Raw genomic sequence first — 72,089 nt, 5'->3', positions numbered from 1 at the left:
AACTCAACAAAATGTTGGAAATGGATGAATGGAAGGAATGATGCATATTCAAGCCAGATAACCACTTCTACTATGCTTGACCCCAGACATGGGTGAAAACCCCAGACTACAAGGCTTTAGACCACCAATTACTCACAGTTTGAGGATTAGGTGAAAATGGAGAATATTGACCACACCAGCAAATGCACAATACCATGTGATGGCCAACTACAACCAGTAAGAAGGTCTGCAAATCTATTTCCTAATGCACAGATAAGATGACAGCTCTCTGGCACTAAGTAAACAGAAACTTGCATAGCACATTCAATGATACATACTAGATTCTAACACAAAGGTGGGATGACAACCCCTCTAATGCTAAACATCAAGAGCACATGTAAAATACATAACAGGCACAGCCTAGAACAAAATAGAAATGGAAAGTGAGAAATTAATAGCAAAAGAAGCTTGTGTTAGCTGAAAATGAATACCAGACGCTGCAAGTATCATAGTAGTTACAGTCTCCAGAAGTTGAACCATACATCAAAACAACAACCATCAACCTTTACTACATCTGTGTTCTGGGTATATATAGAGTTTGATTACAAAGATCTGCTGTTGTGCTATGCGTGGAGGGGTCATAATGGAACACCAACCACTTTAACTCTCTGATGGAGTCTTTGCTACGATTAGTTGGCTTTAATGAACAAAATGACCTTTTTTGCTGTTCAGCGGTCCTTCTCTGAGCAGGTGGAGTGTTGACTGAAAGAAGCTCCATAACTGATAAATGTGTTTATCTGCTCCAGGCTATCCTTTCTCTCTTCGGCCATACTGTTCCTTGAATGTTGTGGTTGAAGAGTGACTGTGCCGGGTATAGGTAGCTAGCCACCTTCGTCCTTTGGATGCACGGGACAGGCTATGGGCGTGGACAGAATGGCGGAGGGACAGAGTGAACGGAGGAACGAGGCAGACCGTTGGGTTGCACAGATCAACGGCGGAGACAGCGCGACAGGGGCTATCAGGATGGTGAGGCGAAGGACAATCGCAGGCCGTTGGATCTCGGGCGGGGAGATCCAACGGTCGTCGAGCAGCTAACGTGTGCAAGCGATAATGCGCGGGGGAAGGTACGATGGGCGGTAAGTGGTATTCCCCGCACCACCGCTGGAGGGTAGGTGGTAAACGTACAACGGGTCGCGATCATGTTTGTAACACGACACGTGGTGGATGGGATAGGTTAATACCGCTTTCCCCGCAAGTTAACGCGTGGGCGGCTAGCGGGGTCAAGAGTAGCGTATGCCGTCGGATCACGCGACAGACGATTGGATGGCGGGGAACTAAACATGGTTTGACGTACGGGGGAAAAGGCGGAGACCGTTGGATCGGGACGATCAACAGCTGCAAACGAAGGATGACGATCGGCAGTGGAAGCGCGGGGTCGTATGGACAAGATCATGTTATGGTTTGAGTTGCGCGCTCAGGGGCTAGAGGGAATATAGGCTTATACAGGGCTTTGGAGGAAAAACAAAGATACAGAGCGCTAAGAGAGTAAGAGGAAGCTGAAGGAGATGAAGGTAAATGACTATTGCGAGCTCCGTTTTCCGCATAAACACATGGCCGAGCTGATATTTGGTCCTCCAAATGCTGAAGTTTGTAGCAGAGCTAACAAGAGGATTTGTAAGTATTCCCCTTGAGTCAAATAAAGGTATCAATCTTTTGGTCTTTCTTATATGACTGATGTAAAGGAAGTTGACATCATATAACACTTACCTACATGCTTTCACCCTAATTAACTCAATTAGCCTTATAGTTTTCAATCCATGTCCTCCATTTTTGAGGTAATGAATGGTAAAATACAAGAATATTTTTGGTCAATGCAAGAAGACTCTAATAAAGAAACCACAACTCTACAATTTTGATCAATTTTGGTCTTTGTTAAGAGGTTTTGTTTGCATGACGACATGCAAGATGATCAACATAAGGGGATGTTGGGCCTCCATTTTGAAAAAATATATGCACCACTTTTCCCTATGATTAGTTATGATTTTATCTAATTCTTATCACTATCATTATCATTTAACACATTTTTAGGTTATTATCTTAAACTTGAACCATGATGAGGTAATTGTTTATTATTTAATATATTCCCTTTATTTTTAATAAATTATACATCAAATTGTTATTAATAATGGTTCAATCGTGCCTAATTACCAAAGGAGGAGATATGCATGGTTGATGAATCTACAACGGTCAAAAATTCCATTAAGATTAGGTCAAATGCGCCTTAATGAGATCACATTTGGTTGTCCAAAATAAGAGGAACTGATTTCTCAGCCTTCCTCCATCATATTTGCAATCCCCCTGGAATAGCTAGTGGTTGCACTAGATCCATTTTCTTTAACAAGTTGTTACAATTTACACTTCTTTTGTTTGTGTTTGTTCTCGTTGACGAAGCCTATTCTTGTAATGAAAATTGTATAAAATGAGGGAAGAGAGCATTAGAATAGTTATTGTTGTAAGTGTTGTGTTCTCTTTTAGTGTAAATCTGACCCTTGCTGTCGATCTCTGTCTTGTAATGGGATCCTGATCAAGCTCAATGAAATGTAAAGATTGAACGTACTTTTAATGCAACAATAGTGTAAGGTTTTATATTATATTATTTGTGCACTTGGCTACTATGTGATTTAAATCTCTCATAGGAGGCACAAGTTGGTTGGTTGGGACAATATGTTCTCATCATTTAGTATTTTAAGGTTTGGTGTGCTAATTGGTACCTTTGCTTTCAGATATAGTGGTTTATTGCATGGTAATAGAAACATAAATTACGTACTTTGCCTCTCTGATATAAATCCTTCATTTTACACGCGTTTCACATTTATACATGGAGCTAGAGATATCATGATCGTAAGAACGATAAATCATTGTTATAAGTGCTACATATGAATCATAATTGTGATCAATCACTATGTGAATGCAATTCATAAACGACACTATGTTTTCCTTATACGCATTATGATGAACCAACAATCCAATGCTTTGTTTTGTGAATGTATTTCTTTGGGTTTCAATCCTGGATCAAGATCTGGAAATTTTTTATTGATTGATAATATGAAACACAACACATCCATTGTGATCTGGAGTCCTTTTTTAACACAAGTCACATCAAATATATGCGATCTTCAAAACATTATAATGATATTCCTAGATCTATTCATACATGCGCACTAAAACAAAGTCTATTTGTAAAATGCTTGTTGGGCTTATAAGACTTTATGGTGTCTTAACATATGTATTGTGTTTCCCTAAATCTTGTGACACACACTAATCCCACATCGATTTGAGTTTAGGGTTGCTTCATCAAGAGAATATAATCATTGAAATGTCGACCCATAGCTTGTCTAAGTAATTGTAAATAAAGTAATGGTTTATGCTTTGAGGGTTACAAATCATTCTTTTCAATAATTTTTTCTTGTGTCCTTTCTTATGAGTAGTGGCAACGCGTCGTTTTTAGAATTCATATTTGATTGAGAAAGTGAGTTTAATTGCTTATGAGGATTTGAATGTTAGGGTCCCACCCTAACCCCCTTATTTATGTAATGGGATCACATCATAGTCAAGAGTCAATAAAGCCCATATTAATAATTGTAAGTGGTTAATCCGCAATTAATGACGGAACCACAGTTAGTTGCAAAGGGGTCGTAGTATTAGATAGATGGTATTAATAAAACCCACGGTATTGGCCCGCGGTATTGCATGTATGAGTCATATATAAAGGATAGAGACTCCCTGCGAGGAGCATTGTGTCTTATTTTGTAGTCGAGCTCTGCTCTATTGGAGGTTGCCCCCTCGAAGAGGCAAGTGAACATTACTCTCTGAATAATAAAATCATTGCTATTCTGTGTTCTGGGTATCTTTTCTTCGCATATTCTGTATTGGGTATCATTTTGCAGGTTAAGAGCATAACAAGTGGTATCAGAGCACTTTCAAGGGCCGGTGGGATCTCCATTTCTTAGCAAATATTTTTTTGGCTAGAGACATGTTCCGGCGTCTTTAAACCACAGGATCTGTCGTTGAGCGTATAAACATGCGGATTTGGGGAGGCATGCACGCAGGAAATACAAGAGGTGGTCACGTCTTTTAGACTCCCTTGTAACCCCTGTGGGTACCCCTTCGAGTAGTAGCGCATTAGACAGAACCGCGCACGTATTGTCTTCCACGTACCCTCTGGGTATATTGGAAGCCCCCTAGGCTCCCTTGAAACCTTGCCATAGATAAACCGTCGGCCGTCTTGCGGCTACAGTACACCGAGAACAGCACTCGAGGAGATTACTCGCATGTACGATAGGGTAGTCGGGTTGTATGGCTAAGGGTACGGTCGATCCTCCTTAGTTAGAGCCCTGAAACATTGGGCCAAGTACTACTGCCAGACCCTTATGTATATTGTGATCTGTAGCACCTGACACTCCTCAAGACCATAGTTCCCTTTTTCTATCAGGGGATCACACAACATCTCTTCCAGACCCGCTTGTGCAAAAGGTAGCAGCAACAGACATCAGTCCCGCAGTTCGCAGATCAGCCATTCCGATCAGATCCGCAAAAGCAGTCCGTTCCACCATCAGATCTACCATTCAAATCTCTCAGATCCACCAGATTAGAGTCGTTGTGAAGGGTTCCTATACGGGGTATAATTTTCGCAGGACTTTTGGCCGCATTGACATTTTGAGGATTTGGCCACTGCAGTATTGATAAGGAAGGAGTAAAACTCCGGGGCGCTTATTGGTGATCTAGCCCATCAGAATCAGGACGATGAGCTGAGCACGGTGGTACCATTCAATTATTAGTGAAAATTTTTAGGCGGTCCCAAATTTTCATCAGGTTGGTGTATGGTAGAAACTAGAGCTCAAGCGATGGCCAATGAAAGGATCGACAAACTTGAAGAATCCATGCACACCCTCACCCTTCAGCTTAACGGACTAAGTAACCAGGTCGCGCAACTCATCCCAAAGGACAAGGAGCAAGCCCACGAGGAGGCGTATAATGGCAATGGATACAATGAGGGTGAGTCTAGCCACTCTCCTCACGTCTGGCACACCCACCAACCACCCAGTCAGCGACCTCCCAAGTTGGATATGCATAAATTTGACGGTTCTCACCCGTCGGCATGGATAGCACAAATGGACCAGTATTTCAAACTGAATCGTATCTTAGATGATGCGACTCAGCTTATGTTGGGGAGCATGTACTTGGACAATGAAAGGTGGCAATGGTGGGAATGGCATCAACGTTGCAATGGACCTTTTAGGACTTGGACCCAATTTACAAAAGCTCTTCAAGGCCGCTTTGAACAGGAGGACTCTTTTTTGGGTCATCTTACTAAGCTCCGACAGACTGGTACAGTGGATGAATATATTACAGCTTTTGAAGCCTTAGCCTTCCGCACTTGGGGTCTCTCAGATGCGTTCTACACGGAATGTTTTATCAGCGGTCTTAAAGAAGCCATCAAAGCTCAAGTCCTATTGCACCACCCTCCCACATGGACGGAGGCTTGCAAGGTAGCTCGTAACGTGGAACGTGCATTAGCAGCCAAATACAGTCGCCCAAATTTCTCCGCTAAAGGTCGCCCCCCACAGGCTCACAACACGACTCAAACACTCAAGGTCCAAAAGGTGTCACCTGTGAAAATGGCCGAAAGAAGAAAGCAAGGACTATGTTACTACTGTGATGAAAAATACTCCCCAGGTCATAAATGCAAGGAGCCCAAATTTTTTCAAATAGATGCCACTGACTACAGCTCAACAGAGGAAGATCCACCACTTGAGGACCATGAGGCGCTAGAAGAAGATAACCAACAGGACAATGTCCCTGACGAACCAGTTATTTCGCTGCATGCATTGGCAGGGATTTCTTCCCCTCAAACTCTCAAAATCAGAGGTTTTATTAAGCATCGCCCAGTAGTAGTTTTGATTGATAGTGGAAGTACACATAATTTCATCCATCAAAAAGTCGCAGAACCAGTGCATTGTTTTGTACGCGCAGTTTCTAACTTCCAAGTTCAAATTGCGGATGGAGGCACAATGAAATGTGAAGGTCGCTGTGAAAATGTCAAACTTCAAATGGGGGATTATCAGTTGAAAACCCACATGTTTGCCATACACATGGGGGGTTGTGACATTGTCCTCGGCGCTGAATGGCTCCGCACTCTTGCGCCAAGAACAATGGATTTCCAAGAATTATATATGAGTTTTAAGCAGAACAACTACACACATACCCTCTGTGGACTCCAGGCGGGAGCCCCCTCTATCATCAGCTCGCATAGGATGGAAAAATTGTTAAAAAGGGGCAATCATGGAGTTGTAGCTCAATTTAATGCCATCCAGGCAGTCGAAACAAAGTCGCTGCCAATTCATCCTGAGATGCAACAGATTTTAAATAACCATCTGTCGGTCTTTGACAAGCCTCATGAGCTTCCACCCTCGCGAGGGGAACATGATCATAGCATCACCTTGGTTCCAGGGGCCCAACCCCCAAATCTGCGCCCATACAAATATCCGTTCACTCAAAAGAATGAAATAGAAAAAATCATCAAGGAACTTTTGGAAGCAGGTGTCATTCGTCCCAGCATTAGTCCTTATTCATCCCCAGTGGTCATGGTGATCAAGAAAGATGGGGAGTGGCGGATGTGTCCCGACTTCAGGGCCCTCAATAAGTTGACAGTCAAAGATAAATTTCCCATCCCGGTGGTTGATGATTTGCTGGATGAACTCAATGGGGCTCAATTCTTCACTAAGCTAGATCTTCGCTCAGGCTACCACCAAATTCGCATGAAGGAAGTCGACATCCCCAAGACTGCTTTCAGAACTCATGAAGGCCATTATGAATTCCTGGTCATGCCATTTGGTCTTTGTAATGCCCCCTCTACTTTTTAGAGCCTTATGAACCACATTCTCAAACCATATCTCAGGAAATTTGTCCTTTTCTTCTTCGATGACATCCTCATCTATAGTTGCACTTGGGTCGCACATCTTCAACATGTAGATCTACTCTTGCAACTGCTCCGCAAGCATAAATTATTTGTCAAGATGTCCAAGTGTTCGTTTGGCATGGCAGAAGTAGAGTATTTGGGCCACATTGTGGGGCGTGAAGGTGTCAAGGTGGACCCCAAAAAGATCCAGGCAATGCAGGAATGACCTCAACCTAAGACTTTGAAGAGCTTGAGAGGATTTTTGGGTCTCACAGGCTATTATCGTAAATTTATCCGCAACTATGGTCGCATAGCGAAGCCCCTCACCCAACTCCTAAAGAAAAATTCATTCTTCTGGAATGAGGAAGCACAACAGGCCTTTACAGCTCTCAAAAATGCCATGTGTTCCACTCCAGTCTTAGCACTCCCTGACTTCACCAAATCTTTTGTCATTGAATGTGATGCTTCGGGTACAGGTATTAGGGCGGTCTTAATGCAGGAAGGGTGACCGTTTGCCTTCACAAGCCAACAACTCAGTGGGAGGAATCTGGGCCAATCTACCTACGAGAAGGAAATGATGGCCATCTTACATGCAGTCGAGACCTGACGACCTTACTTATTGGGGCGACGTTTCCAAATCCGCACAGATCATCACAGTCTTAAATATTTTTTGGAGCAACGCCTATCCTCCCCACAACAAAATAAATGGCTAGCCAAAATGCTGGGATACGATTATGAGATCATTTACAAGAAAGGGAAAGACAATAGTGTAGCAGATGCATTATCTCGCCAATTTGAGGAGGAAAGTACTCTGCTAGCAATTTCTCTCCCCATTCCAGAATGGATTGAAGAGGCTCGCAGGGAATGGTTTTCACACCCAGGGCTCTCCCAACTCATTTCTCAATTGCAGGTAGATCCAAATTCCACCAAGGGCTACTCGTGGCAGGATGATATTCTTTGCTACAAGGACAGAGTCGTAATATCACCAACATCCACCCTCAAAAGTCGCATTTTGGCAGAATTGCACTCATCTCCCATTGCAGGACATTCAGGCTTTCAGAAGACGTATGCTCGCACCAGAAGATCATTTTTTTGGACAGGCATGAAAAAGGACATCCTTACTTTCGTAGCAGAATGTGATGTATGTCAACGCCACAAAGGGGAAATTGTCAACACACCAGGCACATTACAACCATTGCCCATTCTGGCCTCAATTTGGACGGAGGTTTCTATGGATTTCATTACATGTCTTCCAAAGTCAGGGAACAAGTCAGTCATCATGGTGGTTGTGGACTGACTCTCGAAGTATGCTCATTTCTGCACCCTACCCCACCCGTTTACACCAACTTTGGTTGCTCAATCTCTCATGGATCAGATCTTCAAATTGCATGGCATGCCCACTTCTATTGTGTCCGACCGCGACCCGATCTTCACTAGTAATCTTTGGCAAGAACTCTTCAGAATACAAGGCACTCAACTCAAACTCAGTACTTCCTATCATCCGCAAGCAGATGTCAAACTGAAGCCGTCAACAAATGTCTAGACACCTACCTTAGGTGTTTCACTTCAGAAAAGCAACACCTTTGGGTACAGTGGTTACCTCTGACTGAATGGTGGTATAACACCAACTATCATGCCACCACCAAAATGACTCCCTATGAAGCAGTATATGGTCAACTCCCACCTTCACCTACTTCGTATCTCAAGGGATGCTCAAAAGTACAAGCAGTGGATCAACTCCTACAACACTGCGCAACCACGCTCGCCCATCTTCGAGAGAATCTTCATCAAGCTCAGAACCGCATGAAGCAACAGGTAGACCAACATCGCTCAGAGCGCCAATTTCAAGAAGGGGATCAGGTCTTTTTACGGCTACAACCATATAAGCAAACATCACTCAAGGACAAGGGGTGTTAGAAACTCTCTCCCAAATTCTACGGACCATATCAAGTACTTCAGTGCATTGGAGAAGTGGCCTACAAGTTGGCCTTGCCACCTACTCCAAAAATCCATCCAGTTTTCCATGTCTCATGCCTCAAGAAAGTGATTGGGAACAATTGTAGAATTCAGACCAGTCTACCTGAATTGGACGAAGAAGGGTCCATCTGGCTTCAACCCGAACAGGTCTTAGACACACGAGACAAGCAACTGCACGGCCGCATGATTAAGGAAGTCCTCGTCAAATGGAAAGACACCTCTCCGGAAGATGCAACTTGGGAACCAACCACTATTCTTCAGCAGTTTCCGCAGCTTTAGCCTTGAGGACAAGGCTCGTCTTAAGGGGGAGGGCATGTTAGGGTCCCACCCTAACCCCCTTATTTATGTAATGGGATCACGCCATAGTCAAGAGTCAATAAAGCCCATATTAATAATTGTAAGTGGTTAATCCGCAATTAATGACGGAACCACAGTTAGTTGCAAAGGGGTTGTAGTATTAGATAGATGGTATTAATAAAACCCACGGTAATGGCCCGTGGTATTCCATGTATGAGTCATATATAAAGGATAGAGACTCCCTGCGAGGAGCATCGTGTCTTATTTTGTAGTCGAGCTCTGCTCTATTGGAGGTTGCCCCCTCGAAGAGGCAAGTGAACATTACTCTCTGAATAATAAAATCATTGTTATTCTGTGTTCTGGGTATCTTTTCTTTGCATATTATGTATTGGGTATCATTTTTCAGGTTAAGAGCATAACGTTGAAGCTTTCATATAAGTTTTTGATTGAGAAAGTGAGTTTAATTGCTTATGAGGATTTGAAGCTTGCATACAAGTTTGAAGAGAGTATTGAGGGAAGATATTTTCATTTATGCATGTGATGTGTGATTACATAGTTAGCACATTTGCGTTGAGTTGGTGAGTTCCTTTGGAAAATTTAAAACTTGTCTCTTATTGCTTTGATTTCACACAAAATTAAAAATTAGTTAGGAATAAAGGCAAGTTCATAATAGATTTTGTTTCTTCTCTTGGATTTGCTATTCTGTATTATGTAGAAAAGAGAAGAGACTAACTTTACTGTCCTTTTGATATTGTGAAGATTTCCAAGGAATATTGACTCTTTTTTCCTCTAGCTTATTGGGATAGTCTTCACATGAAGCTGCTCAACCTAGAAGGAGCCAGAGCCCAGATCCCCATATGACTAGAATATAGGGTTGCTTCTCATTGGTTGCAGGTTTAGAACAAGGATTTGATAGTGATTGCAAGAACTTTAATGGACAATTTCTAGAGTAGAATAGAGTTTGGTTTTGCAAGTCTCTAGAACCTTTCTCTTGCATATATATTGTTGCATCCTGAAGTCCACGGACCCTAGATTGACATAATAATGTTGGGGCATTAAGAAAACATATACTATAACCAACAATTTCCTAGTTTGCACGGATGTTTTCAAGGAATGACTAGGTGGAATCATGTTCCAAGAAGGACATGTATATTACTATGAATCAAAGAAATTAAATGAGCATGAGGGGAACTATGTCACTCATGACTTGGAGCTAATAGCAACTCTGCACGCATTGAATGTGTGGAGGCACTACTTTCTTGGGAGAAGATTTATGTTGACGCCAGATCATGGAGGGATCATGTACTTATTTGATTAGCCTAAGATAAATGTTAGATAATCGAGTTAGTTGGCTTTAAGCAGTGAATTCAATTTTGTAATCAAGCATATTAAGGAGTTTTGAGTAGATGCTTTCCCCTAGATAAATCTTTGTGCATGTGTGATGTTTCCTTTTGCATGTCTATGATTTGTGTTCTAAGTGGTGAATTAACTTCTGCATATCAATAGAGTAGCTTCAAGTAGTGTGATTTAGTAAATTTCATGACCAATATTGAATCTACACATTAATTTCTACAACATTGATGGGGACAAGACTTTGGGGGTGAACCAAAATCCTATTTCCCCAATAAAATCGTTCTTGAGGCCTGTGGGTTATGGGACCACAAAGCCTATCCGCAACGCTTCTCACGATCTCACATGCCTTATTTGGAATACTTAAGGCACTCACCAGAACAAACCAGGATGGCGCAAGAACATCAACATCTTCTGCATCTTGAGCACTTGTGGCCCTAGATGAATACTTGCGCCACCTCTTATTTTCAGACTGAGAAGGTTTTTTATCGCTGGCAATTGATTCCTCCTTGCTTTTGTTAATTTCCTTAGCAGTGTCACTTTTATCCTTATCTCAGTCTTTCCCTAGGTCCTCACTATTCGCTGTAACTGCAACATTATTTTGTTCTTGTTCTTGTCCATCTTCGAACTCATTCTTCTCCATGCCTAAGGGATTTCCCAGAATCCCCTTGGCTTCCTCTACAACAACCTTCGTAGAATGAGTTCTTCTGAAAACTTTAATTTTTGCTTTATCCTTCGACTTATGCCCATTTCCAGCAGAGGGAGGTGGCAAAGAACTGTCAAAGTTTACAACAGGCCTGGGCTTAACTTTTCCAGGCCCTTGTCTGTTACCTTGTGCAGCTTCGACTGTGAAACCATCATTCTGTACATCAGCCGAAGACCCATGTTCAACCTTTTCTCCAACAATGTTTTCAGGGGTCATTCTTTCAACCTTTGCACCAAGAACAACTTCAAGAGTAGGTGAATGTGATCTCTCAATTTCTTCGTTCCCAATAGTAGAATCACCCACTTTTCCTGGCGAAGGCAACTAGATAAAAATCTTTGAAGCACATTTCTACAACCATGACCACTAAAGTCTCGGCCCCTGCCCCGTCCATGTTCTCTGTCGCGGCTCTACCCTCTACCTACAACAACGTCGTCTCCACCATTGCTTTGACTCAAACCTCGGCCTCCGGTGTTCTCTTCATGACCCCAACCTTAAGGCATCTCAGCCTTAAGCACCAATTCTCCTGCAATCTACATTGTATCCTCTTACACTCTATCTTCCTCACATGCCCCGGTTCCCTGTTTCTTGATGCCCGAACAAATTCTTAATATCTTGCTATACATACATGGCAGTTTTAACTGAAATTTGTTCAATAACTGAATTTTGTTCACGGTTGGCCTGGTTGTCCACGTGTCTTCTTTCTCCAGTTTTTCTTTCCATTAAGGTGCTCCGATACTCCTGCATCAAACATTGACTCATGGTATTCATGTGGAATACAACCTATTTAAAGGGGGAAATTAAATTAACCTAGATCCATCGTAACTCTAGATTTACTAAGTGTCGAGAAAGATCAAGATATATCTTGATATGTAAACCTCTTTTAGAGTGAAAAAAAATTAATTATACTTAATAAATCCAAAATTAAAATGAATCTAAACAAAAAAAATATTATAATTACAATAATTCTCATTAATTATTATAAATATTTCCCACCAACATAATTTATTTATATCATAGAATGATATCACCACTCAGAAATTGCATGAGAAAAAGCCCGGGACCGTTTGGAAATCGGAATCCGAACTCGCATTTAATGGAAAAAACCATGGCAACAACCTCGTTTAAAATATTATTATGTATGGACATGTCTATTGAATTTGATCCTATATTTCTGTAAACAATGCGTAAATATTCCGACTCCGCAAATTATTTCTCAAATGCAGATCATCTTCGGATCCATCAAAACGCAGTTGTAAAGCAGAATGCGGGTTTTATCCATGACGTCATTATAGGGGAATCGAACCCGAAACCACTGCGTTGTCGCTGCAATGATGCTCCGCTGAATTACACATTTTATTCAACAATGCGGTGTTGTATGAAAATAGATAAAGAATATATTTTTAGAATTTATAATCTATATGAAGTATATGTCATTCAGCGCTTCTCTATGCCTGGCATATAAGGTCGACAATTTTCTGGTATGCTTCAAGTTTTTTTTTTTTCTGGATTATATCTCAGATCTACAAGTATCTACATAGTTTTGAAAGTCTTTTAATTTGTCTATGATGAATTGCAGTCCAAAATTTTTGTATATGTATCAATGAAAATTGAATAGATGAAAATACTCTCAAAATAGGATGCCATACACGGGAAAAAAGCCCGCCATATTTCTGTATACTCAGAGTATTTTTGCACATAATATAAATATCATACTGCTTTTTCTTCTGAAAAAAAATAGATTAGTTGATTTGTTTAGTGTTTAATTTTGGTCAAATTAGGGGCTAAAATCTCATCTAAAAGTTGTTGAAAAAGATTGAAAATAAGAATCACTAAAAATAAAAAAAATAAAAAAAACAAATTACAAAATATCAGACAATCTAATTGAAAAAAATCTAAACTCAACCCAAACTAAATTAGAAAGAAAAACTACAAAATTCAAAAATATTATACAATCAGATTAAAGAAAAAAAATCAAAATGAATCCAAAGCTTTGTATTTCTTGTTAAGATAGGGCCGAGAATTATAGACTAACCGGGAATGTTCTCTTACTGTACCCCTGCTCCAACCATAGCATCACAAGAATCCCTTTTCCAAATTATTCTTTTCTTATGATTTTATCACAAGAATCTTTTTTTTTAAATTATTTTTTTCTTATAATGAAAAATTATAATGAGAAAGATTTTTTTTTTTAATTATTTGTTTTTATAATGAAAAATTATAGTGAGAAATTAGTTTTTTATAATGCGTAAGGATGTCAGTATGTCATTAAAATTTAAAATTGAAAATTTACTCATGTCAACAAAAATAAAAATTTAAAATTTAAAATTTAAAAATTAAAAATATTAAATAACTATATAAAACATTTAAATAATATATATCCATAAAAATAATTACACTTTTATATATATATATAGATATATCATTCCCTTATTGTATAGTGCACACTGACTTGCTGATATTTATTGCAGGGAAGTTTGTATGAACTAAAAATCACATGGGCCTACTTCTATAATATGTTAAGACATTGCAAAAGTGTTCATTACATATTGTAGGACAAAAAAACTGAGGGCAGTCAATATTTGTGTTGCTGTAGCTTCATTAATGTATTAAGGTAGTATATGCTAACAAATATATATTTTATGACAAAAAAATAACTGCAACCAATATTTGTGTTGCTATAACTTTATTAATACACTAAAGTATATATGCTAACCATTAAATTTTATATTTGGTTAAGTCAAATGAATAACATATGCCCCTTCCGCATTAATAAAGTTATAACTACACGGATATTAATCTCCAAAATTAACACTAATCCAACTATTCTCTTATTAAATGGTACATAAACAATTATTTATATTTACTAAAATAACTTCCATAAACTAAAAATCACATGGCCCATCTCAACTGCAATTTGTCATAACACTGCGAAAGTGTTAATTACATTGTTACGGGTACATACTGTATGACAAGAAAGTGACATCTAATTATAGATTTTACCCATACCTTTGATATTCTGGAATTTTTTAAAATAATGTATGTAAATTGTAAATTTTGAATTTATATAAATACAAATTAAATCAAATAATTGACGTACTCAAAGTATTGACTTTGTATATCTGAAATATTGTGACCCACAATAAATTGAAGCGGACACTCTAGCTGAAACGCGCATGCGTAAGTAGAATTATAATTTGTTAGGCATGTGAGTAGTGTTATGTTTCACGCCAACTTAATCTTATCAATTTGATTTTCTTGTTTGCGCTACAGACAAGAATCACATTTGGCATGGTTTTTGGTTCATTGTGCTTCATTTCAAGCATGATATTTGTTAGTGTTAATGTTTAATTTATTTTAGTGGATTTTGGAAATAATTTGATTATAGATTTCGAGAATATTTAAGAATTTTATATATTTTTATGAATTGAATTTAAAAATATTCCAAAAATTAGCTATCTAATAAATAAATAAAATATCAAATTATATATTTTTATTTTGAAAATTAATCTCTTTTATTTTTTTTTTATAAATGACTATTCAAATTACTTGTCACCCATCAAGATTTATATAGTTGTTTATTTTACTTATAAATTTTTAAAAATATAAAATATTTTAAATTTATTTTTCATATATGAAAACCCTATTATAATTTAGTTGTCATATCAACAATAAAGACAGTCATCATTAATAATTTTTCAAATTAATTAGCAATGACCATTACAATATTAATAACCATTATATTTATAAATAATATTCATATTTAAAACTTTATTTTAAGATTTATTTTTTCAATAAGTCAATACCTATTATTTTTTTAAATCAATTATTATTCATCATTGAAAATAAGTTTTTAATAGAAAATTCCAAACTGAATTCATTGAAGTGTGTGAGTGAGAGTGTAAAAGTCATTATTGAATTGAAGGAAAACATTTTTATATCAAGGGGTATGATATTAAGGATTCAATTTTTCTGCACAATTTTTGGATTGCAATTGCAATATTTATGTTATGATTTTTATATATTTTTAGATTTTTCATTGTTAAGTTTTATAAGAAACCACTAATGGTCCGACATTGAATTCCTTTATTCCAATTACCCTGAATTTCCTTCAAATCCTTAGATGGCCCATCAACACTAAATCCATTCAATATTTCACCAAATTAGGCGAAATTCCTTACTTCATCTTTTCATTCTACAGTCTCTTGCTCAATCTCAAATCCATGCTTAACAAGCTTATGCGCAGAAGGAGAGTTTTTTTTCCTAATGCCACTTTGGAAATTTTCCTAAGGGAAATCATACAATCCCCTAGTACCTTTATTTTCTTTATCCTTTCCCTAATGGCAATGTTCAAACATTTTCACAAACTTGACCAAACTTTGTTGTGATCCCTAGCCCTTTTCTTTATCCCTCTGCTGATGACAATGTTCAAACATTTTCACAAAGACCAAACTTCAGCTTGATTGTTTGTTGCTATCCCAAGCCCTGAGCAAAACTATTTACCATTGCAAAACTATTTACCATTTGTTCCCTGGGTAATAGATGACCCCTCTGCCTGTAATCACCTATTTTATTTAATATATATTAAAAATAGTTAGACAAAAAAATTAATATAGATTCATTTTATAATAATTTAAAAAATAAAAATCATTTATTTATATTACATGGGTATTTATTGTTTATTATAAAATGAATTTTAACAAATAAAATAAATTAAACTATAATAAAATAATTATTTAACGAATAAATTGAATTATAGTAAAAAATTATGTTATTTTATTTCATAAGGAAAAAATACTAATAATAAAATGATTGATTAACCATACTAATAATAAAATAATGATTAACCATACTAATAATAAAATAGTTAACGATTTAAATAACAAAAATCAATTTCATTTTTAATATTTATATTTTTTAAAAATATATTCCAGTGATATTTTAGAAATATGTTTAACAAGAACAATTACCTTTTAAACTAAATCTATTTGCACTTTAGAAAAATATAAAACTTTGTATACAACTTTTTCAAAACAAACAAAAACATTAAGATTAAATTTTTTCATAGGCACATCAATTTTCCCATCAATTTTTTCACTTTAATTTAACTCAATTTAGACTAAACCACACCACAGATGCTAGCTACTATACAACACTATGAAAATAAAAATAAAAATAAAGCAACTATGCAACACTTTAAAATAAATCAATGGTTGCTGCCAACACCATCATTGGTCCGTTTTGGAAGACAAATAGGATAAGAAATCTATTTTATATAAAAGGCTTGACGAGGATAGAATAAATCCAACCACTTCATCGAGTTTGATAAATATTTCTTTATCTAAAATTACAATTGGTTGTCAGGGGAGTTTGGTCGCTCAACCATTTCGTTGTGCATTTGTTGCTTTGCATGGGGTGGGCCCGCGGGACCGCTTAGCCAAGTAGCAACTCTGTCATAGGCGGCGTGATGCAGGAGCATCTAGACTTGGGCCAACAATGTGACGGGGTGGTCACATGTTGTGGCTAAATGCAAGACTTGAGGAAGACTTGGTTGTAAATTTGTGTTAATTTCAATAAGGGTAGGTAATTAAAAGTGGTCTAGTTTAGTTAAATGTTGAGTTATAACTGAATAACTAATTCTTTCTTGTGTGGAAAGAAGTAGTTAGGTGTGACTGAGGTATAATTTCTTTTTGGGGGAGAATAGAACGAACAAGAGGGAGGAGACAGGGGTTTTTCCTATAAATCTATGAACAATTGTAAAGGGCCATAGATCTCGAATATTTGGCCAAATCAAGAGTTTGTAAGTAATTTTGTGCATTAATACATCATCGGATTTCTGAAGTTTATGCCTTCTTCCTGAGTTGTGTATGAGAAGAATTCAATATCGATTGGTTGATGTATGTTGCTGGTTATAAGAAGAACTGTAATGAATAATGTTAATTGTTGTGTATCTATGAAAGAAATCTTAAATCAAAGTGCATTTCTAGTCTTGGACAAGATGAGCGATTTTTGTATTAAGATATTGTAAGCTTTGATTGTAAATGAGTATACATTTATATCGATTTTGTCTGCATATGTTGAAGAAAGGCATTTGAAATTTATGAACTGGTTGAATTGCATGGAATGGGCAAAAACACATTTAAAATTAAATGACAGTGTTGTATGGGATTGATGAATCGATTTCTGTGCAATCGATTCACAACAGAGAAGACAGGATTCGTAGGTTCGATTTCTGTTTATGAGCATTATATAGTGAATTAACACCTGGAATTGTTTGGTAAAATCGTAAGCACTGAAGAATTGCAATCTGGCAAGAAGGCGTTAAAGAAATCGAGGTGGAATTGTGTGATATACAGCGTGAAACTAAATTGAAGGCATGTTTGCTGGAAGATGGAGATTGACTTACATCTCACAACAGCTTAATTCTCGTTAAAGCATCAAGTTCTGGCTTAGAAAAATGGGACAATCGACACGTAGACGTTTAAAATTGAATGCAGAGAAAACACTGTGGAAATTGGGTAGAAGAGAAAGCGCTGTTGAATTCATGGGAGGTATGTTGTTGTTAGTAATTGGCTTTTGAATATAAATCTGAGTTTTTGTAATTGCCATAGCAGAATTTGAAAATGAATGTGTAAGGGCATTGGTTTGCTAACCAATTACCAAAGTTTTAAGGGACACATGTGTATTTGAGCCGGAACTTAAACCAATTCAAAGGTTTGTTCAAATGTTCTATGAACATTTAATAGAAGAAGCATACATTACTTGGATTGCAGTAGTATGAATTGCCAGGTTGAGCTTTTAAAACATGAGTGAATTCTTTTGATTGAATCCAGCCATATGTGAATGTTATTAGAATGGGATTTAACAATAGATTGAAGCTAAAAAGAGCAAGCTTCTGCATGAAGTTTCTAAATTTGGATTGAAATGAAGATTTGGGGTTGATTGCATGAAAAAAAGATTTGAAGCGTGGTTTTTTTCTAAAACATAGAAATTTGTGAATAAGATATTTGAAGAGCTTCCGCGAATTTAAGTTGTTGAATTTGCCCGTGTATTGAAGTTTAATTGGGCAATTGTTTGAGACGAATTTGTATATGCATGAGATGGAGAGATTCTGGGTATTGCAGGGTTAACCCTACGTCATCAAGTGGTATCAGAGCAGGAATATCTCTGTGTGGAGATTTAAGTTTTTAGTTAAATTAATTGCATGTGTTAAGATCAGAATTTGGAACTGATGAAGATTGCAGCGTAGATATGCAAGTGTAGTGGAGGAAGTGAAGCAAGATCAACAGGATCTTGATGGTGAGTTGTCAGATGATATTTAACTCTGGTTTGAAAGTTGTTTGCAGAGTTCAGGTTGCAAGCAGATTGAAGAAAGTCTCAACAGGAGGAAGCAGATCACAACTGAAGGTGAATGTGGCAGAACCTAAAGATTCAATAGAGGTTGAATGAAAAGGACAAGTGTGTTCTTGAAATTTGCAGATGAGTGAAGCCTGAAGGAGCAGTGGAGAAATTCTCAAAAGGTTCCAGTAGAGGACCGGGTGATTACCAAAAGACCAGATCCGGAGGGAAGGATTGGTAAGGTAAGTGGCAGCAGGAGATTTTTCTGTTGTAGAGGCTTGGTGCAACTCATGAGTGAGAAACTCATGGCGAGGAAGATGACTACTAAAAGTCATAAAGGAGAGAGCAGAGGTTCAGAAAGAGGCCACAACAGAAAGAGGGAGAAGGAAGATGCCAAGGTAAGTGGCATAAGACAGCAGTTGACTGATGAAGAGTATGAGAAAGAGAAAGCTGAGATAGCAGTGCAACTTGGTTTATTGATGGAGTTGCTACAGGAGAATATGAAAGACCAGAGACATGGTTGGACCATGAGGAAGAGAGTGAAGTGGCAGAGGCTACAACAAAAAAGAGATCAACAGGTAAACATGCAGTTAAGAGAAGCGCTGAGGAAGTTCGAGCAGATGATGAGCATACAATTGAGACATGAAAAACACAGAGCAACTGAGTTTAAGGTGGAGGTTTCCATTGGAGAAACAGAAGAGGAGATCATTGATGATTTCTTGAACTATTGGGTAAATCCGGAATGGGATAATGTAAAACCTTGTATTTTTGTAGCTAACAATTGTGATGTGACTACAAGATTTACTAAGGAGGATGCACAATCTTGTGAAGCTGTCACAAGTATGGGGAAGAATCTTTGAGGAGATAAGTACTCGGAAGAAGAAAGCAGCGATGCATTTGTACTTGAAGCTGTTGCAGCAGAGAGAGGAGCTCAAAAAGAAGAGGCGGAGAGAAAAAAGGAGCAGAAGGCAAAAGATCTTGCAAAACTGGAAGAGTTGAGCAAAAGGGCTGCAACATTTCAGGAGGGAGGAAATCCTAGAGGTGAAACCATATCTAGTGGGCCAGTAGCATCTGAAGCTATGCAGCAAGAGCAGGTCATTGTCAATCAAAATAAAAATTCAAAATTATTACATGTTGCTCCTGGTAAGATAGAATATATTCTTGGCGGTAGCTTTGCCAATGGTAACTGTATTACCAATGAATATGAAAGAAGTCGACCAAATCTCAGTGAGCAAAATGGTCTTCTTAAAGAGAGGGACACCCATTCCGATAGTGATGCTATTCAAGTTTCAGATGTGACTGCAGCTGAAAGGAACTTTGGAAAGAATGATGTTTGTGATACCCCTATCAATGTTGCGAAATATGAACAGGGAAAATAGGAAGGTTTTCTAAGGACGAACAATGTGAGCAAGGAAGACCTAAATCATCATATGAAGGCGAATGAACAGAAGGGCCATGTGAAAGGGAGAGGAATTTCTGACACTACTGCTCTGAATGAAGCTCCTGTGATTATAATGCAAGATATGAAAGTTTCACCCAGTACCTTGACTCGGAGAACCGAAACTTTGCTAACAGCTGTACCTATGCCAGAGTCAGATTTCTCTGGGAATGTGGATCAACACCATCAGTCCGGATTTCCAAAGCAAACTCGCATTCGTCCAAAGACAAAGCAGCAATATGTTGCGGATGGAAAATCTTTGAGCTTTCAGCCATCAACACTGGAGAAGACTGGGCAGCCTGTAGCGCCAAGCAGTGGAAATTCTGTGGAATTGGTTACTGAAAATGATGGGCTCCACATGTCAGGTAGTTCTATGTTTGAAACAAGTATGCCATTAAGCATTCCAATTGCTGCCAGTGGTAATGATAGTGCTTTTGTAGTCCGCAAGAAGGAAAATAACATAAATGTAAAAAGCAAACATAAGACTGATAAGCAGGGCATAAATGTTAGTTTTGTAGGGACATCAGAACATGATATCAGTATGTCTACACAGACAAATAGTATTGGTGGGGATTCAAAACATGGAGTAGAAGGAGGAAATGTAACATTGGAATTTATAAAGATGGATCACTTCAAGAATCAGGAAAGTATACGCAGAAGGTGTGCATTTCAAATAGTATTGCAAGCAAAGGATTTGCTGGAGGCGATTTCTCCGAATGGAAAGCAATTCACTGTTTGTGATAACATCCATGGTCGGTATTATGAGCTTTTTAACATCTTTGAGGAGGTTATAGAAACTGCAGATACTCTCATTAAAGAGGCAGAAAACATTGCTGCCAACGAAATGGAAAAGTGGCAACTAGAGAAAGAAGCTTTGGAGCTGAAGAAATTGGAAACTGATATTGAATTGAAGATAATTGAAAATGCAGATGCAAAACTCAAAGAATCAATTAATGATTTTGTTAGGGAGGACATGGAAGAGGAAAAAATCCTTTTTAATACTCGAGAAACATTGATGCAAGAGCTGCAACATCTGCTCGCCTTGGTTAAAGCTAAGGAAGAAGAGATATCAGAAAGTGATATGCAAATTCAAAGTGTTGAAAAAAGGATTTCTGATAGAGTGTCCAAGTTTGAAGAAAATCTTATAGGAACAAAAGAAAAGTCTGAAGAACTACAATGTGTACTAGACCAACTGCAGACTAACTCTGAAATTCTTTCCATGAAGAAAATGGAAGTCGATCAGTTGCTTACCTCAGTGGACCAAAAGAGGGTAAACCTCGTTTGGTTGGCTGACAATGCTGGGGATGAGGCAAGGGTACTTCAGCAGTTGGTGGATTTGAGGAAATTGATAGTTTCATCCTTTTTGCAATCCAGAGAAAATAAGGTGAAACTGGTCGAGAAGGAGGAACAAATTTCACAAGAAGTCCAAGGGTTGAGACAGCAGGTTGCAGCTGCAAGGTCATCTCTTTAGGAGCTTTCATCTGCCAAAGCTAACCTCAATCAAGAGATCACTTTCATGAAACAAAAATTGTTGTTCATTGATAAAAGGGGTCCACAACTAAAATCCGAAAAGAAAGTGGCAGCTGCAGCAAGAAATTTCAAGGAAGCTGGCCGGGTTGTTGCTGAGGCAAAGGCATTGAGCTTGGAGAAGGATGATGTCAGCCATAAAATGGAGAGGGCTTTGTCAGATTTGCAGAAGCTGGAGGAAGAAATAAAAGGCAAAGTTATTTCATTGCAGGAGGCTGAAAATCTCATTATTTCAAAGGAAAGAGATGCAGCAATGGCAAGATGTGAGAGACTTAGATTAGTTGCATATGGACAACTCCAGGAAAAAGTCTGGGATCCAGGAGGAATTTTTCTTCATTCCTTCTTGAAAGCACATGATCAGGAGATCATGAATGTTTTCAAGTGTGAGAGTATGATGCAGGAGCATCTAGACTTGGGCCAGCAATGTGACGGGGTGGTCACATGTTGTGGCTAAATGCAAGACTTGAGGAAGACTTGGTTGTAAATTTGTGTTAATTTCAATAAGGGAAGGTAATTAAAAGTGGTCTAGTTTAGTTAAATGTTGAGTTATAACTGAATAACTAATTCTTTCTTGTGTGGAAAGAAGTAGTTAGGTGTGACTGAGGTATAATTTATTTTTGGGGGAGAATAGAACGAACAAGAGGGAGGAGACAGGGGTTTTTCCTGTAAATCTATGAACAATTGTAAAGGGCCATAGATCTCGAATATCTGGCCAAATCAAGAGTTTGTAAGTAATTTTGTGCATTAATACAACATTGGATTTCTGAAGTTTATGCCTTCTTCCTGAGTTGTGTATGAGAAGAATTCAATATCGATTGATTGATGTATGTTGCTGGTTATAAGAAGAACTGTAATGAACAATGTTAATTGCTGTGTATCTATGAAAGAAATCTTAAATCAAAGTGCGTTTCCAGTCTTGGACAAGATGAGCGATTTTTGTATTAAGAGATTGTAAGCTTTGATTGTAAATAAGTATACATTTATATCGATTTTGTTTGCATATGTTGAAGAAAGGAATTTGAAATTTATGAACTAGTTGAATTGAATGGAACGAGCAAAAACACATTTAAAATTAAATGACAGCATTGTATGGGATTGATGAATCAATTTCTGTGCAATCGATTCACAAAAGAGAAGACAGGATTCGTAGGTTCGATTTCTATTTATGAGCATTATACAGTGAATTAACACCTAGAATTGTTTGGTAAAATCGTAAGCACTGAAGAATTGCAATCTGGAAAGAAGGCGTTAAAGAAATCGAGGTGGAATTGTGTGATATACAGCATGAAACTAAATTGAAGGCATGTTTGCTGGAAGATGGAGATCGACTTACATCTCACAGCAGCTTAATTCTCATTAAAGCGCCAAGTTCTGGCTTAGAAAAATGGGACAATCGACACGTAGACGTTTAAAATCGAATGCAGAGAAAACACTGTGGAAATTGGGTAGAAGAGAAAGCGTTGTTGAATTCATGGGAGGTATGTTGTTGTTAGTAATTGGATTTTGAATATAAATCTGAGTTTTTGTAATTGCCATAGCAGAATTTGAAAAGGAATGTGTAAGGGCATTGGTTTGCTAACCAATTACCAAAGTTTTAAGGAACGCATGTGTATTTGAGCTGGAACTTAAACCAATTCAAAGGTTTGTTCAAATGTTCTATGAACATTTAATAGAAGAAGCATACATTACTTGGATTGTAGTAGTATGAATTGCCAGGTCAAGCTTTTAAAACATGAGTGAATTCTTTTGATTGAATCCAGCCATATGTGAATGTTATTAGAATGGGATTTAACAATAGATTGAAGCTAAAAAGAGCAAGCTTCCGCATGAAGTTTCTAAATTTGGATTGAAATGAAGATTTGGGGTTGATTGCATGAAAAAAATATTTGAAGCGTGGTTTTTTTCTAAAACATAGAAATTTATGAATAAGATATTTGAAGAGCTTCCGCGAATTTAAATTGTTGAATTTGCCCGTGTATTGAAGTTTAATTGGGAAATTGTTTGAGACGAATTTGTATATGCATGAGATGGAGAGATTCTGGGTATTGCAGGGTTAACCTTGCATCATCACGGTGTAGGGACAATGACATGTCAGATGTAACACACTTACGTATAGCAGAATAATAATCAGGCATGTTTATATGACTGTGAGGGAGTAGTCTAACGAGGCGGAGGAATTGTCCGGTTTCTGGTGCCTCCCGGAAAAACCTCCGGCTCCGGCCACCGGACAATTCCTCCGCCCTCCGCCACCCTACGTGATCTCCACCCAGCTCCGCCACCGCGCACCTTCCGCATTAACTGTGTCTAACAGGAGGACCGACTTCCATCGCTATCTGCCGCCGTGAGTTAATTCCCATTTCAATTCGAATTTTCCGCGCACTGCTCCTGACCAATTCGACCTGGCACTCTGCATCTCCCTCCCCTGCAGTTCACCAGGTCACCAGAACACTCTGAAAACTCACAGAACGGGCTTGACTCGCACTGCAGCTCACCAACACAACGGAAAAACTCACTGCGACGCTCTGCAGCTCACCACCTGCACCAGCCAGGCGAAAAACAGGCACGTTCAACACGTCGAACCCATGTGTGCATCATTCATTATACATCTGCACATTTCATCTTCACGGATCATTCATTGAGACAAATTACACATTAATATTTGTTTGTGTATATTCTGGCAAAGTCCTAAATTTGCATATAAAAAAATACAAACCATCGGAATAACAAAATACATACCATCCAGAAGTGGCTGAAGCATTGACTCAGAGGCTGAAAACTTGATAAGAAAATCTCTTAAAGCATATTCAAGGTCATTTTCCGGGAAATCCAACCTATATGATTGATTCACCTTCAATCTGAAAACAAATTTCTCGATTGGTATTTGATTTTTTTCACTAAAGATGACTGCCACTCTCTCCACAATATCCTGTTTAGGAACCATTTATTATTGCTCTCAATAACAAGAAATCACTGAAAAGGCAATTTATAAAGGATGGAAGTTCCATTACGCAAGCAGCTAATTATAAAATCAAAAGAGTTTAGTTTTTCATCAGATTATCTTCAATTTTGATTGTTAACTTGAAAAAGGTATACGAATTTCCTATTTGAAATTTATACCCACATTGAAAGGCTTTAGCCTTATTATTCCGAACTCCCTGATACCAGTTCATATCTGCAAAATATTTCAGGTTATTTTAACTGAATGAAAATCAAGCAGGACATGTTTGGCATCACAAGTCCTTTTTTAGAGTCTTCCATTATGTTCTCTTCAGTACTCCAAAACATCAAATTCACTAATTTCCAATTCATCATAAAGGAAAAATGATTAACGAGGAATTAAAACCCTCCCTCAAGGGAGATCTGCTATCAGCGGTGACAAACCTTTAATTACAGATATTCCAGTGCAAATGTTTGATGATATTATTCATCTTATAAATTCTCCTGCGAACAATAAGAAAGGGGTAAAAGTCCCTATGCCAGAATAACTATTTTGGCTCCCCTCGCGAAAGAATGTAATAGATAAGCAATAAGAGGATGAAGATTCCCTGGCTGTTCAACACCCCACTAACATTCCCGTAATAATCAACATGGGGCAGCATGTTTGGTTAACATATGCATGATACCATTTATTGATCATGTTTTGTGTGGAGGTTCGAATGTGAGGATCAAATTTTAGTACAGTTTTAATAGACAAGGGCATCTTAAATGATGCACCAATGCCAACAGTGCACAGAATAGTATAGATTCAATATGAAGAAGAAGCTCTATTATTCATTAATCTCCCATGACGAAGTTCTAGTCTGAATTTCATAGAGGTTAGCATAGGTCCCTGATTGATTGATATGCAGATATTCTACCAGAATTTGAATTCAGAGTTAAGATTCAGCCTTAGGAACCATTGAATTGCAATCTTAGTAATTCTTGCACAAAAATGTTTTGCAATCGACTGGTTTTAACTGAAATGAATACAAGTACAGTATAGTTTTATTTAAACCAGGGTTTAATTAGGATTTCAAAAAGCTTACCAGCTATAATTGAAGTTATATAAAACCTAAAAAATAGAAATATTCATATTATAGGCTATATTTAGTAGGTTAGATCTAGTTACTGTTATGTTTTCACCCATAGTTTTGGTCACAAGATATCTAAATGTCTTTGAGAAACTTAGGTTCTGTTATAAACTGCTAACTGTTTAAAGAAAACCTTTCTCCTTTCGCAAGACATCCGTTTTACCTAAATTTTTTAGGAAACAAATCCAAATGTCGCAAAGTCTCCTTAACAGCCAAAAAATTATACCTATAAACAAGAACTTGAACAGATAAATACCTTAAAGTTATCACTCAACTTAACAAAGCCCTTTTTGAGGCAATATTTTTCTATTTAATTATCATACTCGTGATTTGTAAATGTAGTGTTCAAGTTATGTTAAATCACAAAACCTTTGAAATTCATTTCTTTGGGATTCAAATTGCATTTCTTTCTTGAGAATCAAATAATCATCAGCAATTTGGCACATTTCCGTTTCTGTGAGGACAAATGCATTATTTCCATTATAACTATAGTAATCAAGGCTCAAGGATATAAGTGGTTGTTGGTCAAAATTTTCCCTCTGGCCAGGAGGGCCAACAAAATGAAATCATGTGTTCAAAAAGCATATAAAATACAGTATACCCTTTCAGAAAATCTAGCTGTAATAGTGCAGAAACATCTCGGAGCCCAGCCCGCTGGCTTTCTTTGATCCACCCATAGCCAGAAATTCCAGGAACAGTCGACTTATATTGGATTAATGATAACTACAAGAAACTAGCCACTGTCGCCTTGTTTGATTCCTCTCACTTAGAAAGAAGTTAGTGCATGTTAACTTCAGGTGCTTATTCCTAGATGATCTAAGGGGTCAATTACAATTAACTAATGTTTACTATTTAGTAGTAAAGCTGCACTTCTGTGTAAAAATACGAGAGTAAATTGTGTGGGCTGCTAGCTTAAAAATGTTGAAAGTACACAGAAAACAACTCAAAAAATACCTAGCTGGGCATGCAAACCAATGCAAAACTATGCTGAAAACTATTAATTGCCATGTAAAACAGAGTTGAACAACAAACTGTTCACTATGTTTATGTAGGAAATAACTAATTAAATGTTGATTTTGTATTTTAAATGTTTTCCTGTGCATGCAATTGAGAAAGAGGTACAAGTCTTTTTTCTTTCTGCAGTAAGTATGGAAAACTAGCAAGTTTTTTTTTTACAGGAAACTGAAGAAAATGAATGAAAATCAACTGATCTATTGATCTATATACCTAAGAATGCACAAAAAATGAGTAAAATTGAATAAGTTTGTCTCTAATGGTTAAAGTAACCAGGTAAATTGACCGATGCCTTATATCAAGTCTAATAAATTAATAATGAATGTAAAAAGGGCAAGTTTAAATAGCATTCACAAACCATTGATGCTGAATGATGGATTTAGTAGACAGTAGACTTATTTGTCTTTTTTAGTTTAGGATTTAGTTTCTAGAACTTAGGAGTATTTTATCTTTATTATGGCTTATTCTGTAAACATAACATGACAGTTTAAGTTCTAAGTTTGAACCTACCTTTTGAACTGTTGATTGCATTTTGCAACTCCTTGGTCGTGAATATGATGCTTTGTTTCATTTCGTGGATGATGTTATTGATTACAATTTGTTGATGGCAAATATTATCTGTTGAAACTTGAAGGTTGATGTTATGGTTGGTCATTTGATGACAATGATATAACTGCTAGATGATTGATGCTATATGTGTATTGAATGGTTAATAGTTTAATGATGATCATTAATAGTTTAGTGAAAGTGATCCGGTCCGGCCTCATCACTTTCACTAGTGCTCTTGGTGTTTGTGTTGGTATTGAAGATTTCATTTCCTTTTCTTTGTTCTAACACATCTCTTTTGCCATGGGTAGTGGCATGTGAGCGTAATGATTGCCTGCTATAAATTTCACATATTTATGGCAGCACCGAGAATCTTGGAGGACAGAGTACTAGTAGAGTTGTGATGTAAACATACATTGTAGAAAGCCCTTTCATTCAAGTCTAGTCCTGCTTAGCAAATGGTCACCCTAAAAAAACATGGCCAACATTCATTGGATTGCATCTGTTCATGTTGTCAAAGGAATCTTTTCTTTTAGGAACGCCATGTTCAAAGTGAATGAGGAAAGAAGCAACATCTTAAAGGAAATGCTTGCATCCCAAATTTTTTGTATCCTTTTGTGCTATTTATTTTTGTCATTATTGAGTGATTGATATTTTAGACCTCAAAAAAAGCATAAAAGAGGTTTTATATTTATATATATGTTGGATAACTTGTTAAGATTGAAATTTTGGTTTTGATGTCCTTGCATATTGTTTGACCAGATCAGTTGAAAATGCACAAGCGAAGCAAATGGCAATATATCATTGATCTTGAGGTGCAAGACCTCAAAGACAAAATGACGTTCTCTAGTAAAGACTTGGTTTGGGCGGAAATAAATAGAAAAAACAATAGTATTGATCGAGTTGCTGTAATCCCATTACGACGAGTTGCTGACTTTATCAAAGGAGAGGAGGAAAATCCTATTGCTCCATGTAAATTCATACGAAAAACAAAAAAAGAACCAAAAGAAAGAGCTACTGCTGCATTGCAATATGATATGTGAGTATTTAAAATATGTATTGTTTAGATCTTTTGAAACCATGGTTATCTTTCTTTGTATGTACTAACAATTTAAATTTTTTGTGTAGTTATCATTGTTCATTTGGTCCAGAGGACAAAAGAGGAAATCTTTCAGCTAAATGAAGGACCTCATTTGTGCAGAAGAGGGGTTGCCAATGCCACTTTATTGTGAAAGTTATGCATGAATTTCCTGATAGAGCAATATTAACTTTCAATATGTATGAACATGAAGATAGGGAAGGTTGGGCTTGTCATGGTCAATGTGACATTTCAGGTGAGACCAGGGCCTTGCATAGGCCAAAGCTGTCAAGGGACATTGTTGCATATGTAGAGAGTTGTTTCTTTTTGGGAGTGCCTATTGATGTAGTGTATAGAACCCACATTAAAAGACATGTTGACATCGATGTGGCAGCTTGAGATAGAGATTTCTTCTTATGCAGGAAAGATATTGTAAACATCTATAATAAGTTGGCGAAGGGAAATTATCAACTTCACAAAAAGGATGAAATGAGTGTAAACCTTTGGTATCAAAAGCATCGAGAAGATTTTTTCTTTTACCAAAAGCCCAATGGTGTGGAGGTCCCTTTTATAATAGGGATTCAAACAAAGTGGATGTTGGAGACAATGGTCAAGTTATCGCACAATAGCTTAATAGCCATGGATTCAACATTTAACACAAATAAATACGGGGTAAGTTAGATGCCAATGATTTATTGAATATATTTATTTAAGTTGTATACATTCAGAATAATTAATAACTTGTATTTGAATTTATGTAATGTTGAAAATGACAGTACCAGTTGTATACACTCATGGCATTTGATGAACAACAAATCCTGAGTCCCTGTTGCATGGGTTGTGGCATCACGAAACACATCAGATGATATTGCAATATGGCTGGAGCAGCTCATGCACAAGTGTTTCCAAGCTCGTCCTGATTGGAAAGTCAATGCTTTCATGGTTGATGATGCACTGGCTGAAATCAGTGCCCTGAGGTAACTTTAACATTGTCATGATATAACCAAACTTGCATTTTTCTAAAAATACCACACTAACATGCATTAAATATGGCAGGAGGATCACAGGTTGTGATGTCATCTTATGCGTTTGGCATGTACGAAGGGCTTGGTTGAAAAATGTCAATCGGTTGGCCACTAGTTCCATAAAAGCCAAGGAGATGTTTAGTGAGTTAGGTTTCATCATGAAACACACTCTCAATTATGAAGTGGAAGATGCAATCAATCAATTTTTTATTAAGTTTGCAGATGAAGAGAAGTTCTTAGACTATTTCAACAAGAATTTGGTCATTGGAGATAAGATTCGTAAGTAAAATTTTTTTTCATATTATATGCATTTTTTTCTTTTATAAAGGTGATATAGTGAGACTAGCATCGTTCTATTTGCAATTAGGCATGTGGGTGAAAGGTTGTCAGGAGTTTCCTCATGCAAATCAGGAGACCAATAATGCTGTTGAGTCATACCATTGTTACTTAAAAACAACATTTCTATCTGATAGAAGGAAAAAATGTGCCCGGAGGATGGATCGGTTATTGCATATGCTACTAACAACAGTTGAACCTTGTTATCGGTTCAAGGAAATCTTAAAAGAAGAAGGATTTATAAACAACTACAAGAGAGAAAAGCAGCTAGAATCATCAGTGGAACAAGCAAGAAAATTATGGATACTGATTGTTGTCCTCATGAGAGCATAACCCGTGCTTATTGGGTGAGAAGTCAGACAGATCGAGGTAAAAAATACCTTGTCACCTGGTATCGTAAGGATTTTATAACATGTGAATGTCCATGGTCTATCCGTGGAAACATTTGCAAGCATGCCATAAAGGTTAATTGGTTGTATTTCCACTCGGATAATTCAAATCCATTGCTTCATCAGCATGCAGAGGATAACATATGCAATGACCCACCTGAGATCAATATAGAGCCTCAAAACCATGATGTAGATGTCGATGCTACTCTTATGGCCACAACTGTTGTTGATGCAGATGCCGAGGCACTTCATTTGGCAAGGGAAGAGTTGTTTAGCTATACACGTCTCATTTTAGATAACCCTCCTACTACTTTGACGAAGACAATCCAGTTGACTGGTATGCTTAAAAAAATGTTGGATGAAGCCAATAATTTGCACATTACTGATTTTGACTTCACACCTGGATTGGGTTCTCTTGATCCATCTTTGAAGAGGAAAAAGAGTTTCCTTAGCCCCACAAAGAAAAGAAGAAGCATCAGAAAAAAAAATGGTTTGGAAATTGATTTAAATGTTGATCCATCAGAATATGAACCATTTGAGTTTCAATACCTCAATAAGGGAGGACGTCATCGATCAAATAATGTCGTGTCTATGGTTCCAAGTTAGTTTCATGTGTTGAATAAAGTCATCATTTTAGATTTAAGTATTTGATCATCACCATTCTTTAACATGTGCTATGTTTATTTTTACAGCAATGCAACAATCCCCAACCATGGCGATAACCCAAGACCAAAGGGAGATGCAAGACCATCCAACCTTACCTGCCATGCCAGGTACATTTGACACTCTTTCATTGTGTGTGCACATATACCTTGATGCTCTAGAAAATTTCTTTGCGATAATGTTTGACACTTTTCTAGGTAACTATAGAATAAGTGGAGAAGCATCATCTTCTGCCATGACTGATCATCTATGGAAGGACTTCAACTCTAGTGGGAATCAATGAGGTATGCACAAAGAATAGATAAGCTAGGTTTTCATGGCATCGTCAGGTGGCCCTTTTTCATATGATAAGTATATTTATGTTTCCCTATTGTTATGTTGTTATGAAAATACCTTTTTCATAATCTGTTCATGCTCATGCTGTTATTTTTTCCCTATCCATCATGCTGGCTGTCAAATAGAATCTCTTTACTTATTTATGTTCATGCAACATGTTTGATTTTTATACTTAAACATGTAGTTACTATGTTCTCATACCTATGTTCATGGTTCGATGTTTATTAGATTTATAGATATTTATATTTTACATCTTTATAAATTTATGGTTAGATGGTGAAAGGCCAATGAGGTTTGAACCTTATCATTGCGTTTTTTGTTGTTGGATTTTTTGCTCCTTGCCTCTAGTCAGAGATCTCGTTGGATTTTCATGACTTCATCAAGCTGATTTTGCCTTCATGGAATAGTATATGATAGCATAGTAGATTTTTATGTTATTTTGAACATGCCCTCTTCATGATTTGTTGATATTCACTGAACGATGTTCTATCCTTTTATGCTTGTGATAAAGTGTTAACTGTCCTATTGCCCAAATCAATGTCGGTTGTTATCTTTTAGTTGTGTGTTCGGTGAAAGTGTTTATTTTGATCTTGTGTGCTCGTGTATATATGTGTGTTGATGTTCCTGGTCACATATAGTTTATGGTCTGCTAGGATAATGATGGTGTTGATTAATTTTCAAAATTTTAACGTGGATGCTCTTTTTTTTTTAGGTTAATCTACAGTTCTGCTTCCAATCAGGATTGTCCATGCATTGAACCTCAATGTGGAAGACATAAATTGTCAGCCAAGCACACAATGTGGTATTTTTCCAAGCATGCAATTCTCATCCAAGCACACAATGTTTATCTATACAAATATTTTTTGTTGTAAAATGCATCATGGAAGTGATGGTCATGGTTGAAGGCTTGTATTTTATCTAGTCCATGGTTTTTCGACTTCCAGTTGTACAGGAAGTGATAAAGCTATGATAGATTAATTTACCTTTTGTATAGGCATCATTACATGAAATGATGCTTTGGAAGCACAAGGGAAGTATTATTCAATATTGTGGCAGTTTCCACGGTCTTGAGGAAACAGTTCTAGCATTTTGTAATAAATTGAATATAATGAAATCCATTGCAGTGAATTTTTTTCTAGCAATCTGTTATATTTCTAAACTTTTGATGTTCAGCTCCACTCCATTTGGTAATCAATAAAATACAAGTTTAGGAGTTCTTTGATGGAACCTCAGAAAAAGGCACTATTGTGAGTAATTTGCATCTGTCTGGAAATCAAATTGTTGAGACGATTGCAGGATTGGGATTCTGTAGATTATGCTGCTCTCTATTGTAGGTCTCACTATGTCATCTTGTCCTCTGCATCATTCCTCATAATGTCTAAAACCACTCACTCCGCATTCATACTGAAGCTTGTGCAGGAATTTCTTGTCTGAGCTACATTTCTCAACATCAATTACCCCGACTTGAGCTCCACGGTTCTCTTGTCCCTCTTCAAAATCACGATGCTACAATCTAGCATCTAGTGCTTCTAACCACCTAATAAATTCTTCACCAATATTTCTCCCATCTTGTGCTCATTTTTCCATTCCTCCCTCTACTGAATTTGCAGGGCTTCAGTAATGGGTTTGCACATTATTGACTGTATACTCTAGAGTGTAAGAGCCAAGGTTTAGTTGGTAATAGATTTAATTCATTTTGGATGGGAATATTCAATAGATTCACCTCACTCAAGAAGTTAGAAAAAAAACTGGAATTTCACATAAAATTTTGACAAGAAAAGTCTTCTCTTTCAAGAGAGCTATGTTCTAAAATTGTGACAAATATCATGAGCCACTGAATGACTTAGTAATTATGCACTCCGGTAACCTATGCCAGTGCCAGATAGCTAATAGCAGAAAAACACACGAAGAGTAAAAATCTGGAGAAAGTAAGCATGCTATTTAATTGAACAGTCACTGAACAAGAGACTTTCATTGTCTGTAAAGTTATGAACACGAACTCTCACATATTTGGAGCTATACTTTACAGTCTGTCACAGTAGCTAAAGTTGCAATTTATTTGTCAATTTTTACCTCTTGGCGTAATTACATTATGTAGTGCCATGGGAAACTGAGAAAATATTAGGTACCAGATTCAAAGGAAGTTAAATTGGTTTCAATAAGAACTTCATACTCCAAAATATAAAAAAGTAGATCTAGCAAGGATGGGTCTTGCAACATGCAACAGACGATTCCAATAACTTGTTTGACTATGTGCTGAAAAGGTCACCTTGTTTACTTTGGAGTTGAGAAACTAATGGACAATCTGTGCTGAAGATATTTATGTCCAGCATGTACATTTGTATCTTAAATATCGCTGAGATATCTTGGTAAAATCCCAAGGATTGCACCTCTGCAACCTATCCAATTTACTGCATGCCTGATTACGTGTTTCTCAAAAATCCACATCTTGATACTTGTGTCCAATTCAGTTACTATCACTTCTCACTACTCACCAATCCCATTGACTTTGAAAGTTATTAATTTGTTAACCTCATTTTGCCACCTTTTCTCATCTTTCTATCAGCTAAGCATGCACATGACTCGAGTAGAATACTTATTATGACTTTAGAATATGAAATTCAGAAGATGTGTGCTAGGAACCATTTGTCCTAGCCCTTACAGCAACCAAAAGCCTATTCTTTGGCTTATGATGCTCTCAAAGAATGAAATCGGAGAGTAAATATTCTATTGCCTATTATTTGAATTGAGTAATGGTTAACTAACCTTCCTGCAACTTGCATTTCCTCATATCTTTCAAGATTCAAAGCTCTGCTCAATCAATGTATAAGGAATGTATATCCAAGAAGTTTTGCTGCAAGGGTATTCACAAATAGAATTTTACATGGGCATTGCAGAACATCATGAGATGTCATCACCATGGAGGTTCATACAATTTAGTGCTGTTGGAATTGCCCTAAAAGATGTTACTTGTGCATTTAACATGTATGATTTAAAATATTATATAAATCATATTGTTAGTACATTGATTAGTAATCAACTATTTATAATGTTGATTACTAATCAATGTACTAACAATTCATCAACATTGTTTCGCATGTCAACAACACCATAAATATGGAAATCAAAGTTGTCAGAAAGGAAGACAAAGAGATACAGAATCAACAGCACAAACATGACACTGGAAAGAAAGGCATGTTTGAAAGCATAAAGGAGGCAAGAAGAAAACAAAATATTGTAAGCTCAAAGGCTTATAAAGATCAAGGGGCATTAGAAAAATGCTAGCAGGAAAATACAGTTACATAACAAGAAACAAAGGTAACAATATAGGCATATAAATATTGACTCGAGAGTATGGTTGCTTGTGACATAATATGCATGCTATTTTCAAACCAATGAAAATAAAGGATAGAAATAAAAATAGACATTAAGTCATGCTGAATATCCCACAGGCTGTTATATGTGTACATTTCGCCTTAACTGAAATATGCCATTATTGTTGAATAGATTTCAAATCCTGGAGTCTATAAAAAAGGATTTGGGTGCTTCGCAACCATTCTAAGTCAATTTATGTATGGTTTTCATATCAACTGCTTCTGCCAGAGTGCCATTTTCAGCCTTATTCCACCAATCAAACAAGAAGTTGTCGACAGCCAGACGGAACCAAGGTGAAAGCTTAATTCCATCTTCACCAGCATCTACTTTCCTTATGAGCTCCTTCAACTGCTCTTTTCTTACGTACTTAACATCAACAACCTCTTCTGGATTGGGATGCATGGCAACATCCCGAACAATGAAAACAAGGTAATCCACTGCAATAAAACACACAGATCAAAAAGAGCTATTTTATTTGACATTTTAAAACTGCTCTAAAACACATATAGTCATGGTAGAAACACGCAATATATAGAAATGTTGTTTACTCTACAGAACCCAACACTTGATCCAAAAATTGAAAATCTGAAATCATCACATACATTCATGCTCCCCCCACTTTCCATCAGAAGGAGCCTTATAAAGTATGCGACCAAGTGGCACAATCTGATCGACTGGAACATCTTCTGCAGCAATGCCTAGTTCATCATACAGCTTCCTTTGGGCTGCATTTCTGACCCCTAGACACCAATGACAAATATAAATTGCTTCAGTTGGGCATTGTAGATGGTAAAAAATGGAATCATAACAAAAATATTGATGCCCATCAACTAGAAGTGAAAACAAGGATTAAAAAATGCCTAAACTGTTCTCCTCAATGAGCTCAGACTCCCTGTAGAGAGGATGGCTGCAGCAGGTATTTGTCCATACCAAAGGGAATGTCACCTTTGATGTAGAACGTTGCTGGAAATAAATGGCTAGTGGTCTACCAGTAAGTAAGGTGGATGTTTCAAGTAGAATATCAAATGAAACATGCTTGCAGCACTACTTTATTTGAATCAATATGAGACTCAGTTTCATTTCTAACTAGGGAAAAAACTCTGCACAACGTGAATATTTCCTCTCAAACTTTGAAGTGTAAAAACCCTTGCTTTACATAGAAAGATGAAACTGCAAGTCCTCTGTAGGTTCCAATTCACCATAGAATATGGATCATAACTGTTGCCTTACGCCTAGTTACATCTTTCCCACTTGAAAGAATGAGCTTTTTTTCAATGCTTGAGTGAACTTTTATTTACACTATCTAAAAGAGTCTAAACTTAGACATCTAGATTATAAACCTGGATCTAAATATTAAGAAGCCTATCCCAAATTTAATTGAGGAAAGTTCAATTAAGTGATTAGTGGGTGCCAAACCAGTAATCATAATATTTTTCCAGTAAAGTCAGATGACTTTTAGAACAACACGGTGCCATAGGTGGATGTTCCACTTTCAAGGAATTGAGACATAACAAGTACATATATCCAAAGATACCTTCCAGCAAAAATAAGCAGTTGACCCATCAAAGATAGGAACAAAAACTGATAATTAATTGTGCAACAACAATTATCCCTTCAAACTGAATTGTAGATACAACATTGAGAGAGCCATAACAACTGAATGGATCAAATTACAACTAGCTCAGGCACTATTCCCTTCCATGTTATGTGCATTTGTTTGATAAAAATAACATAATGTAAATTCATGTTATCTCTCCAAAATGCCCTTTTGAAAATTCACTGAATCTCCTCACTCTTTCTACAAGCTCCCTGTGGTAAAATCCCTTCGATAGAGTTTAACATTCTGTTGGAGACCATTTGCACAATCATGTGCAAACACAAACTGTTCAAGCTGTGCATGATTACGATAAAATATGATAAGTTCAAAATTAAAATACCAAAACTTGGACAGATACACAATAATGAAGAGAGATCAACCAAATTCAAGATCAAATTAACATAGTTGCAATTTGAGTCTAAAAAGTTTGTAAAGTTGCACACCCATTTGAAACATTATGAACAATCCCATATTTTTTTTTTGCAAATGTCCCAAATATATCTCTAGTCATAGCAATCAATTTTCTCATACATTGGAGAACAAGGATTATAGTCATCAATGGCTAGTTCAAACTTTTGACACTTTTAGATTCGTAGAATGGCTGACTCATTAACTACCATCCCTTAAAACTGTTATGTAGGATATACAAAACTGGTTTGACCTTTAAAGGAACACAAATATTAATAAAAAGTTTTTTTCAATTAAAATTTGTCTTTGCCACCCAGCTGGTGAAGGACTTTGGAAGACTACTTGCTTATCGCATTTTAATCAAGGGAGAAAAAAGGCTTCCTCCACATGAAACCCATCAACTATTACATATTAGAATTTGTGAATATTCTGAAGAATCAAACATACAACTATTATCGATGAAATAACATACAAATACCCTTCGAAATCATATCGGAATATCACACCTAAGAGTAGAATCATTAAATCTACTCATCCAAAATGGCTGAAACTTCAAGAAACTGAACTGGAAAGAGGAAGAGGACCTGGCTGAAAAGTTATTCCTTCAGCAATTATACTGGAAAATCACTTGGGATTCCATAGGCATTGGAACCATAATTCATGAAGTTATGGATGCACTAATTGAGTTTTCCTCTTCCTCAGAGTGGAATTTCCAGACTGCAGCTATGAGACTGCTACTGCTACATTTGGGCTGTCTAGACCTAACGGTGTTTTGTACCTGCAATAAATTGGACTTAATGGTGCTCTTGTGTACCTATAACAAATTGAACTGATGCATCAGAACGTGGCCTCTGACATAAAAGTAATTAAGATCGCTCCACTACAGTCGTTGGATATTGCAATAGCTTTGCATTTGCATGATCGTTGCTTGCATTTTATAGGGCAGTATGGAGTTGTGTGGCTTGCACTGGTCAGATTGTTCATGTTTATTATTGTCATATCTATCATATTTATTAAAGGTAAGTTTTTGGCTATAAACTGAATTTTGAGGGAGGTTAGAATGATCTCTAAGCATCTGAAATAAGATGGTTTACTAGTTTGTAATATTTAATGATTGCAATACAATCTTGCATGTGTAATAAGTTGTTAAGATAGCGTTTTCTATGCAATCATTGCATGAATGAAGTACCTGTTGATGCCTCTCTGAAATAGTAATTAACTTTCTATGGCTTGGACTATCATTGAAACGGTTTTATCATTAATCATGCTTGTGGTGTTAATATTTATATCGCTTAAATCATGATGGAAGAATTTGTGTTACCCATAATGCTTATGGTTTTTGTTCACCATTAGTTTCACTTTCTCACAAATAGTTTGAGAATGAACAACAAAATTAGTGTTGCCCTTGATTCTTCTTGCTTTGCTCTCTCTTAATTGTTTTCATTCCTTATTATGAGAAGAATGGTTGAAATATAAATAGAAGCTATATATGATGCACTTTCTTAATCCTGTCATGAAACTTTTGGTATCTTGTAAAACATAAGATCTGATAACTGTCACATCATATCAAAATTGTTAACAATATGGACAACATTAGACAAATTGATTTTCAGGTTTCTAAAGATCGCAGAAAGGATTTGATTACTTTCAACAATACCTAAATTTTTTATTTTGAATGGAAAATCTAATTTGACAATAACAAAGTCAGAATTATATTTTTGAAGTTCTTTAATAAAATTTTTGCCATCTTGGTTAAACATTTACAATCTTCGAAACTACATGGCTTGGACATTTTTTGGAAAGGACCAGTTGTATCATTGAATGTAATCGCGTGCACTCTTTGGTGTTTGTGATGTGAGAGCTTATTTTATCACACAAACAAAGTGATGCTTAGGAATATGCCTCTAAGATCCTTATCGAAATTTTGAAAATTTAAGTACTTTAAGCTCGGACATAATCTACAACAATGTCAAAACACCAGAACTACCCTATATTTATCCACATTTTATAAAATAATGCAAAGGATCTAAACGAATTTCTATTCTCGATAGGAATAATAGTGTTATTAAGAATAAATTCCTTATAAACATAGTAAAGAAACCTTTCATTACTGATCAACAACCAATGAACAAATCACATAAAATATCAATATCTCTCAAGCATTAAAGATCTGAGAAGGTGTTTGGAAGGGTTAGACAACACCATAATGTATTAATGATAATCACAAAACCATGAACCAGTTACTTTTCTCAAAATACATTTGTCCATGTACATGGAATATATAACATTTGTCCATAAATTTGTCTCCCATACAAAAAAATGTAATCATTGCATGTTGGGGAAAAATAAAACATTAACAGGTTTTTCTTTAGTGAAAGAACCATGCTATGATAGACCCCAGAAAAATGATAACAAAAACCCATTCGCACAATGGGGATCTATATTGATGGTGATCAATGATTTTTGTTGCAGTGGATGGTGATGCTATGTCATATTTGACATCTACATAAGTGCTTAAAAATGCTTTGGACATTATATCAGTGGACATCTTTTCAATATCTGCAGAGCGATTGATGGTAAAATGTTGAAATTGAAAACTCCAATTTATTGCTTCCTTATGAAGAGGTTGTAAATTGTCCTTCCGAACCCGATAGATGCCTTTCATCTGATTACATATCAACTCTGAGTTGGTGAAGACTTCAATATCATTGACATCATGTTGTTTTGCCTCTTTTAGCCCTTCAACAAGGGCAATGTCATATGCCTCATTGTTTGTCGTCATTCCAGGCACTTCTCTCTTTCCATGAAATAAATGATTTGTTGCCATATTGTAAAGGACGAATTTAATAACTGCTTGACCTAGATTTGGAAAGCAAGACACTTCAATGCATAAACGCCACTTTTGCACCATTTTTTACACTTCAAAAACCTGAAAAATAAAATAACAATAAATTCATGTTAAACAAGTAGACAATTATATATTTCCTAATACTCAACATGTTTTTCAATCATATATAATTCAAAAAAGCAAATAATTTGTGTTCATTTACACTGCAACACTTTCAATACTGGCAACTATTCTGCAAAAAACACATCTAGCAATCACCACTTTATTGGAATTGCTTGCAAACTCTAAAAATATTTATCCTTACCAACTGTCCATACACCAAAAACCACATAACCCTAGACTAACAGAGCATTGTCTAAGCAAAGCATGATTCATGTATATGCCTTATGTGTGACAGAAAATCCATTTGTCATATAACATCACAAGAAACTTATTCAACCACTCTACATGAATGGTTCCTTCACACTACACTTGTTAAGGGTTGAACTTCATCAACAACATTTGGAACAACTTTTCTATTACAATTGGGGGATAGGGGATCCTCATAATCTTGTCCATCTTAATATCTAAAGAAGCATGCATTTTCTTTATAAATTCAAAATTTCCTACTCTTCCTTCTCAGGCATGCCAGGAGGGGGAATTTACTTACGCTTCTTTAGGCATTGAGAAAAATTGACAAAGCATCATACAAAACATGATTTCATTTTGTTGGCCCTCCTAGCCAGAGGGAAAATTTTGACCAACAACCACTTATATCCTTGAGCCTTGATTACTATAGTTATAATGGAAATAATGCATTTGTCCTCACAGAAACGGAAATGTGCCAAATTGTTGATGATTATTTGATTCTCAAGAAAGAAATGCAATTTGAATCCCAAAGAAATGAATTTCAAAGGTTTTGTGATTTAACATAACTTGAACACTACATTTACAAATCACAAGTATGATAATTAAATAGAAAAATATTGCCTCAAAAAGGGCTTTGTTAAGTTGAGTGATAACTTTAAGGTATTTATCTTTTCAAGTTCTTGTTTATAGGTATAATTTTTTGGCTGTTAAGGAGACTTTGCGACATTTGGATTTGTTTTCCTAAAAAATTAAGGTAAAACAAATGTCTTGCGAAAGGAGAAAGGTTTTCTTTAAACAGTTAGCGGTTTATAACAGAACCTAAGTTTCTCAAAGACATTTAGATATCTTGTGACCAAAACTATGGGTGAAAACATAACAGTAACTAGATCTAGCCTACTAAATATAGCCTATAATATGAATATTTCTATTTTTTAGGTTTTATATAACTTCAATTGTAGCTGGTAAGCTTTTTGAAGATTGTCGTTTTCTTGTAGGGTTTTGTATTCACATTTCAGACAAAGGCTTCTCAATTTTTTGGGTTACTATTCTATGCAGAATGGTAAATATTCAAAGTAAGATGAGGAGATGAAGCAGCAGGCAGAACTAGAATAATATTATGAATTTAAAGGGAATTCTTGTTAAAATGAGGTTTGGTGGTAGCGATAAACACTCTAGCAAGCCTTGAAGCTCATTGGGATGGCCTCCAATATGCAAGGCCAATACACCAAATCTTTCTAGAAGTTGATGCATGCAAGTTTCAGATTTCATCATTTTGATGAATTTTTATGTTAAGTCCAGATTCTATTGTTGAGAGCTGGCCAATAAATACGCTAGTTGAAAAAAATATTTATGGAGCTTGGGATGTGTCCTTTCTTCCACTCCTTAGTATCATACTAGTGCTGACAGTTTTGTATTTTTAGAGCACAGAGCACAAGGACAGAGTAGGTTATCAATGGCCCTCCTACTACTACACAGTTTAATGAGCTAATTGTATACCATTTCCTAGGTTTATTCACTCCCAACATGCAGGAAGTGTTCATGAATTATTCTCTATTTAAGATGTTTGTGATCTTTATCACGGTACTGCTGTGAGCTTCTTAGGAATAGGAACTGAAAAAACATTCTAGGGTTTTATATTTACTAAAAGAGCTTTGGTACTAGATACAACCACCTCTGCAGTTCTTGGTCTTCATCTGCACCCTTTGTTTGTCACATCAAGTGAACAGAGTGGAATGTGTTTTATCAACACATTCTACAAGAGGCCTGCCAACAGCTTTCTTGGTTGCTGACATTTTGAAATCCTAATTAAACCCTGGTTTAAATAAAACTATACTGTACTTGTATTCATTTCAGTTAAAACCTGTCGATTGCAGAACATTTTTGTGCAAGAATTACTAAGATTGCAATTCAGTGGTTCCTAAGGCTGAATCTTAACTCTGAATTCAAATTTTGGTAGAATGTCTGCATATCAATCAATCAGGGACCTATGCTAACCTCTATGAAACTCAGACTAAAACTTCATCATGGATGATTAATGAATAATAAAGCTTCTTCTTCATATTGAATCTATACTATTTTGTGCACTGTTGGCATTGGTGCATCATTTAAGATGCCCTCGTCTATTAAAACTGTACTAAAATTTGATCCTGACATTCGAACCTCCACACAAAACATGATCAATAAATGGTATCATGCATATGTTAACCAAACATGCTGCCCCATGTTGATTATTACGGGAATGTTAGTGGGGTGTTGAACAGCCAGGGAATCTTCATCCTCTTATTGCTTATCTATTACATTCTTTGGTGAGGGGAGCCAAAATATTTATTCTGGCATAGGGACTTTTACCCCTTTCTTATTGTTCGCAGGAGAATTCATAAGATGAATAATATCATCAAACATTTGCACTGGAATATCTGCAATTAAAGGTTTGTCACCGCTGATAGCAGATCTCCCTTGAGGGAGGGTTTGAATTCCTCGTTAATCATTTTTCCTTTATGATGAATTGGAAATTAGTGAATTTGATGTTTTGGAGTACTGAAGAGAACATAATGGAAGACTCTGAAAAAGGACTTGTGATACCAAACATGTTTTGCTTGATTTTCATTCAGTTAAAATAACCTGAAAGATTTTGCAGATATGAACTGGTATCAAGGAGTTTCGAATAATAAGGCTAAAGCATTTCAATGTGGGTATAAATTTCAAATAGGAAATTCGTATACCTTTTTCAAGTTAACAATCAAAATTGAAGATAATCTGATGAAAAACTAGACTCTTTTGATTTTATAATTAGCTGCTTGCGTAATGGAACTTCCATCCTTTATAAATTGCCTTTTCAGTGATTTATTGTTATTGAGAGCAATAATAAATTGTTCTTGAACATGATATTGTGGAGAGAGTGGCAGTCATCTTTAGTGACAAAAATCAAATACCAATCGAGAAATTTGTTTTCAGATTGAAGGTGAATCAATCATATAGGTTGGATTTCCCGGAAAACGACCTTGAATATGCTTTAAGAGCTTTTCTTATCAAGTTGTCAGCCTCTGAGTCAATGCTTCAGCCACTTCCGGATGGTATGTATTTTGTTATATGCAAATTCAGGACTTTGCCAGAATATACATAAACAAATATTAATGTGTAATTTGGCTCAATGAATGACCAGTGAAGATGAAACGTGCAGATGTATAATGAATGATGCACACATGGGTTTGACGTGTTGAACGTGCCTGTTTTTTGCTTGGCTGGTGCAGGTGGTGAGCTGCAGAGCATCGCAGTGAGTTTTTCCGTTGTGATGGTGAGCTGCAGCGCGAGTCGAGCCCGTTCTGTGAGTTTTCGGAGTGTTCTGGTGACCTGGTGAACTGCAGGGGAGGGAGCTGCGGAGTGCCAGGTCGAATTGGTCAGGAGCAGCACGCGGAAAATTCGAATTGAAATGGGAATTAACTCACGGCGGCAGACAGCGATGGAAGTCGGTCCTCTTGTCAGACACAGTTAATGCGGAAGGTGCGGAGCTCGCGGTGGCGGAGCTGGGTGGAGATCGCGTAGGGTGGCGGAGGGCGGAGGAATTGTCCGGTGGCTGGAGTTGGAGGTTTTTCCGGGCGACACTGGAAACCGGACAATTCCTCCGCCTCGTTAGACTACTCCCTCACAATCATATAAACATGCCTGATTATTATTCTACTATACATAAGTGTGTTACGTCTGACATGTCATTGTCACTGTGCCGCCTATGACAGAGTTGCTACTTGGCTAAGCGCTCCTGCGGGCCCACCCTGTGCAAAGCAACAAATGCACAGCGAAATGGTTGAGCGACCAAACTCCCCTGACAACCAATTGTAATTTTAGATAAAGAAATATTTATCAAACTCGATGAAGTGGTTGGATTTATTCTGTCCTCGTCAAGCCTTTTATATAAAATAGATTTCTTATCCTATTTGTCTTCCAAAACGGACCAATGATGGTGTTGGCAGCAACCATTGATTTATTTTAAAAAGTGTTACATAATTGCTTTATTTTTATTTTTATTTTGATAGTGTTGTATAGTAGCTAGCATCTGCGGTGTGGTTTAGTCTAAATTGAGTTAAATTAAAGTGAAAAAATTGATCGGCAAATTGATGTGCCTATGAAAAATTTAATTTTAATGTTTTTGTTTGTTTTGAAAAAGTTGTATACAAAGTTTTATATTTTTCTAAAGTGAAAATAGATTTAGTTTAAAAGGTAATTGTTCTTGTTAAACATATTTCTAAAATATCACTGGAATATATTTTTAAAAAATATAAATATTAAAAATGAAATTTATTTTTGTTATTTAAATCATTAACTATTTTATTGTTAGTATGGTTAATCATTATTTTATTATTAGTATTTTTTCCTTATGAAATAAAATAACATAATTTTTTACTATAATTCAATTTATTCGTTAAATAATTATTTTATTGTAGTTTAATTTATTTTATTTGTTAAAACTCATTTTGTTTCATGTCCTTAAACCAAATTTTATAATAAACAATAAATACCCATGTAATATAAATAAATGATTTTTATTTTTTAAATTATTATAAAATGAATCTATATTAATTTTTTTGTCTAACTATTTTTAATATATATTAAATAAAATAGGTGATTACAGGCAGAGGGGTCATCTATTACCCAGGGAACAAATGGTAAATAGTTTTGCAATGGTAAATAGTTTTGCTCAGGGCTTGGGATAGCAACAAACAATCAAGCTGAAGTTTGGTCTTTGTGAAAATGTTTGAACATTGTCATCAGCAGAGGGATAAAGAAAAGGGCTAGGGATCACAACAAAGTTTGGTCAAGTTTGTGAAAATGAAAAGGGCTAGGGATCACAACAAAGTTTGGTCAAGTTTGTGAAAATGTTTGAACATTGCCATTAGGGAAAGGATAAAGAAAATAAAGGTACTAGGGGATTGTATGATTTCCCTTAGGAAAATTTCCAAAGTGGCATTAGGAAAAAAAAACTCTCCTTCTGCACATAAGCTTGTTAAGCATGGATTTGAGATTGAGCAAGAGATAGTAGAATGAAAAGATGAAGTAAGGAACTTAGCCTAATTTGGTGAAATATTGAATGGATTTAGTGTTGATGGGCCATCTAACGATTTGAAGGAAATTCAGGGTAATTGGAACAAAGGAATTCAATGTCAGACCATTAGTGGTTTCTTATAAAACTTAACAATGAAAAATCTAAAAATATATAAAAATCATAACATAAATATTGCAATTGCAATCCAAAAATTGTGCAGAAAAATTGAATCCTTAATACCATACCCCTTGATATAAAAATGTTTTCCTTCAATTCAATGATGACTTTTACACTCTCACTCACGACAATTCAATGACTTCAGTTTGGAATTTTCTATTAAAAACTTATTTTCAATGATGAATAATAATTGATTTAAAAAAATAATAGGTATTGACTTATTGAAAAAATAAATCTTAAAATAAAGTTTTAAATATGAATATTATTTATAAATATAATGGTTATTAATATTGTAATGGTCATTGCTAATTAATTTGAAAAATTATTAATGATGATTGTCTTTATTGTTGATATGACAACTAAATTATAATAAGTTTTTCATATATATATATATGAAAAATAAATTTAAAATATTTTATATTTTTAAAAATTTATAAGTAAGATAAACAATTATATAAATCTTGATTGGTGAGAAGTAATTTGAGGAGTCATTTTAAAAAGAAAAAAGAGATAAATTTTCAAAATAAAATGTATAATTTGATATTTTATTTATTTATTGGATAGTTAATTTTTGATATATTTTTAAATTCAATTCATAAAAATTTATAAAATTCTTAAATATTCTCAAAATCTATATTCAAATTATTTCCAAAATCCACAAAAATAAATTAAACATTAACACTAACACTAACAAATATCAGGCCTGAAATCAAGCACAATGAACCAAAAACCATGCCAAATGTGATTCTTGTCTCTAGCGCAAACAACAAGAAAATCAAATTGATAAGATTAAGTTGGCGTGAAACATAACACTACTCACATGCCTAACAAATTATAATTCTACTTACGCATGCGCGTTTCAGCTAGAGTGTCCGCTTCAATTTATTGTGGGTCACAATATTTCAGATATACAAAGTCAATACTTTGAGTACGTCAATTATTTGATTTAATTTGTATTTATATAAATTCAAAATTTACAATTTACATACATTATTTCAAAAAATTCCAGAATATCAAAGGTATGGGTAAAATCTATAATTAGATGTCACTTTCTTGTCATACAGTATGTACCCGTAACAATGTAATTAACACGTTCGCAGTGTTAGGACAAATTGCAGTTGAGATGGGCCATGTGATTTTTAGTTTATGGAAGTTATTTTAGTAAATATAAATAATTGTTTATGTACCATAAAATAAGAGAATAGTTGGATTAGTGTTAATTTTGGATATTAATATCTGTGTAGTTATAACTTTATTAATGCGGAAGGGGTATATGTTATTCATTGGACTTAACCAAATATAAAATTTAATGGTTAGTGTATTAATAAAGTTATAGCAACACAAATATTGGTTGCTATTAATTTTTTGTCATACAATATATACTTGTTATCCTATACTACCCTAATACATTAATGAAGCTACAGCAACACAAATATTGACTGCCTTGAGTTTTTTGTAATACAATATGTAATGAACACTTTTGCAATGCCCTAAGTAGGCCCATGTGATTTTTAGTTCATACAAATTTCCCTGCAATAAATATCACCAAGTCAGTGTGCACTATACAATAAGGGATATATATATATATATATATATATATATATATATATATATATATATATATATATTTTGAGTGTAATTATTTTTATGGAAATATATTATTTAAATGTTTTATATAGTTATTTAATATTTTTAAATTTTAAATTTTTTATTTTTGTTGACATGAGTAAATTTTCAATTTTAAATTTTAATGACATACTACGCATTATAAAAAACTAATTTCTCACTATAATTTTTCATTATAGAAAAAAATAATTTAAAAAAAAATCTTTCTCAGTATAATTTTTTATTATAAGAAAAAAATAATTAAAAAAAAAAGATTCTTGTGATAAAATCATAAGAAAAGAATAATTTGGAAAAGGGATTCTTGTGATGCTATGGTTGGAGCAGGGGTACAGTGAGAGAACATTCCCGGTTAGTCTATAATTCTTGGCCCTATCTTAACAAGAAGTACAAAGCTTTGGATTTATTTTGATTTTTTTCTTTAATCTGATTGTATAATATTTTTGAATTTTGTAATTTTACTTTCTAGTTTAGTCTAGGTTGAGTTTAGATTTTTTTCAATTAGATTGTATGATATTTTGTAATTTGTTTTTAAAATTTTTATTTTTTTATTTTTAGTGATTCTTATTTTCAATCGTTTTCAACAACTTTTAGATGAGATTTTAGCCCTTAATTTGACCAAAATTAAACACTAAACAAATCAACTAATCTATTTTTTTTTCAGAAGAAAAAGCATTATGATATTTATATTATGTTCAAAAACACTGTGAGTATACAGAAATATGGCGGGCTTTTTTCCCGAGTATGATATCCTATTCTGAGAGTATTTTCATCTATTCAATTTTCATTAATACATATACAAAAATTTTGGACTGCAATTTATCATAGACAAATTAAAAGACTTTTGAAACTATATAGATAAATGTAGATCTGAGATATAATCCAAAAAAAAAACTTAAAGCATACCACAAAATTATTAACCTTATATGCCGGGAATAGAGAAATGCTAAATGACATATACTTCGTTATAAATTCCAAAAATATATTCTTTATCTATTTTCATAGAACACCGCATTGTTGAATAAAATGTGTAATTCAGCGGAGCGTTATTGCAGCGACAACGCAGTGGTTTCGGGTTCGATAAACCCGCATTCTGCTTTACAACTGCGTTTTGATGGATCCCAAGATGATCTGCATTTGAGAAATAATTTGTGGAGTCGGGACTCGGAATATTTACGCATTGTTTACAGAAATATAGGATCAAATTCAATATAAACGAGGTTGTTGCCATGGTTTTTTCCATTAAATGCGAGTTCCGATTCCGATTTCCAAACGGTCCCGGGCTTTTTCTCATGCAATTTCTCAGTGGTGATATCATTCTATGATATAAATAAATTATGTATGTGGGAAATATTTATAATAATTAATGAGAATTATTGTAATTATAATATTTTCTTGGTTTAGATTCATTTTAATTTTGGATTTATTACATTTTTTCATTTTAAAAGAGGTTTACATATTAAGATATATCTTGATCTTTCTCGATACTTAGTAAACTTAGTAAATCTAGAGTTACGATGGATCTAGGCTAATTTAATTTTCCTCTTTAAATAGGTTGTATTTCACATGAATACCATGAGTCAATGTATGATGCAGGTGCATCGGAGCACCTTAATGGAAAGAAAAACTAGAGAAAGAAGACAGGTGGACAACCAAGCCCACCGTGAACAAAATTCAGTTAGTGAATAAATTTTAGTTAAATATTTAGTTAAAACTGCCATGTATGTATAACAAGATATTAAGAATTTGTTCGGGCATCAAGAAACAAAACCGGGGCATGTGAGGAAGATAGAGTGTAAGAGGATACAATGTAGATTGCAGGAGAATTGGTGATTAAGGCTGAGATGCCTTAAGGTTGGGGTCGTGAAGAGAACACCGGAGGCCGAGGTTTGAGTCGAAGCAATGGTGGAGACGACGCTGTTGCAGGCGGAGGGCAGAGCCGCGATAGAAGTGAATGGGGCAGGGGCCGAGGCTTCAGTGGTCATGGTTGCAGAAATGTGCTTCAAAGATTTTTAACTAGTCGCCTTCTCCAGGAAAAGTGGGTGATTCTACTGTTGGGAACGAAGAAATTGAGAGATCACATTCACCTACTCTTGAAGTTGTTCTTGGTGCAGAGGTTGAAAGAATGATACATGAAAACATTGTTGGAGAAAAGGTTGAACATGGGTCTTCGGCTGATGTACAAAATGATGGTTTCACAGTTGAAGCTGCACAAGGTAACAGACAAGGGCCTGGAAAAGTTAAGCCCAGGCCTGTTGTAAACTTTGACAGTTCTTTGCCATCTCCCTCTGCTGGAAATGGGCATAAGTCGAAGGATAAAGCAAAAATTAAAGTTTTCAGAAGAACTCGTTCTACGAAGGCCGTTGTAGAGGAAGCCAAGGGGATTCTGGGAAATCCTTTAGACATGGAGAAATCACTATAAGTAGGTGATTGAATGACAAAGTTGGATTACCATTTGATTGTCTATGGACTTAATAGTTGAATATTTGATTTAACAGCCACGAAAATGCCATATGTCTAATATAATAATAAATTAACTAGGGAAGGGACAACTGCAACTATTTGATTTGAAATGTTTTTATGGTAATTGAATTGAAGATTGCCTCAATGAAGCGACGCGACTGTAGGTCAAATGTCGGCTATCGGAAAGCAGCGATTCGAAGTGTGTGTACATGCATATATAAAAGAGTTGACAGTCAGTGCCGATGTTGTAATTTGCTTCGAAGAAAAATCAGGTCTTGTTCTCTCATTGGTGGTAGTAATAAAATTGGAGGGCCGAGACGATTTTTTAACGTGTTCGCTACTACTGGCGCTTAGCCATGCATCCGGTTGTTAACGTTCGTTCATGTCTTTCCTCTCAAGGTATGTATATTAAGTATACTGCACTCATATTTTTATTTCAAACTTTAATGTATATGGAGTGAAGGTAATAGTATGGAACTGAAATTATCGTATGAGTTTTTACAGGGAAAAAGGCGGAGATCAGGAAGAGAGTCAGTTTCTCTGAAGATGTTGTGGAACCTCGCGGCAACGGCAAAGAATGGAGGAAGGGGCTGAAATTTAACAGAAGGAAAACTTTTACTGTGCCAGATACCCAACTACCGCCGGTAACCTTATTTGCGACTGGAACTATTGTACTTGGTATTTCTGTCGCAACGCTGATATGGGCGATCGCCTCTTTTTTTCATCTACATATTCTCCGTGGCGCAATTTTACTGCCCATTTCTTTCTTCATGTTTATATGGGCCATAGCCTCCCTGATTCCTGTTTATGATGTACGTTAGTTTTAATCAACTTGGGGAGTATTCATACATTAATCCTTGATTTCGTTGTTCTAGAGAATCAACTGTGAATGTTCACATTGCATTTGCTAAATTTGTTGCAATCATCATGATATTTATTAATGTTTGTGAATTTTTATTTTTTATTCTAAAACTGCTTCGTCTAAATTTTTTAATATAAAAATATTTTACTTTAAAAATTTCCAACATTATATAGAAACTATATATAAAATCATTATAAAATTGAATAATTTTTGAAATATATCAATAAACATTCTATAGTTTGCATATTAAGAGTTAGTGAGATTTACTGATGTTTTCAAAATTCAAGATAATTGTCCATCCTTAAAATTTTCCTTGTTAATTGGATGGTAGTTTGTAGATTTATGGGAGAACAAAGTCTGCGGTGTTGATCAGCAGAATCGAGCCTCTTGGTTGATTAGTGTTGGCCTATTGTATCTAAGGTCGACTCTTCAGGATGATCAGAGTGAATTATGTAAAATACAAAGTGCTTGACAAAATAGAGACTCAGAGCAGAGCAACAACAAGAAGTGTGTTTTTTCTGTCTCATGTATGATGATGATATTGTGGTTGTGCTTTGATGGTTTAATTATAGGCCATGTTAATTATATGTTTATTTGTTTATCATTTACTTTCATGATCAATGTGAAGCTGCTAACAAGTGTGTGATTCAGTAAAGGTAAATAGAAGGGAAATGTGGCAATAAGACACACTATTGATTCACCCCCTCTCAATAGTGCTCAAATAAACAGGCCATATAAACAAACCATACGCATGCGTCCAAATAAACAGGCCATATAAACAGACCATAGATATGAGATTAACCCGGAGGAAGCATGTAGGCCGATATTAAAACCAGGATAGAGGCAAGGGGCATCTTGGAATCCACCATACGCATGAGTCCAAATAAACAGGGCATATAAAGAGACCATAGATCTGAGATTAACCCGGAGGAAGCATGTAGGCCGACATTAAAACCAGGATAGAGGCAAGGGGCATCTTGGAATCCTGAAAAATGCGATCATTCCTCCATTTCCATAAAAACCAGCAAGTGAGAATGAATAATGATCACCAGGTAGGACGCTGATCACTCCACCATTTGAAGCCATCATGTACAGATGAAAAGAATGTATGTTACTCATTGCATTTAACAAAATATAAAATGTAATAGTTAACATATATACTCCAATACATTAATAAAGTTATAGCAACACAAATATTGATTGCCGATCAATTTTCTGGAGTTTAGTGTTTAGGTTGATGATTAATTCATGACATGTCCATCTGAGCGACTGGATTTTGCATGGTTTTTTTTCCACAACGTTAATACTTGTCCTTATGGGTTCGAAAGATCAATAATACCTGTCTCTTGGATTTTACTTTAAGAGTTAAAATACTTTTTGTTTGAGTTTCTTTATTTAATTAATATAAATTTATTTTAAATAAAGATGTAATATAAATTGGGAAGGATTTAATTTTTTTGAAGTGTAATTTTTTTATTTTGATTGATATTAACAAAATCTCAATTTTGATGACAAACAAATATCTTTACACATCATATAGCTATAAAATAAACCTATCGACTCAACAAACTAGAACTATTTTTTTAAATGTAATTTTTTATCATAAAAAATAAATCAGTCTGAAAAAGGATTCACAACGGGTTGGCGATGGGTACAGTATGAGAAAATTCCCAAATTCCCAGTTAGTATATAATTCTCGGCCCTATCTTAAAAAGAAAGATTTTGTTCTTTTTAATTTGATTGTATAATATTTTTGAATTTTGTTTTGGTTAGGGTGAATTCACATTTTTTTTAGAAATTTAATTTTTTTAAGTGATTTTTATGATTTTGTTCTTTTTAATTTGATTGTATAATATTTTTGAATTTTGTTTTGGTTAAGGTGAGTTCACTTTTTTTTTGGAAATTTAATTTTTTTAAGTGATTTTTATTTTCAATTTTCTATTTTAGAAAGTTTAATTTTTTAAAGTGATTTTTATTTTTAATCTTTTTCTGACTCCACAAATCAACTAATTTACATTTCATAATTTAACTTGGAATTAGGGAATTCTACTTTCATAAAACGCTATGTTGTTAAATAAAATCTGTAATTCAGCAGAGCATCATTGCAGGACAACGACAGCGCAGTGGTTTTGGATTCTATTTCTTTATAATGACGTCATGGATAAATGTTGATATTAATGAAGAAATGTCTTAATCAAATAACCGTTCAAACCGAAATTTAAATTAGGAATTTGTCCCTGTTTTCTAGAACATTGTTTCAACTTCCCTAAATATGTGTTTCATGTATATTTCTCATATAATGAATTATAAGCCAAAGCATGTTCTACGGTGGGAATATCCCAGTATTGTTCCACACCTATAAGCTGCTCAGGGTAGTTTAATAAATTTGATTCAACGATTTTTGGCAATAAAAACCACATTTTGATTTATATCACACGAGACAACTGCGTTTTGATGGATGCTAAGATGATCTGGATTTGAGCAATAATTTCGGAAGTCAGAATATTTAAGCAGTGTTTACAGAAATATAGGGTCAAATTCAATAGACTTTTCCATGCATAAGAATATTTTAAACGAGGTTGTCGCCAGGGTTGTTTTCATTAATTGCAAGTTCCGATTCCCAATTTGCAACACTGCGTAGGCAAATGAAATGGACAAGTTTACTAGGAATGGTTGGGAGGGTTATTTTTAGTCAGAATTTGGGTAGAAAAAAAATAGTAAATTTTCCAGAAGTAGCGTTTAAATCATGTTTTTGAAGGTGACAATGGATTCAATACCATCAAAAACGTCTAGGGAATTCAAAGTCTTGAAGTTTAACAACTTTAACTTGGATTTACAAAAATCTTTGCCGAATTTATCAAAATATTCTTGAATTTTCAAGGCAAAAAAAAAGTATGGTTAAACTATGAAATGAAATGGTCTCGGACTTTTTCTTATGCAATTTTTTACCGTTAATATACATATTCATGAGTGGTCATATCATTTTATAATATAATTTTCTGGTATTTGTAATAATTAATGGGAAGTATTGTAATTTTAATATTTATTTTTTCGGTGGGAAATATTTATAATAATTAATAAGAAGCATTGTAATTATAACATCTTACTAGTTTAAATTCATCTTAATTTTGGATTAGCCACAGGATCAAATCTCTTTTCACTCTAGAGGTTTGCATGTCAAGATATTTGATGCCTCTCGACACTTTGTAAATGCAGAGTTAAGATGGATCTAGGCTACTTTAATTTATCTCTTTAAATAGGTTGTATTCCACATGAATACAATGAGTCAATGTTGTAGAAATTAATGTGTAGATTCAATATTGCTCATGAAATTTACTAAATCACAAGATTTGAAGCTGCTCTATTGATTAGAGGTTAAATCACCATTTAGAACACAAATCATAGAGATGCAAAAGGAAACATCACACATGCACAAAGATTTATCTAGGGGAAAGCCTTTGCTCAAGATTCCTTAATATGCAACAAGTTTAATTTGTCCTTGAATTAAACTAAAATTAAAATAGAATTATATTATCATAACAACTTGTAAATAGTTAATTAAATGTTATTAACTTAGGAATTTCAATTTGGAAGTCTTTATGTAGTTATGTATATGTTCTCCCTAAATTTTAGGAGTCCAGTATGAGTTTAAATTGAGTTGGAAATTAAATGACTCAATTTACTCAGTTAAATTAGTTCCAAAATGTTTGAGGAACTAATAGAGAGTTAACAGTCAGTTGGTGCACTAGTGCATCCACAAGCGTCACTATAGTTAACTGAAGATTCCCTCATCATAAACTCATGCATGTCGATTCTGAGTTGAGAGAGTTGAACATACTTGTGCATAATTGTTCTAGTGAGAAAAAGTTTTGTATCTTCACTCATATTTCTAATATATGCAATACAGATAGCAGTCTTTTGAGCAGTGGTTTTCCCCAGATACATCTTGTGTTATGTGCCATTGATTTATCTTCTTCTTATTCACATTGTTTTCATCTATCTATTGGCTTTCATTGGTTGAAAGTAAAAGTAAATTCTTGTCCTGTGCTTTAATACATTGCCTGAGATTATGAATCTACAAGATTTTCTACATGCTATTGGAGCTGAGAACAGTATACTAGAAGAGATTTCGAAGTTTTGAGTTTTAGGTTAAAGGTGAAATTTGAATTTGCAATACATACTTCAGGATTGTCAAATGGCGTTCTACGATTTGCGGCTTGAGTATCCCTTGGAATGCAGCTCAAATTTTATAGTCTGGAGGGAAAAAATGGAGGTTGTGCTAGAGGATAATGGCTTGAAAGAATTCGTTGATCAAGAAATTCCTAAGACAACAGCATTAGATGCACAAAATTTGGCCGAATGGAAGAAGTGTGTGGTGAAGGTGAGTCAGATAATCCTTGAGGGAGTTTGAGACCACATTGTCTCCAGTCTCCATGGCAAAGAAAATTAGTATGCTTTGTGGAAAACATTCCCGGACTTGTATCAGAAAAACAATGACCAAAGGAAATTGGCACTGAAATATAAACTTCGAAAAATCAAAATGGAGAAAGGAAAGACGATTCCAAAATACTTGACCAAGTTCACTCAATGTCGTGATGAACTTGGAAGTGTTGGAATGACGGTTTCCAAGGATGATATGGTGATTCTTTCTCTTCTAGGACTCCCAAGGAGTTGGCATAGTTATCAGGACTTTGCCAATGGTCGAGAGAAGTTGTCGGATTGGGAACGACTATGGTTGGATTTGATGTAGGAGGAGATCAAGAGGAAGACCATGGATGACTCTTCATCAAAGACTGATGATGAACAACATTGTGCCTTAATGATTAAGGCAAAGAAGGGGAAAGGGAAATCTTCCCATTCCAAATCGGATTCTTGTTATGCAAATAAGAAGAAAGACATGACGCAAGTTAATTTCTTTCATTGTCATGAGCAAGGCCCTTTTGCTACAAATTATCCACTCAAGAAGTCCAAGAAGAAATCCTTAGGAGGAGCGCAGGTGAGGCTTTGGCCTCTCAGTTCAAATTGGAATTTTCCCTCATTACATGCATGGTGTCATCAATGATGGGAAGTGTATGGTACTTAGACAGTGGAGCTTCATTCCACATGACTAGTGAAAAAAAGTTATTTAGTGACCTGGAGGAGAAAGATCTGCATATGTATATCGAGATGGGTGACGACAGGAAGTATAGTGTTACTAGATTGGGCACGATTACTTTTTAGAGGTAGCATGGGGCTCCACTCATCTTGAAGAATGTTATGTATGTCACTGGGTTGAAGAAGAACTTGGAATTCATTGCCATGCTTGAGGATAGAGGCTATGATGTGATCTTCTCGAAAGGAAAGGCGTTTCTTAGACACATAGCCACGTGTCAAGTAAAGAAGATAGGGGTTCGGGTGAAGAATCTCTATAAGTTGGAGGTAGAGGAGTGCCGCTTTGAGCACAAAATTAGAAAGGGTGTAGAGCCGAGACATTGGTGAGTTGTGGCACAGGCGATTGGGCCACTTGCATCATGTGGCTTTGAAGATATTACAACAGATCTTTATCGGTCTTCCAAAAGGTACGCTTGAGAAAGTTGATGCATGCAAGGGGTGTACTTTAGGAAAATACACCAAGTATTCCTTTCACGACAGAGACATTCGAGCAGAGGCTATTCTAGAGCGAGTCCATTCAGATGTGTGTGGACCATTCTTGATAACATCCATGGCCAAAAACAGGTATTATGTTATATTTTTTGATGAATATTCTCGTAAATGTTGGATATTTTTCATGCAGAAAAAGGATCAGACTTTCACAAATTTTTATGAGTTTAAAGCATTAGCGGAGAAAGAGTCGGGCAAGAAGGTTAAATCTCTATGAAGTAATAATGGTGGTGAGTATGTCTCAAACGAGTTTAAGAACTTATGAGCAGCGGAAGGGATTAAACGAGAGTTGACGATACCCCATAACCCTCAGCAAAATGGGGTGCCCGAGAGGAAGAACAGAAGCATAGTAGGGATAGCAAGGGCAATGTTGCATGATCAGGGTCTACCACTACACTTGTGGGTTGAGGCATGCAACACAATGGTTTATGTTTAGAACCGTATCCCACATCAGATACTTGAGATGAAGACACCAGAGGAGGCTTATTCTGGTAAGAGGCCAGATGTTGCTCACTTTAGGTGGGTCATCGGTATATTGCCATGTGACTAAAGATGCACGGAAGAAGCTTGAGCCGACAACATAGTTGGGGATATTTGTGGGGTACATTGATACACCTCACAACTATCGAGTGTACTTGTCGACCAGCAGGATGACAGTGGTTCGCAGGAATGTCAGATTCATGAGGAGAAAGCCATGCGAACTTCCCTTGAAAGGGAGCTTGAGCTACATGCAGATGAGGAGCTTTTAGCTCCTAAGGTTGAGGAGCCTCAGATTGATGTGGAGCAGCCACATGGCGAGGGAAGAAAGCACACCACAGAGGTTGATAGATTGTTGGGTGATGCACAGGAGAATGTGGGAGCACCCATTTCTCAGCGCAAGAAGAGGAGGTCACCTGAGAGGTACACTGGATACATGGCTCTTATGGGCGAATGTGTTGTGACAGAGCCATCTTCCTTTATGCAAGCAGTGTAGCAACCAGTTTGGGTTGATGCCATGGTGGAGGAGTATGACTCCATACTTTGTAACAATGTTTGGGATGTGGTCCTGAGACCAGAGGACAAGTCAATGGTGAGCTCCTGTTAGCTTTACAAGGTAAAGTAAGCTGTAGATGGTAGTGTGGAGAAACATAAGGCTAAATGTGTGGCCCGTGGCTTTTCATAGGTAGAGGGGATTGACTATGATGAGACCTTTGCTCCTGTTGCAAGGTACTCATCGATCAGATCTATATTGGCACTATCAACACAGATGGGTTGGAAGATACATCATATGAATGCGAAGCCAATCTTCCTTAATGACATGATTGAGAAAGAAATGTACATAGAGCAACCTTAAGGTTTTAATACCTTTGACCATGAGATGCATGTGTGTCGGCTCAAGAGAGCGTTGTATGGGTTGAAGCAAGAACTCCATGCTTGGTACACCAAGATAGATAGCTACTTAACCAGTTTGGGTTTCACAAAGAGTGAAGTGGATGCGAACTTGTACCACATAGTGGTGGAAGGTAAGTTGTTGATCATTGTACTTTATGTTGATGATCTCATACTGATAGGGGATGATCAGCTGATTAAGTCTTGCAAAGAGGACCTTGCAAAAGAGTTTAAGATGAAGGGCATGGAGCTCATGCATTACTTATATTTTAATATACAAAATAGGCATCTTATGTCATTATCAATTATTGTAAATTGGTATTAGAAAATTTACATATGGTTGAAACATCATAACCATTATTATTATTATTTTTTAGTGATTTTACTGTAAATTCAAAATAGTTGTTACTTTATGTGATCACATTAAGTTGAGTGTGAAAATCTAACACCTTATCAACTGTAAATAGGAGAATAAAACATGAAGGAAGCCACTATGTTAACATACCATTGAATTGAGCATGAAAATCTAACACTCCTTGTCAAATGTAAATGGGAAAATAAAACCCCAAAGAAAACACCATATTGTATTTTTTGTTACACCAAAACTATGAGCGTTAATAAACTTTTAAACCATTATTATACTTTTTAAATGATCCTACGATAAATCCAAAATAGGCATTAATCCAATAAAATAAGTAATAGCTATCGATGTTTGTAAATTCGTGTTCCTGAATTTTTTTTGGTATGAACGACTATTTGAGTTATACTCTCAATAAATTATTCGACCAAAGTTATACTCTCACTAAATTATTAGACAAGCATGCTTAGTGATGGGGACCATTTCTATTGCAATTGACCAAGCAAAGTGAGATCCATATTGTCTTGCCTTCGAGCTTTACGAGGGGCTTCATTGTTCACGTTAATGTAATCTCCTGTACATGAGGCAATTGTTTGTATTTTGATTTTGTCCAATATGTTCCTATGCCTTCCTTTTATTGATAAGTCAACAAACTTTTATAAATAAAATAATAGTAAATTAAAGTGAAAAAACCGATTGGCAAATTGATGTGCCTATGAAAAATTTAATCTTAATGTTTTTGTTTGTATTGAAAAAGTTGTATACAAAGTTTTATATTTTTTCTAAAATGCAAATAGATTTAGTTTAAAAGGTAATTGTTCTTGTTAAATATATTTCTAAAATATCACTGGAATATATTTTTTAAAAATATAAATATTAAAAATGAAATTGTTTTATTTATTTAGTTATTTAAATGGTTAACTATTTTATTATTTTATTATTAGTATGGTTAATCATTTTATTATTGGTATTTTTTCTTTATGAAATAAAATAATATAATTTTTTACTATAATTCAGTTGATTCGTTAAATGATTATTTTATTATAGTTTAATTTATTTTATTTGTTAAAATTCATTTTGTTTCATGTCCTTAAACTAAATTTTATAATATACCCATGTAATATAAATTGATTTTTATTTTTTAAATTATTATATAATAATTAAATGAATCTATATTTTTTTTTTATCTAACTATTTTTAATATATATTAAATAAAATAGGTGATTACTGGTAGAGGGGTCATCTATTACCCAGGGAATAAATGGTAAATAGTTTTGCAATGGGAAATAGTTTTGCTCAGGGCTCGGGATAGCAACAAACAATCAAGCTGAAGTTTGGTCTTTGTGAAAATGTTTGAACATTGTCATCAGTAGAGGGATAAAGAAAAGGGTTAGGAATCATAACAAAGTTTGGTCAAGTTTGTGAAAATGTTTGAACATTGCCATCAGCCAAAGGATAAAGAAAATAAAGGTACTAGGGGATTCTATGATTTCCCTTAGGAAAATTTCCAAAGTGGCATTAGGAAAAAAAACTCTCCTTCTACGCATAAGCTTGTTAAGCATGGATTTGAGATTGAGCAAGAGACTATAGAATGAAAAGATGAAGTAAGGAACTTCGCCTAATTTGGTGAAATATTGAATGGATTTAGTGTTGATGGGCCATCTAAGGATTTGAAGGAAATTCAGGGTAATTGGAATAAAGGAATTCAATGGACCATTAATGGTTTCTTATAAAACTTAACAATGAAAAATCTAAAAATATATAAAAATCATAACATAAATATTGCAATTGCAATCCAAAAATTGTGCAGAAAAATTGAATCCTTAATACCATACCCCCTAATATAAAAATGTTTTCCTTCAATTCAATGATGACTTTTACACTAATATAAAAATGTTTTCCTTCAATTCAATGATGACTTTTACACTCACTCACGACACTTCAATGAATTCAGTTTGGAATTTTCTATTAAAAACTTAATTTCAATGATGAATAATAATTGATTTAAAATAATAATAAGTATTGACTTATTGAAAAAATAAATCTAAAAATAAAGTTTTAAATGTGAATATTATTTATAAATATAATGGTTATTAATATTGTAATGGTCATTACTAATTAATTTGAAAAATTATTAATGATGACTGTCTTTATTGTTGATATGACAACTAAATTATAATAGGTTTTTCATATATATATATATGAAAAATAAATTTAAAATATTTTATATTTTTAAAAATTTATAAGTAAGATAAACAACTATATAAATCTTGATTAGTGAGAAGTAATTTGAGTAGTCATTTATTAAAAAAAAGAAAAAAAAGAGATAAATTTTCAAAATAAAAATGTATAATTTAATATTTTATTTATTTATTGGATAGCTAGTTTTTGGAATATTTTTAAATTCAATTCATAAAAATTTATAAAATTCTTAAATATTTTCGAAATCTATAATCAAATTATTTCCAAAATCCACAAAATAAATTAAACATTAACACTAAAAAAATATCATGCCAGAAATCAAGCACAATGAACCAAAAACCATGCCAAATGTGATTCTTGTCTCTAGCGCAAACAACAAGAAAATCCAATCGATAGGAATAACGTGGCGTGAAACATAACACTACTCACATGTCTAACAAATTATAATTCTACTTACGCATGCGCGTTTCAGCTAGAGTGTCCGCTTCAATTTATTGTGGGTCACAATATTTCAGATATACAAAGTCAATACTTTGAGTACGTCAATTATTTGATTTAATTTGTATTTATATAAATTCAAAATTTACAATTTACATACATTATTTCAAAAAATTCCAGAATATCAAAGGTATGGGTAAAATCTATAATTAGATGTCACTTTCTTGTCATACAGTATGTACCCGTAACAATGTAATTAACACTTTCGCAGTGTTATGACAAATTGCAGTTGAGATGGGCCATGTGATTTTTAGTTTATGGAAGTTATTTTAGTAAATATAAATAATTGTTTATGTACCATTTAATAACAGAATAGTTGGATTAGTGTTAATTTTGGATATTACTATCTGTGTAGTTATAACTTTATTAATGCGAAAGGGGTATATGTTATTCATTGGACTTAACCAAATATATAAAATTTAATGGTTAGCATATATACTTTAATGTATTAATAAAGTTATAGCAACACAAATATTGGTCGCTGTTAATTTTTTTGTCATACAATATATACTTGGTAACCTATACTACCCTAATACATTAATGAAACTACAGCAACACAAATATTGACTGCCGTGAGTTTTTTGTAATACAATATGTAATGAACACTTTTGCAATGCCCTAACATGTTGTAGAAGTAGGCCCATGTGATTTTTAGTTCATACAAGTTTCCCTGCAATAAATATCACCAAGTCAGTGTGCACTATACATAAGGGATATATATATATATATATTATTTAAATGTTTTATATAGTTATTTAATATTTTTAAATTTTAAATTTTTATTTTTTGTTGACATGAGTAAATTTTCAATTTTAAATTTTAATGAAACACTGACATCTTTAGGCATTATAAAAAACTAATTTCTCACTATAATTTTTCATTATAGAAAAAAATAATTAAAAAAAAATCTTTCTCACTATAATTTTTCATTATAAGAAAAAAATAATTAAAAAAAAAAGATTCTTGTGATAAAATCATAAGAAAAGAATAATTTGGAAAAGGGATTCTTGTGATGCTATGGTTGGAGTAGGGGTACAGTAAGAGAACATTCCCGGTTAGTCTATAATTCTCGGCCCTATCTTAACAAGAAATACAAAGCTTTGGATTCATTTTGATTTTTTTTCTTTAATCTGATTGTATAATATTTTTGAATTTTGTAGTTTTTCTTTCTAGTTTAGTTTAGGTTGAGTTTAGATTTTTTCCAATTAGATTGTCTGATATTTTGTAATTTGTTTTTTGAATTTTTTTTTTATTTTTAGTGATTCTTATTTTCAATCTTTTTCAACAACTTTTAGATGAGATTTTAGCCCCTAATTTGACCAAAATTAAACACTAAACAAATCAACTAATCTGTTTTTTTTCAGAAGAAAAAGCAGTATGATATTTATATTATGTTCAAAAATACTCTGAGTATACAGAAATATGGCGGGCTTTTTTCCCGGGTATGGCATCCTATTTTGAGAGTATTTTCATCTATTCAATTTTCATTGATACATATACAAAAATTTTGGACTGCAATTCATCATAGACAAATTAACAGACTTTCAAAACTATGTAGATACCTGCAGATCTGAGATATAATCTAGAAAAAAAAAAGCTTGAAGCATAGCAGAAAATTGTCGACCTTATATGCCAGACATAGAGAAGTGCTGAATGACATATACTTCATATAGATTATAAATTCCAAAAATATATTCTTTATCTTTTTCATACAACACCGCATTGTTGAATAAAAAAGATGAGCTGATCTGGTCCCTTCATAATTCAATCCATCCCATCTCTGTCCGCAATCTCTACTCAGTCCTATCTTCTGAATTACCGCCTTCCCCCCTATCTTTCCCGTCAAATTCTGGAAAGCCCCCTGCCCTCTCAAATCAATACTCTTCTCATGGCTTCTTTTCTCCAATAAGAACCTAACCTGGGATGTTCTACAAAAGAAAGGCTGGCATGGTCCCGGCAGATGTCAACTTTGCTTAACAGAGGCTGAATCGAACAACCATATGTTCTTTCAATGTGTCGTTTCCTCCGCAATCTGGTACGAGCTCTCTCAGATTTATAGTTTTCCTCACCGGTTTTTTCCTTCTGTACAGGAAGCTTTTTTTTGGTGGAGCTCTCAATGTCCCAACAGGCATGCACTTTTCATTCTCACTTGCTGGCATATCTGGAAGTGGAGGAACGGGCGCATTTTTCAGGGCTGCTGTCTGCCTCTTGACTCCATTTTGACTTCTATCTCGGGGTCCATGCCTCCCATGGTCTAAGCTGGCCCCGCATGCATTTTCAAATTTGTCTTATATGTCCTATATGTCTATATGTCTTTCTCACTTTCTGATCCATTTTCCCGTTTATGAACCAGCTATTTTGAACATGTGTACTATATGCTCCACTCTTAGCTGCTTTTGCTACAATCTGAACAATATCTACAGGAATTGTTGGGGAATCTAGTCTCTTCTCCCCACTCGCTTTCGATTTGCTCTCTCTGGCAGAGACCTTTTCTCTCCATGTATTTTTGATCATCATATGCTCTTAATATAATCTATTTTGCTTTTTCGCTCTGAAAAAAGAATAAAATGTGTAATTCAGCGGAGCGTCATTGCAGCGACAACGCAGTGGTTTCGGGTTCGATTCCCCTATAATGACGTCATGGATAAAACCCGCATTCTGCTTTACAACTGCGTTTTGATGGATCCCAAGATGATCTGCATTTGAAAAATAATTTGCGGAGACGGAATATTTACGTATTGTTTACAGAAATATAGGATCAAATTCAATAGACATGTCCATGCATAATAATATTTTTAACGAGGTTGTTGCCATGCTTTTTTCCCATTAAATGCGAGTTCCGATTCCGATTTCCAAACGGTCCCGGGCTTTTTCTCATGCAATTTCTTAGTGGTGATATCATTCTATGATATAAATAAATAAATTATGTTGGTGGGAAATATTTATAATAATTAATGAGAATTATTGTAATTATAATATTTTCTTTGTTTAGATTCATTTTAATTTTGAATTTATTAAGTATAATTTTTTTTTTTTCACTTTAAAAGAGGTTTACATATCAAGATATATCTTGATCCTTCTCGACACTTAGTAAATCTAGAGTTATGATGGATCTAGGCTAATTTAATTTCTCCCTTTAAATAGGTTGTATTCCACATGAATACCATGAGTCAATGTTTGATGCAGGAGCCTCCGAGCACCTTAATGGAAAGAAAAACTGGACAAAGAAGACACATGGACAACCAGGCCAACCGTGAATAAAATTCAGTTAGTGAACAAATTTCAGTTAAAACTGCCATGTATGTATAACAAGATATTAAGAATTTGTTCGGGCATCAAGAAACAGGGAACCGGGGCATGTGAGGAAGATAGAGTGTAAGAGGATACAATGTAGATTGCAGGAAAATTGGTGCTTAAGGCTGAGATGCCTTAAGGTTGGGGTCGTGAAGAGAACACCGGAGGCCGAGGTTTGAGTCAAAGCAATGGTGGAGACGACGTTGTTGCAGGCGGAGGGTAGAGCCGCGACAGAGAACATGGATGGGGCAGGGGCCGAGGCTTCAGTGGTCATGGTTGCAGAAATGTGCTTCAAAGATTTTTAACTAGTCGCCTTCGCCAGGAAAAGTGGGTGATTCTACTATTGGGAACGAAGAAATTGAGAGATCACATTCACCTACTCTTGAAGTTGTTCTTGGTGCAAAGGTTGAAAGAATGACCCCTGAAAACATTGTTGGAGAAAAGGTTGAACATGGGTCTTCGGCTGATGTACATAATGATGGTTTCACAGTCGAAGCTGCACAAGGTAATAGACAAGGGCTTGGAAAAGTTAAGCCCAGGCCTGTTGTAAACTTTGACAGTTCTTTGCCACTTCCCTCTGCTGGAAATGGGCATAAGTCGAAGGATAAAGCAAAAATTAAAGTTTTCAGAAGAACTCGTTCTACGAAGGTTGTTGTAGAGGAAGCCAAGGGGATTCTAGGAAATCCCTTAGACATGGAGAAGAATGAGTCCGAAGATGGACAAGAACAAGAACAAAATGATGTTGCAGTTACAGCGAATAGTGAGGACCTAGGGAAAGACTCAGATAAGGATAAAAGTGACACTACTAAGGAAATTAACTAAAGCAAGGAGGAATCAATTGCTAGCGATAAAAAACCTTCTCAGTCTGAAAAGAAGAGGTGGCGCAAGTATTCATCTAGGGCCACAAGTGCTCAAGATGCAGAAGATGCTGATGTTCTTGCGCCATCCTGGTTTGTTCTGGTGAGTGCCTTCAGTATTCCAAATAAGCATGTGAGATTGTGAGAAGCATTGCGGATAGGCTTTGTGGGCCCATAACCCACAGGCCTCAAGAATGATTTTATTGGGGAAATAGGATTTTGGTTCACCCCCAAAGTCTTGTCCCCATCAATGTTGTAGAAATTAATGTGTAGATTCAATATTGGTCATGAAATTTACTAAATCACACTACTTGAAGCTACTCTATTGATCTGCAGAAGTTAATTCACCACTTAGAACACAAATCATAGACATGCAAAAGGAAACATCACACATGCACAAAGATTTATCTAGGGGAAAGCATCTACTCAAAACTCCTTAATATGCTTGATTACAAAATTGAATTCACTACTTAAAGCCAACTAACTCGATTATCTAACATTTATCTTAGGCTAATCAAATAAGTACATGATCCCTCCATGATCTAGCGTCAACATAAATCTTCTCCCAAGAAAGTAGTGCCTCCACACATTCAATGCGTGCAGAGTTGCTATTAGCTCCAAGTCATGAGTGACATAGTTCCCCTCATGCTCATTTAATTTCTTTGATTCATAGTAATATACATGTCCTTCTTGGAACATGATTCCACCTAGTCATTCCTTGAAAATATGATGGAGGAAGGACTGAGAAATCAGTTCCTCTTATTTTGGACAACCAAATGTGATCTCATTAAGGTGCATTTGACCTAATCTTAATGGAATTTTTTACCGTTGTAGATTCATCAACCATGCATATCTCCTCCTTTGGTAATTAGGCACGATTGAACCATTATTAATAACAATTTGATGTATAATTTATTAAAAATAAAGGGAATATATTAAATAATAAACAATTACCTCATCATGTTCCAAGTTTAAGATAATAACCTAAAAATGTGTTAAATGATAATGATAGTGATAAGAATTAGATAAAATCATAACTAATCATAGGGAAAAGTGGTGTATATATTTTTTCAAAATGGAGGCCCAACATCCCCTTACGTTGATCATCTTGTATGTCGTCATGCAAACAAAACCTCTTAACAAAGACCAAAATTGATCAAAATTGTAGAGTTGTGGTTTCTTTATTAGAGTCTTCTTGCATTGACCAAAAATATTCTTATATTTTACCATTCATTACCTCAAAAATGGAGGACATGGATTGAAAACTATAAGGCTAATTGAGTTAATTAGGGTGAAAGCATGTAGGTAAGTGTTATATGATGTCAACTTCCTTTACATCAGTCATATAAGAAAGACCAAAAGATTGATACCTTTATTTGACTTAAGGGGAATACTTACAAATCCTCTTGTTAGTTCTGCTACAAACTTCAGCATTTGGAGGACCAAATATCAGCTCGGTCATGTGTTTATGCGGAAAACGGAGCTCGCAATAGTCATTTACCTTCATCTCCTTCATCTTTCTCTTACTCTCTTAGCCCTCTGCATCTTTTTTTTTTCCTCCAAAGCCCTGTATAAGCCTATATTCCCTCTAGCCCCTGAGCGCGCAACTCAAACCATAACGTGATCTTGTCCATACGACCCCGCGCTTCCGCTGCCGATCGTCATCCTTCGTTTGCAGCCGTTGATCGTCCCGATCCAACAGTCTCCGCCTTTTCCCCCCGTATGTCAAACCACGTTCAGTTCCCCACCATCCAATCGTCCGTCGCGTGATCCGACGACATACGCTACTCTGGACCCCGCTAGCCGCTAATGCGTTAACTTGCGGGGAAAGCGGTATTAACCTATCCCATCCACCATGCGTCGTGTTACAAACATGATCGTGACCTGTTGTACGTTTACCACCTACCCTCCAGTGGTGGTGCGGGGAATACCGCTTACCGCCCATCGTACCTTCCCCCGTTCGTTATCACCCGCACACGTTAGCTGCCCGATGATCGTTGGATCTCCCTGTCCGAGATCCAACGGCCTGCGATCGTCCTTCGCCTCACCGTCCTGATAGCCCCTGTCGCGCTGTCTCCGTCGTTGATCTGTGCAACCCAACGGTCTGCCTTGTTCCTCCGTTCACTCTGTCCCTCTACCATTCTGTCCACGCCCATAGCCTGTCCCGTGCATCCAAAGGACGAAGGTGGCTAGCTACCTGTACCCGGCACAATCACTCTTCAACCACAGCATTCAAGGAACAGTATGGCCAAAGAGAGAAAGGACAGCTTGGAGCAGATAAACACATTTATCAGTTATGGAGCTTCTTTTAGTCAACACTCCACCTGCTTAGAGAAGGACCGCTGAATAGCAAAAAAGGTCATTTTTTTCATTAAAGCCAACAAATTGTAGCAAAGACTCCATCAGAGAGTTAAAGTGGTTGGTGGTCCATTATGACCCCTCCACGCATAGCACAGAAGCAGTTCTTTGTAATCAAACTCTATATATACCCAGAACACAGATGTAGTAAAGGTTGATGGTTGTTGTTTTGATGTATGGTTCAACTGCTGGAGACTGTAACTACTGTGATACTTGCAGCGTCTAGTATTCATTTTCAGCTAATACAAGCTTCTTTTGCTATTAATTGCTCACTTTCCATTTCTACTCTGTTCTAGGTTGTGCCTGTTATGTATTTTACATGTGCTCTTGATGTTTAGCATTAGAGGGGCTGTCATCCCACCTTTGTGTTAGAATCTGGTATATATCATTGAATGTGCTATGCAAGTTTCTGTTTACTTAGTGCCAGAGTGTTGTCATCCTGTCTGTGCATTAGGAAATAGATTTGCAGACCTTCTTACTAGTTGAAGTTGGCCATCACATGGTCTTGTGCATTTGCTGGTGTGGTCAGTATTCTCCATTTTCACCTAATCCTCAAACTGTGAATAATTGGTGGTCTAAAGCCTTGTAGTTTGGGGGTTTTCACCCATGTCTGGGGTTAACCATAATAGAAGTGGTTATCCGGCATGAATATGCATCATTCTTTCCATTCATCCATTTCCAACATTTTGTTGAGTTTGTAATGTTCTCGAGCATCTCTGAGATACAACCTATGAGAGTTTCTTGGGGTGATAACATTAATTGGCACCGTTGCGGGGAGAGGAGATTGAAGCTCAGCTTCGCTGGGAGAACGACACAGTTCCAGATTTTGATGATAGATAAGGTCTGGGAACATTTCTAGTTGTAATCATCTATATGGCGACTCTACTGGAGGAAGACCAACCTTTGGCGACTCCACATTGCAGTTCTGGCTCAATTTGTGAGGCATACTCGAAGAAATACTTAGAAATCATCTGCTGAACTAGTGCCTGACCCTGAGAAGATTGTTAAGTAGAAGAAAATTTCATAGAAAGGAGCATCAGGATCAGGTAAGCCTTAAAAGTCCCATCTATCTCTGCTAGTGTAGAAATACCTTCAGAGATTCATACAACTCCTTGTTCATTCATTTCCCTTTCGGATCTCGGTCCAAAGAAGCATCCATGCTATCCATCATATTCCTCTATCTCTGTCATCCTTTTCATTGATCCATACCACTCAGTCTACCAGTATCCTTTCATATACCCCAGTCATGGCAGGTCAGCAAGCTCTTACAAAGATTGAAAGAATCGTTGCTGCTAGGTATGGACCCTTGGTCTTTCCTGTCCCTTTGAATGCCATGCCTGCAAGAGATTATCAAGAATATATGCCTAAGTTTACTGGTGCAGAAGGAGTAACAGCTGAAGAGCATCTAGAGTCTTTTTATTATTATGCTGATAACCTGGATATCTACGAAGAGGATGTGTGGATGAGGGTTTTTGTCCAAAGCCTAGATGGGGAAGCTAGAAAATGGTTTAGAGAATTACCCCCTAGGTCTATTGCAGAAATTGATGCTTTAGATCATGTGTTCCTAAAGCATTGGAGGGATAAGAGAAATCAAGATGCAAACGAAGATCAAAGGGTGAAAACCCATTTTCAGAATATAGTCATGGAAGAAGAGTAGCCTGACCAAGAGGAGGAGGTCCATGGTTTGGAAGAAAAGGGTAGTGCCCCTTTCCTAACCAGAGCTGCCTATGAAGAAGCATTATCCAAAGGCACTACTCATCAGTTTGTTGTACCTGCAGAACAACAAGCTCATCAACAGAAGCAAGTAGTAGCAGATCTCTTCATCCTCGAAGAATCTGAGCCCGAAGCCAGCCCAACTTCTAATGACTATGCAGATCTACAAAGCGACCAGCCTACTACTATCCCTAGTCCAGTGATAAAAAGGGAGAAGAAAGCTCCCCATCATCTTATGTTTCTCTGTCTGCTCAAGTGACAATCCATAATAGTTTCCCACTAGGCACTGAGGCAGGTCATAACTCAATGCCCAAGGCTGATACTAATCACCTCAGTCTTGATATTCTGAAACCGGCTCAATCGGCCTCCACACAACTTGAATGGGCAGCTTGGCAGATGACAGAGGAAGAGGGTGCACAGTTTTGGGACTCCTCCTTGGATGAAGACTGTTCTAAGCAAGATGCAGGAGCAAATGATGTCTCTGTGTCTGCCACACATGAACATATTGGTACACCATTTATATTAATTGTGCAGGCCACAAATGATACAAACAAGTACACAGATATCATTGTTATTCATCAAGTGTACAAAGGCTCCCATGAAGAACATCCAAGGCTGAGAACACACAGAAAGGGGATGAAATTTGATCCATATCTACCAGATAAGGTCAAATGCCCTAAAATCTTTGAGGTAGAGGATCAAACCAACCCAATTTTGGCTGATCTATGATGAACCGGTCGAGAGGAGGAGAAACAGTTTTGATGGCCCAGCAGATGGCTACTTTTTGAACATTTATGTTGTTTAAGGTTCTCAAGCCTTAATGATTGTAAGAATTTTCTTTTACATGTTTTAGTGTAGACTTAGTTAGACTCCATGCCCAATGGAATACTAGGCAATTTTTTTTAAGCTGATTTTGTATGAAGGCATTGGTCTGTAGTTCTTGAGACCTCACAGGGAGGATCTCATCCCCAGAAGGAGCCAGTGTTAGCTCTGCTACAAACTTCAGCCCTTGGAGGACCAAAAATCAGCTCGGTCATGTGTTTATGTGGAAAAGGGAGCTCACAATAGTCATTTACCTTCCGCTCCTTTAGCTTCCTCGTACTCTCTTAGCCCTCTGTATCTTTGTTTTTCCTCCAAAGCCCTGTATAAGCCTATATTCCCTCTGGCGCCCGAGCGCGCAACTCAAACCATAACGTGATCTTGTCCATATGACCCCGCGCTTCCACTGCTGATCGTCATCCTTCGTTCGCAGTCGTTGATCATCCCAATCCAATGGTCTCCGCCTTTTCCCCCCGCACATTAAACCATGTTCAGTTCCCCGCCATCCGATCGTCCGTCGCATGATCCGACGGCATACGCTACTCCTGACCCCGCTAGCTGCCCACGCGTTAACTCGTGGGGAAAGCGGTATTAACATGTTCCATCCGCCACGCGTCGTGTTACGAACGTGATCGCAACCTGTTGTACATTTACCACCTACCCTCCAGCGGTGGTGCGGGGAATACCGCTTACCACCCATCGTACCTTCCCTCGCACATTATCGCCCGTGCACGTTAGCCGCCCGATCGTCCTTCGCCTCACCGTCCCAATAGCCCCTGTCGCGCTATCTCTGTCGTTGATCTGTGCAACCCAACGGTTTGACTTGTTCCTCTGTTCACTCTATCCGTCCACCATTCTGTCCACGCCCATAGCTTGTCCTGTGCATCCAAAGGACGAAGGTGGCCAGCTACCTGTACTCGGCACAGTCACTCTTCAACCACTGCATTCAAGGAACAATATGGCTGAAGAAGGAAAGGATAGCTTGGAGCAGATAAACACATTTATCAGTTATGGAGCTTCTTTCCGTGAACACTCCACCTGCTCAGAGAAGGACCGCTGAACCACAGAAAAGGTCATTTTGTTCATTAAAGCCAGCAGATTGTAGTAGAGACTCCATCAGAGAGTTAAAGTGGTTGGTGGTCCATTATGAGCCCTCCACGAATAGCACAGCAGCAGATCTTTGTAATCAAACTCTATATGTACCCAGAACACAGATGTAGTAAAGGTTGATGGTTGTTTTTTTGATGTAGGGTTCAAATTCTGGAGATTGTAACTACTATGATACTTGCAACGTCTGGTCTTCATTTTCAGCTAATACACGCTTCTTTTGCTATTAATTGCTCACTTTCCATTTCTACTATGTTATAGGCTATGCCTATTATGTATTTTTCATGTGCTCTTGATGTTTAGCATTAGAGGGGCTGTCATCCCACCTCTGTGTTAGAATCTAGTATGTATCATTGAATGTGCTATGCAGGTTTATGTTTACTTAGTGCCAGAGAGCTGTCATCCTGTCTGTGCATTAGGAAATAGATTTGCAGACCTCCTTACTGGTTGCAGCCGGCCATCACATGGTCTTGTGCATCTGCTGGTGTGGTCAGTATTCTCCATTTTCACCTAATCCTCAAATTGTGAGTAATTGGTGGTCTAAAGCCTTGTAGTCTAGGGGTGTTCACCCATGTCTGGGGTTAAGCATAGTAGAAGTGGTTATCCGGCTTGAATATGCATCATTCCTTCCATTCATCCATTTCCAACATTTTGTTGAGTTTGTAATGTTCCCGAGCATCTCCGCGATACAACCTAGGAGAGTTTCTTGGGGTGATAACACCTCCTATTACCTTTGTATAGTTCACGTGAATAGAGATTCAGAGGCTTGCTATCAATCATGAATATTATATTCTTAAAAATGAATCATCAAACATGTTTTTTCCACACATCCTTGAAGCCATATAGACACAATGTAGAGAAGATATTCAATTTAAATGAAGAAATAGTGGGTTGTTGTCTACAAGTGATCCTGCACCTGCTATATAGTTCCTGCAACTCTGTTTCACTAAAAAAACAAAAGAATTTCCTTGATTAGTCTAGTTGTTTCAAGCATGACCAAAAGAATATATGTTGGTTTTTCTTTTGCATTGGTTCGATCATTACAAATATTGATTTTCATTATTTTCAAAAGAATAACTAATGGCAGGGTTTCCATAGGAATGGTAACAATGTTATTACAATGTTATCATTAAATACTAAGAGTGGGGAAAGAAATTAGTGAAATGAAATAATCTTCCATCAAAATTTGTACAAAGCATCTCATGAACAACCTTAATTAGTAAGTCTTCACCTCAATCTCCTCTTTATAAATAAAAGTGACATAACCATGTTTTGAATTCCATGGCATTGAAGGTGGATGGAAATAAGGAAAAATAATGATGAAAAAAGGATACATTCCTAGGATGACCTAATTATCCCTATCTCTCAATATCTTACAATTATCCAAGTGTATAACAGAATCTCCTCTTGCTCAAGCAAAGTGAATCACCTGCACTAGGGGCCTTGCTTCCATGAAAATCTCCTTATTTCTAAAAGATAAAACTCTAAAATAAAATACTTGAAGGATCTTAAAGTTATTCTCTAGAAGGTATGAATTCCATTTCCTAGATTCAATTTTAATGATAATTGCTTCATAATGTGACCTAGGTTTTTTGAGTTTCAATTATGTCAATGTGTGTTCACCATTTCTCTTACTGGGCATAGCCCCACTGGCAGTAGACCTGTTCAGTACCCTAATGGGTTTTCCTTGGTACTATACAAGCATAACCTCACTGCCAGCAAACATGTTCAGTACCTTGGTGGGTTTGCTTGTACTTACTAATACTAATACTTGGTGGGTTTGCTTGTACATCACTCAAAATATTTGAAATAATGTATACTGCTCATTCACATTTTTTAGAGTGTAAGGAAGTTGAGTGATACGAGAGTATTTTATATTTTCCAAGCACATAACTAACTATTTATATGAAGCCCAAGGGTGACATCATCCACAATAATCTTAAATATTAGCTATTAATGTATAATAAAACATCTCGTATAATGACTGAGTGGTCCCTCTAGTTGATCATCCTAGGGTTCTCATGAAAGAACATTGAGGTTCTATAGGAGTGGTCCACCATAGGAGGCTTTTCAACAATACTTTTTTTTTAGAAACTTGAAAATATTTCTTAG

General features: G+C 35.9%; 2 protein-coding genes across 2 annotated transcripts; one reads left to right on the top strand and one right to left on the bottom strand.

Annotated features, from left to right (window-relative positions):
• Window positions 1-34,339: 34,339 nt before the first annotated feature.
• On the bottom strand, window positions 34,340-35,962 carry LOC149163703 (isopentenyl-diphosphate Delta-isomerase I-like). The gene is made up of 4 exons (XM_089429233.1): window positions 35,934-35,962; window positions 35,260-35,384; window positions 35,002-35,139; window positions 34,340-34,836 (listed from the first exon to the last, which is right to left on the bottom strand). Exons 1-4 carry the CDS (start codon window positions 35,960-35,962, stop codon window positions 34,583-34,585), a joined length of 546 nt encoding a protein of 181 aa, XP_089285359.1. The 3' UTR covers window positions 34,340-34,582.
• A 12,247-nt stretch (window positions 35,963-48,209) lies between these two features.
• On the top strand, window positions 48,210-49,742 carry LOC149163702 (uncharacterized). Its single transcript, XM_089430787.1, has 2 exons — window positions 48,210-49,300; window positions 49,406-49,742. The coding sequence occupies exons 1-2, from the start codon at window positions 49,258-49,260 to the stop codon at window positions 49,720-49,722; spliced, it is 360 nt and encodes a 119-aa protein (XP_089286913.1). The 5' UTR covers window positions 48,210-49,257; the 3' UTR covers window positions 49,723-49,742.
• The last annotated feature ends 22,347 nt before the right edge of the window (window positions 49,743-72,089 follow it).

Source organism: Pinus tabuliformis, chromosome 5_1 (assembly GCF_031772625.1).
Source record: "Pinus tabuliformis cultivar Carrire ecotype Pingquan chromosome 5_1, CPIR1, whole genome shotgun sequence".
Taxonomy (NCBI): domain Eukaryota; kingdom Viridiplantae; phylum Streptophyta; class Pinopsida; order Pinales; family Pinaceae; genus Pinus; species Pinus tabuliformis.
This window is presented reverse-complemented; position numbering and strand designations above follow the sequence as displayed.

What these genes read in the sequence shown, in the direction of transcription:
- LOC149163703 (XM_089429233.1), bottom strand. Translation starts at nt 35,962, where the DNA reads ATGGGTCAACTGCTTATTTTTGCTGGAAG. An exon ending in CTGCTTATTTTTGCTGGAAG is followed by an intron (nt 35,385 to 35,933) that starts GTATCTTTGGAT and finishes ACTTACTGGTAG; the next exon opens with ACCACTAGCCATTTATTTCC. An exon ending in CATTGAGGAGAACAGTTTAG is followed by an intron (nt 35,140 to 35,259) that starts GCATTTTTTAAT and finishes ATTGGTGTCTAG; the next exon opens with GGGTCAGAAATGCAGCCCAA.
- LOC149163702 (XM_089430787.1), top strand. Translation starts at nt 49,258, where the DNA reads ATGCATCCGGTTGTTAACGTTCGTTCATGTCTTTCCTCTCAAG. An exon ending in TTCATGTCTTTCCTCTCAAG is followed by an intron (nt 49,301 to 49,405) that starts GTATGTATATTA and finishes GAGTTTTTACAG; the next exon opens with GGAAAAAGGCGGAGATCAGG.